Below are 72,089 nucleotides of genomic sequence, written 5' to 3' on the forward strand. Positions count from 1 at the left end.
AGAGGAAACTGTTTCTTTGTTTGCTGGATTATACTCCAACATTTGCAGACAAGGCTGCATCACTTTTGTTGGACTGTGTCGCACTAAACACTAGAGGGGTGGGTAAACACAGGGAGCAGTGTGGCAGCAGAGCCAATTAGAAGAAACTTAAGGTCAGGCCAAGGCACAAGGGAGTAGAGGAAACAATAAATAATTTGGAGGGTAAAAAGCAAAGTGTTGCCCAGTACAAAATGCATTGTGTTCTTTAAAGTCTTGACAATTTATTTTTCCAATGAATTATACATGTGAGACTCTGCTGCAAACATGCGTTGCCCAGCGAGGGGGAGATAATCTTCAATCTTTGTAAGTACTTCAACAATGGTGTGTATGACAAACACTGGAAGAGATTTGGTGCTGGATGGAGACGTGAAGTGCTCCTTGTATTGTAACGTTGCCCAGCAGCTTTGGAAAATGGCAATCCAACTGCACTTATTCTTAGCCAATGTTTACTGATTGTTTCATGTAATGGGGAAAAAGAATATACTGAATCACAGCTGCTTTGTGGTAACAGTTTTTTAACTGATGGCGCAAAGTATAAAATCCATTAAAATAAATGAATCTGTGTAGCTCGGGAAATAAAACTGACATTTTTGATTAATTTGGTCAAGTGCCAAACATTTTAAGACAATTGCTGGATGTTGTCTAAGTTTACACAAACACTGGTATAAGTTGTTTAGCTGGGAGGAGTAATCAGTTTTTAGACTGTAAGCTGTGGCAATTGTGAGTACTGGCAGAGTGAGTGAACCTGAAGAGCGGCTTTTGTATTTAAAGTTTTCAGCTGTGAGATTAAAAATTTCCAGTTGGATATATCACTGGGAACCTTCCTCAGAAGCGTACATATCCTTTTCAAACCAAATCCAGTCACGCAGAGCCATTTGCAGCATTCTACTTTTCCCTATTCTTGTTTTCCAAAACATTAGTCTTGCAAACTCTAATGTGTGCAAATGCAATGACTCAAGCATGCTGTCTCTCTCTCTCTCTCTCTCTCTCTCACTCACTCTCTCTTTCTCTCTCTCTCTTGTTGCTTTTCTTTCCCTCGTGCTTCTTTTCTCCGTGTTTAGAAGGCGGTGAGTAAATCATATGGTCAGGCTTGTGCAAAGCCAGAAAATAATGGGATCATATTCCTCTCTCTTCCGCCTATCAAAGTTTCATACAATAGCAAAAAGCCTCTAGTTTCAATACCCAGGAAATTCTAAAGACTCTGACAAATCAACACCCTTTGACAACTTCATAATGTATGGCTTTTTGTATCTATCCTGTGAAGCCTCATCATAGCCTATGATAGCTACACTGAAAGGCACTTACCTACACACATTGCCAATGACATTGGAAAGAGGGGGAAGGATTGTAGTTTAGTTTACAATGTATGAAAAGTGCCAGAAAACACAAGTTAAATCTGCAGTAGACAATAATGTTTCATGATAGTTTTGGTTGAAATAACTTCTTTTGACCATTGCATATCACTGATGAGCATGAAAGGACAAAATGTGTGTCTTTGAGGGCTCATGTGCTTCTTTGCTCCTTTTGTATTTAGTTTTGTTTCGTTTTTTTTTCTAAACTGGACCCAGTCTGAATCTAACAAGCAATCACAGTTAGCTAACACATAACTAGCCAATCATAGCACCTCTATAGAAATAGAATATATATAAATATATATAAAAATGCAAGTTAATACAGAGTCACTGGGATTGCCTACTTACGTGCCAGCTAACCCTGGCAGGTTGAAGAATGTGTAGTTTTTTTTGAAAAAAAGTAAATCCGAAGGAGTAAAGGCTCACAGACAAAGATTTTTTTTAAAGGACAACTGCTTTGCAAGCTTTGATAGACCTGGTAGATTTCACAACCAAAGATTGTTTTTTTTTGGTTTACAAAGTAATGAAGGTAGAAAACAGCCTCATGAAAATTCAGAATTGTGTCATTTGAGAATCTGAAACATCACAGCTTATACTAGTGATGTAGCGCATGCATTGTTTTTCTATCTTGTCAAAAAAGTCCTTCTTGAGCGCCCTCCAAATGTTTACAATTCTGTCTTGATATCTCTATCTAAAATACAACCATTTGGCTTTACTATAAGCAATCAAATTCAGCAGAGATGCTGCTGACTGATAAATAGCCAGACAGACTCCAACTCCAACTTCACCAGAAATGACAACTCCTTCCAAAACCAACTTGTCTTCTCTCCCTCTGTTTTTTTTTTTTGTCTGAAGTGTGTTTTCAAGGACATCTGGAACACAGCACCGTAGAAAATGTTTCAATATCTTTGCATGGGTGTGTTTTTCAACAGCTGTGCCGCATATGGCACAGCATAGAAATCATACGGAAATCATAACATACCCGGTGCCGTAATTGCGTTGTAAAAATGCCCCCATACCCAAACACAATGACAGAATAACCAAAAGAAATGATGGTAGATGGGCTCTGTACTCCATAAAGCAGGCCCATACACACAAGCACACTGATCCACAACCACACATTAGGTTGGACATCTAATTTAAGGCTCTATATAATTTAGTATATCATACATACGTGAGGGTCTTGCTCTTTACTCATACCCACTCCCTCTAATCCAACATTTCCTGGGGTCAAAGTGGAAGTGGGTGGAAGCCATTTCCATTCCAGCAAGAGCCCTCTATTGCACGCACCCTGATGGGGTTGATTAATCCGCAGCAACTATGGTTTGTCTTCTACAGCTGAGTGAACAACTTCATTTCAACTGATGAGTTCAAGCTCAGGTCAGGGCAGTCCTCATCTGTGACATTACAACGGCCACACAATGAGAATTAATTTCTCTCACTCTGAAAACAACTACGTTTTACTGGGACCTGGCTTTTCAGACATATTGCAATTAGGATCAAACAACTCTGAGAGGAGTTATGTGCTTTGTGTGCTCATGTTTGTGTGTGTGTGTGTGCGCGCACAGATTTTTTTTTACTTTGTTCGTTCTTCATGTGGCTTTGGTAATGTTGGTCAAGTGTAAACAATGATGGCTTTTTTCCAGACCTTCTCTACATTTTGACAGATGATTGTTTGGAGTCTGCTCCTCTGTAGTTTCCGGCTCCCAGAAATGAATGTGCTGAACACAAACAGGTGAAGCAATCTGCAATACTCATTTTCACAAAAAGTGGCGCGCGGGGGGGGGGAAGCAAACTTCAAGTGATGTTTTTCTTTGTTTCTGAGACCATCCATTCTGTAGTATGGGTTCCATTTGCATCTAATATTACCACTGCGAAATTAAAGAAAAATGAAAACGATTTTTTGATTTCTGCATGGTTTGCCATCTGTTACCATACATCTGAATTCTACATCTCGAGTCTCTGAGGCATTCAGTCACTTTCTCTCTAAATCACAACCATTTATCTTTTTTTTTTTTTTTTTTCTCTTTTCCCCTTCGCAGTCAATCATAAAAAAAAATATGCCAAACTCTGAGCTGGCCTCTCAAGCATCACCAATGTGCAGAAGTCTCCATCAAAATATTTAAACATAAGCAATACAAACCTCATGTCCTAAGCACTGGGTGAACCTTTAGTGTGTTTTGAAATGATACAGCCTTTGCATACCAAAAGAAGAATGCCAATGCAGGAATATTCTGTTATTTCAACAACACTGATTCATGGACACAAACATACACACATATAGGGTTATGTAGACTGAAGGCATGGAAAAATGAAGTGACTTTTAAATGCGTGAGCATTAATAAATCAGCAGTGCCTTTCAATAGACTATGTCCTGTTTCCGCTCGGTGCCTTTTCCACCTGTCTGCTGGGGCTTTGACAGAGAGAGTGCTGGCATTATTACAAATAAATATTGGTTTGAATATATGGCCCTGTCATAGCTCTGCATTATGGTTATGGTTTCGGGAATAATTGAATCTGTGCAGATTGTGATCTGGGTGAATTAATGGATTGTTCCAAGGAGCCGATGCGAATAGAGGGGGTCCAGGTTTGGTGATGGTGATGTGTGAGAATTCATTTCACTGTTTAGCACAGAAGGGCATATTGTAAAATGGGTGAGAGGTGTCCTGCGATGTATGTCACAGTCAGTTTTATCATGAGCGTTATGATGAAACTTATGTGTCTGTGGGATTTGAAATAACGCCGTGTGTTATCTTTAGTGTGGAATATTCATTGCCGCAATTATTCAAACCCACAGAGCTCCTGTCTCCGTTTATGTGTACCGAAGAGAAGATATGGTGTATGAAAAGTTATTCGCAATTGTCTGTACATAAATCAGCATCACATTATGAAAATCAACACACAGCTACATAAAATCTCACAGTTGATAAGAAATGCTACCTGCAAAGTGGTAGAGAATTCAAAATGTACTGTAAATAAATCCTGCAGTTTCACAGCTCTCCAAAGTTAAATCTGCTTTGATAAAGTTTTCCATTCAGCTTTCGAGTCTGCACTTCACAAGTCAGAAAAAGATTTGTAAAATAGACAAGGAAAACAGCCCAGAAGTTGTCGAGATTGAGACGATAGAGTACATGTCGCCTGTGCTCTATCTATCTGCACTCACATGAAACACAAGTTGGGCAGAGCAAAGACAAAGAGCTTGTCTCCTTCAAGCATGAAGGAAGACAGAGAGAGAATATGTAACCATCCTTAAGTAATTTTGTTTACTGGCCCTGGCTCCTGTGCACTCGGGGTAAAATCTCTAGGCACTCACCCATCTATTGAACAAAACTCAGCAAATTGGTACCTCAGGTTTATTTCTCTTTGAGCTCTCTCACCTGGGAGTCGGGGGAAAAATTGCCTTGTAGGCCTGAACTGCAAACAGCTTTCTCTCTGATCTGCTCCCTTCGCCCTCACACTATTTGAACTGTGTTTTCCCCTGGCATTCTGGGAGCCGTTTGCTCTCTTTCTCTGTGTCGAGAAAGAAAAAGGCTGTGTTCTTCATACATTTTTTAAAGTCTGGTGTATGTTCCCTCATGCAAACCCAAACACACAGTCATACACACAGACGCACTTTCTTCTCCGCACTCGTTGATGCTTTCAGGCCAGGTCTGTCAGTACCTGGACGTCAGTGCTTTAAAGCAAGAGGTCCACCGACTCCCCCCAATTTGTAAACAAGTTTGAACGACATGAGCGCATTAGTGTCGGTTCTCTGTAAATTCAGTGTTAAGAAATGCCAAGTATGTGTACAACACGTTGCTTTGATGAAGCTGTCATCGATCAATAATTCATCATAACTTTGCTTGGCTATACAGGCATCTCAAGAAGTTTCTAAGCAAAACAGAAAAGAATCAAATGAAAGCAGAAAGATCATAAAAAAGAAACACACACACACGCCGTGTTTATATTTAATGGCTTTTTGCTTTTGGAAATGCCACAATGCACTTGGTCAGCATGTTTCGACAGGACCAGAGGAAGGAAGGAGGATGGGAGACTGAGGGAGGGGGAAGAGTGAAAAACAACTTTGTACAAGCACCTCTGGTTTGTTCTCATTTTCTTATTTAGCTCCATAAAGAAAGAAAAAAAAAATGCTTTGGCCACCATCTTGTGGTATTTCCTGCTAATCCCCACAACCTCCTGCTCAGCGTGGAGCTGGTGGTCTGTGTGTGTGTTTGCATGGACATATGTGCACCTGCGTGTGTGTTGGGGCTCTAGTTTCTAGTGTGTGTGGCCAAAATCTAAATCCATGCCAGGACAGCAATCCGGTCTGAAAACACAGCTCCTAATCCTTTAACCTTCAGAACAAGAGGAGAGGCAAAAACAGCTGAAGGGCCCCGCGTGGTGAAGCAGAGGGAGAGAGACAGACACCCAACTAAGACCCAACCAGACCAGACCAGGAGGCCACTGATATTCATTCACCCCCTTCTGCTTGAGGCAGGAAAATGGATTTCTATTTCTGGTGGCTTGATATCGCTGATCATGGTTCATAGCCCCCTTTCAGGGCCTGGAGTTAACATCTCGGGCTGATGTCAGGATGCGAACACTGATCAGAGCCAGGGAGATGGGTCCTGATGGCCTTCCAATCTGCCAAAGCTGTGATGGCTGCTTTGCTGATAACATCACAGTAAATTCTATCACTGTCACTCTGTGTTTCTATCCAGAAGCACTCAGAGTATGTGTTGGCACATCTTAGTGTAAGCGTTTGTGTGTATGTGCCTTTTCCAGCTGTCCGTGACTGACAAGTTATCTGATGGCATTGTGCTCTCTGTTATGTACTGTAGCTTAACCTCAATGATGCCTTTTCCTTGAAAAATTGTGGAGCAGGAATAACAGGTGATGACTAATAAAGAATATGAGTAATATGAATCTGTACTGTGCACAGTACCAGCTATGGTAATGATTCTGATGAATGCATTTTGAGCTGATTGAATTGACGACTGACACACAAGATAAAACTTTTTGTTGTTGTTTAGGACCTACCAGACACAGACTTTATTTTCAACTTTATTTTCAACTTTGCAGCTTTATAGTGTGAAACAAATGTAGTTCTTACCTGAATGTAACTTTAAAACCTTACATTGCCCCATTTATATATGTACATGGTGATGTAAGCACACTTCTCTGCTTTCACCCATAAAGTACGTGTAGCACAGATGACTGATGGATAATCGCAACTGTAGATGTGTATCTCCAGTTGTAATTCCCAGTCATTTCCCATGCTATTAGAGCTGCAACCTTTCTGTCCTTTTGCTGTATTGATATGTATTCTGAGTGATAATTCCTGACAATAAATAAATAAACTGTTCCTCCTACTCTTCTGTGTCTGTATAGCCCCCAGCATATTCCTCAGGCCCCAGTCTAGGAAGGGAAATACATAAACAGGAAAAGATCTGAAGAGACATAGCCAGGGGCACTGGATATAACACACTCACACAGGGGCACACACACACACACACACACATGCATGCGTACTACATATGCATAGCAATATATGGATTTGCTGGTCTCCCCTCCACACACACACACACACACACACACACACACTGGAATGTTAATGGTCAGCAAGCAAACTGTTTTAAGTGATCTTTATGTTGAGTTTTGATTCTTTAGACGAAAGGCATTTGGTCCTGAAGGCAGGTCATGTTCATTACACCCTGTTTCAAGACTTTTCTCCCAACTTATGCCAAACTAGTGGATTAACTGCTTAGCCAGACTTTTTTTTAGTTTTTTTTTTTTGCTGTGTGTGCGTGTGTGTGTATACAGGGGTGGGAGTACAACATGGTTTTGGAGTGCAGCTGCCCGCTTTTTGATAAAGGTTGCTTGTTTGTACATCTCTTTAAAGTCTTTTTTCCTCACAGATTTACATTGAAACTGCTGAAAACCAATATGTACACACACATACAACACACGCAGGAGTCTATTGCCACTCCTAAGAAGCACCCCTACAACAGCACCCGCTGTACAAAGTCAGATAGTTGCAACCCTTTTCTTGTAATGGAGTGGCCTTATATGTGACTTTCATCTGTAGTACAAAAATACATGTAAATCAGATTGCAATCACAGAACGACATCCCTTGCATTAAAGCACAACATACGTAATTATAAACCTGTGCATACGGGTCCCAGTAGACAAACATAAACATAAAGACATATTCATGAGATTTTCTTATTCTTCAGAGGTGGTGGTGACGCCTTTATGTTTCCTAGAGGAGAAGCTGATGAAAACAGATTATGTACCATGAAAGAAAAACCCACAAAAACCAACTCTAACTTCTTTAGAGATGAATAAAATACTGAATATGTGGTAGATGTCTGGACAAAACCCAACATCATCCTGTTATGCATGGTCCAACAAATTCAGAGCAGAGAGAGCTAGGTTTGGGCAAAGTGTACCGATGATATCCACAGTAAAACATTGCATTGGACAATAATATTGTTGTTGGGCGGGTTGAAGTAGTCAGAGGAAATGGAGACTTGCCCTTCCTCTCCACTGGGATATTGGAGAATGAGTGTTATGCTTCAGCAATGGCTTCGTCAAACTACCTTGAGCTGGGACAGAGTTATCGATGAATGTCCCCTTTGGCGAGGAGGGGTGAGGGGGTCTCCTTTTAAATCACAATGTTACGATTGACGATGGAAGAGGTTGAGTGGTCGATGACCAATCCTAGAGAAAGCAGCACATTTGCTTTTGGTGTGTTTGTCGATGCAGAAAAAAAAAGGTTCTCTTATGGAACTTCCTGCTAAGGATATTCCTCTTACGGTATTCACTTTCAATTAGTTCAATTTTCACTGTGGACCTCTCAGTATAATTCAGAATAAAAATGGATAAACATCATGTTCCCTCCATTGGTCCAGGAGGCCGTTTCATAGAGTGCATTACATTTCCAGTGGCAGGTAGTTTCCCTCATCCACCATACCATTAGGCCCATCAATGTTGACAGGATCAATACCTGTGTTTTGGCCCTAGTGCCCCTGCTAGAGATAGCATGTCACTGCTGACAGACAAATATCAGCGCTTGGTCCTGTGACGGAGGGGAATCACAGTACCCTTCCGTTAAGATCATCCAACATGGTATTGATTTGCCCTGTGCTAATCATACATCAGGGCTGAATAAATGGCTCAGAGGCAAACGTTCCATTGTTCACGACCGGGAAATGTAATAAAAAAGAGAGACATTTCTTTTATTGCTAGTAACTCGAGGCTAGTCACATAATCATCCCTTGATGGGAAAACGCCTGGTTAGATCGAGGTCCGTCAAAGTGTTGTCGGTACTCTTTAGTGATGATCCCAGGTCCTGATTACGATGTGTGTAGGTGTGTGTGTATTTGTGCACTGTGGTGGTTGTAAAATAGCAGAAAACATCTATTTTACTATGGTTTGTTTCTTACAAGATACACCAATTGAAGATCAAAACAACACCAATGATATTTCTTAGCTGTCTTACAGTATAACATGTCTTACAGTGTGCCATAAAAATCAAGACTCCTTTTTATTTTTGTGGGGTGGTAATGCTTTGGTAATTGCAACAGGCTTGCCTGTGCTCACAACAGATTCAGTGGTATATCCACTTCAGGATTACCATTATCGGGCCCTATGGCTTTGTTATCTATTCCAAGCTTGAATAAAAAAATATTAACAAACGTGCCACTTATTGGAAAATACAACAGTCGTATTGACATCCATTAGAAATGATAAAACATGCAGGGGTGTGGCTCGGACATAAGAGGATTGTCCCCCCACAACCCTTTATTCAGTCCACTCAAGGCCTTGCAACAAGGAAAGTCTGCCAGTTGGGCAGCAGTCATTTCTTATGTGTGATTTTGGCAACAAGCAAAATCTAGAGGATGGCTATCAAGAATTCTTTCAGAGGTAGCCAATGTCAACATTTCTGATGAGCATCTGAGGCCCAGCAGCTCCAGCTTCCAAGATATATTGATTTGACTGAAAACTTACCATTTACTTGTATCTTGCCGTTTTATCCAATAAGTTACAATCCTCTGAGCAAAATCAAAACAGGAAAGGACAACAAACATTCCAAATCCATATTTACTTTTCTGTAAAATCAGTAAAACACTTCAAGCTATTTCTAAACCAATAGTCCAATAGGTCCACCCCACTGTTAATCGCAGCGAGTGCAGCTGAGTGTGCTGAAAACTATACGGTACGTTAAAGGTTAGAAATAACTCTGTGGCTATGTGGAGAAGGTGCAATAATTATTTGAGAAGCAGCAGTTCTTGATCTCCTGTTTCCCTCCATCTTTTCTGAGTACTCTGTTATCTGCACTATTCCATCAAAAACCACACTGATAACAGAGTGGAGAACTCAATTGACCTTGACTGAGTGTAGGAGAGTAGACACTTGTAGTACTGAGGAAAAGAGGGTGAAGGAAACCATTTTTCTGATTTTTTCACAAATTTGAAATATAAATCATAGAAGCATTTCTTGACTTGACACCCCTATTGGCAGGACAACATAATTTGTCTGTCCAAAACCCTTACAAATCACTTATGAAAACACTATGGTTACGGTTTAGAGAGGTTTAGGAAAAGATTATTGTTTGGGTTAAATAAAAGCACTTTGTTAAAGTAAGGGGAATGTGTTTTGGGGTTATAGATGGCTCATTTTAGGTTAGGGGACCTTCACACAAGGTTAAGGTTTGGGAAAGACTGTGGTCATGTTTTTTTTGTTTTTTTTCTGACTGTCAGTTGGAAACAGGAAATGAACAGTGCTCTCCTGTGTTAAAGTCTGATGTTTTGTTGTGGTTTTGGGGCACTTATTGAAACAACTGAAACATAGTCCCACAAAGTCATATAAGGTAAGAAAGTCACATGTTTGAAATTGTGTTTTTCATATAGTTCTTGATTATGTGTTGTAGCTCTCATCACTAAAAGTAAAGGTTTAGCTGTACAAAGAACCTACAATATGCAAGTGCATAAGTGTCTTTCCACAGGATGGGACTTATGGCCGATGCAACGCAGCTTCTGTGTTGGGTCTGCGTGTTTGTCCAAATCTTTAAACCATTAATTTGCACAAAGGAATGAACTTGAGTATGATTGTGCTTGTCTGTGTATGTGTGAGCACCGCAGTGGACAGACAGGAAAACCAAACAGAACGTTTTTTTCTTTTTTCTTTGTGCCATTCTCCTAGTGCTTGATGGGATATACTCCATCCTGAAGAGTTGCTAAATATGAATCACTGAAAATATATGACAGTGTGAGGAGGCAGCACGGTGGTGTGGATGTTAGCACTGTTGCCTCACAGCAAGAAGGTTCCAGGTTGGAACCTGGGGTCTTTCTGTGTGGAGTTCGCATATTTGGACTCACAGTCCAAAGACATGCAGGTTAGGTTAATTGGTGACTCTAAATTGGCCATAGTGAGTGTGAGTGCTTGGAAGATATGTCCACAGTATATTTAGTATTTTATTGTTAGTATTTTTGTGATGCCTCCTGTCAGTTGTTCTAAAACCTTCTTTTTTAAGCATCATTTGTGATACTTAAGCTACTGTGTCCTATCTCCTCTGTTCCGGTGATCATATTGACATCCACCTCCAGTTAGGTAGCTATAGCTGTCTGCTTAACTGGCTATAGTTAACCTGACATAAGTTATCTAGCAAATGTTCTGCCAGAATTTTGCTTCTGTTTTAGTAGCACTGTTAAAACACTTAACAAAATCCCTCTAAAGTTGTTGAAAATGTGTTGGAAAAATAAGAATATTAAACAATGAAGATTCTTTTATCATGCACATGTTTATGACAACCTATTAAACCAGCTTGAGAAGCGACTGACTGCTTTTCTAAGCAAACAGGGAGAGATGACCCTGACACAAGCTGGCGGCTGCCAATACAGAGGAAAAGTGCCAAATGCAAAAATCACAAACCTTTAGCCTGCCACATACAATAATTATTCTTCTCTGACAAAAACTGCTGACCGATAAATTATTCATTTTCACACTATGAATAAATAAAATAAACAGGCCCTCCACTCAGTCTACAAATCTAGGAAGTATTTGCCCATTTAATCATCAAATTTTAACAGAAGCTGCAACACATTGCATAAGCACTTGAGACTCCTGGGACAGTTGCAAACTTGACCAACTGCCAATAAGTGGTTGTGCCTAATTTTCAAGAGCCATTGGCCTCCTATCTGATTCCTTTGCTTCATATCAAGGCCGTCAGTATAAAGCCTGTCTCTCTCTTGGTCCCTAGATAATTAACTTGGCTTTGTTGTGTACAGCACACATGCACATTCATTTCTAATTAGCAACATACAGCATCTACCACAACTATACACTGTATTTTAGAATAGCCTAGTGATTTTTTTTTTTTCTTTTGTAACACATACCTTGTGTAGGTAAGTCAATAATGCCAGTGAACCACTGCTAAATGAATTTAACTCCACACATGCCTTGCAGCACAGTTCCTAATGGTTCTGTTCTCTACATGTAAATGACCTCCTGTCCGGGATCTTTGATTGCAGATCAATGACTGTTTGCTTTATTTCAACATTCAACACCGGTGAACCACAACGCCACGGGGGCAAATGTTGAACAGAGAATTTACAGGTTTGCTATCGAGCACTTTGAAACAATAAAGCTGCTAGTGAGCTATTAAACAAACGAGAGAATAAAGTGGCTGCTGTGGACCAAGATTAACACGATAGATACAACATCGAAGGGTGTAATTATTCTTTACTGACACAAACGTTTAGCCTCCAGAGCGGAACAGTGTTTACCACAAATACCGCCACCACGCTTGACCTAATCATGGGTGGAGATTTACCTGACTGCATTTGAAATGTGTAACAGCTGATTTGTGTGTTGGAGCTAATTTCTAGCAATCAGCACATTGTATGTCCTGACTAGTGCTACATTTGATACCCCAGATAACTACCAGTGAGTAATACTGTATGAGACTTTTGACATCCACTTCATTCAATATAATGAAATGAAGAGTTAAAAAGTAGCTTATAAATGTGATTGTTTCCCGCAGCTTCTCGCCAGCACATGTCGTTCCATGGTAGAAATGAATTCACATGAAGTCAGCTGCATCTACATATAAAAACCGTACTGATACTGAAGTAACAGAATCGGTCATTTTCCAATGACCCCCAACATGACTTATATGAGCGTTTTCAGCGCTCCTTATAGGATGAATGGGGACCAGCCACAAGCAAGCCAATAACTTACATTACATTATGCACATGATGATTGTGAAATGCAGTTTGGTAAGGTGAAGCAACCGAAAAAAAAAGTTACGTTCCATATGTGATGTAACTAAATATTCACGTTGGGTTTCACAGGGGACACAAACGGCGATCTCCTCAGGGAAAATCCTGTGTTTTGTCCCGTCCATCCACCCTGACTTCCTCTCTAGGTGGACTTCGCCCTTTATATTATGTCACCTAACTTCCTTCATTGTTCTTGTCATAGTTACTATGACCACTAGAGGTTGCCTATGTAAACATTAGTCAATTTAACCTCTTGAAAAAAACAACCATTGTTGTCGTTTTCAGTTTGCGGGCATGCTGTATAATAATAAGATAATTGGATGCTTTGTCTTGTCACCAATGTAAAACATTTCTAGAGCTCAGAAAGTACAAATAAGTGAGTACAAATAGTACCAAACTCATTCAAAGAGAACAAATGTCAAAAAAGATAATTGTGCAAAGTACAGTATTTGTACAACTGTGGTTGTACACAGATCCCTATATCTATTCTATATGATTGTTAACACACTGAAAGCAATAACAACCAACGTGAAAAAATCTCTGTGCGTGGTCATACTTGACCAAACTAGGTTCTAATTTTGGTGCTTGGACATTTCAGCTTTCACTTTATGGTTGTGAGGACATGAGACACAGAAGACACATCCGGTGAATTGTAGTTTCAGACACACTGTTGAATCTAATGTTCTGATTTAGCCGAAAAAATAATGACAGGAATCACAAAGCACATAATCATACATAATGCAGGATAGATGTGTATAATTGCATGGTGAGGGACTTCACAAAGCATATACATCAGTGTGCATCCAGACCATCAGGGACAATAGAGGACAGACTTAGCCATTACTGCCAACTCCTGACTGTAGAAATATGGCAATCTCTATATTGTCCTGCCAATGTATTAAAGCCATGAGCTGCATTCCAGGTCTTGATTATGTGTGTGATTTGTCTGTTTTTGTGTATGTATTTGGTGTGTGCGTGCGTGTGTGCTTCCATCCATGCGTGCACGCCTGACCACTGATGTGCATGCATGTGAGTGTATGTTGCACATACCGCACGGTTGGCATATGCGCGCACATGCACAGATGTGTTTGTCAGATCATGTGTGTGCGTAGGTGAGTGTGCACATGTGTTTGTACCCCTGTGTGTGTGCTCATGCATGTGTGTGCACTAGCTGGCATGTCAGCTGATGTCCCCAGTAATCCAGCAGTGGGCCTGTTGTGGATTAGTAGCAGGCTCCAGGGGATGGGAATCCCATTCCCGTTTACAGCTCTCCCTGGCAGGAAGAAAGGCAAGGATGCCTTCTCTCTACTGCCTTCACACCAGTTGGAGCCTGAAGGTGTGTGTGTGTGTGTGTATATGTGTGTGTGTGTGTATGCACGTGTGTTTATTGGTGAGATGATGTGTGTATGTGGATGTCGAATGGATGCTGTTGAGTGTGTATTATAAGTATGATGTCTAACATTAAATTCAGTTTTCTCCCTATCTCCCATTCTTAATACACTGTCTTCCAAAAAACATCAATTCATCGGGCGTCTTGGTTAATTGTGTCATCTTTTATTAGACGATTATCTGTATTAGATGATGTGTGACCATTTAAAACAGAGAGCACAAGTGTTTTTATGTGGCTGTGCATTTTTAGTTGATTTAAGATTTCTGTTGCTCAGTCACCAATAGTGTGACAATATATGCAGAAACAAAAGATTTTTTTAAATCAATTAAGAAAAATCCCATTGGTTCTTTGCATTGTTGAGGCAGAGATGCTGAGTGATTAAACTGGACATGCCAACTCCTTTTTTTCTAGTCTTTCTCTTCTGTCTAGTAAAAAAAAAAAAGATGTCACTTACCTCTTGTGAAAATACATGCTCTTTCCATGGGGAGAGAAAATTCTGCACTATCAGTTAAGCCTCGTCTTAGAGATCCTCTTTGTAAGAACATGTTGTCGAAGTGTGGTGGCATTTCTATTACATCAGTGCGCACACACACAGACATCCACACACACGGGCCATTGCGTGGCAACAACATGAAATTTCATCACGATAGGATTTGTTTTGAAGTCATTCGAACACCATCCAACACAAGAGCTGACCTCTTGAACCTTGAGATACAACCTTACCTTCTCCCCAGTGACAATTTAAATGCCACCTTTCTTCCACCCAGAGAGAAAGAGAAAAACATTTTTTTTGTGTGTGTGTGGCTGGGACTTGCAACTCGATAGCACAACAAAAGAGCTGTGGTGGCAAGTCCCCACGCAGACATTATATGTCAGCATCGCCGTCATACTGTTAGCTTGTCCCAACTGTACAAAGCCGTCCTCATTCAGGCCACCTAACCAAGGTCAACCTGGATTAGCCGCTAGTAACCCTATCAGGTCCAGCACAATGATTACAAAGCCCAGTGACACTGGCTGTCAGCAGACTCTTTCTAGGCAACCCTATCTGCCCGACCCTTGGCTACAGAGCCACCGGAGAGGGTTAGTCCATTTCAAATTGTTCCCCCTTTGTGTCTCCCTTTATTTCCCCCCTTTGATTTTCGGCTACTCGTTTGGTTCATCAATCAGCCTGTCTGGATGTGTGTGTGTTTGAAACCCATGCTGCACATAATTCCTATAATTTGTGGATTTTTTTTCTTTTTCCCCTTCCACATAGCCCAGTCTTTGTGCTTGTTACTTCTGAAGCCACCAGCCATTACACCTAAATCCCCCACCCTCTGTCCTGCAGATGGATGAGCCCTCCAGCTTTACGCTATACACCCCATGATTTGTTCTCAAATGAACATTTGTGAAATTATGATGGTAATCAGAGTTGTCAAGCTAATAGTCCAGGTGTGTCTTCATCTTTGAACTCAGTGTAACACTTTGTGTCATACACTGTGAGACAGCATTTTGTTAAAAAAGGTGATGTTTGTAGTTTGTAAGACAGCACTTGAGAGGGAAGCTTTTCAACCATGAATTAGGAAGCAGGAACATTGTTCCCCTTGTCTCACCAATTCAGACAACATGTCAGAATACAGCAAAATAAAGACTTGTGTTTCACTACAAGTGCAGTGGCTGTTTCCCTTCTTTTTTGAAGAAGAATTACACCTCAAGCCCATCAGTTTACTGCTTCACTTTCCTTCCCCGAGAACTGTTTTTCCCAACATCCATGTCAGTTAGCAGCATGTTAAACAAATCAAACCTAAAGAAAGAGCTTCCTTGTGATTTTGGTTTTTTAAAAAACTACGATAAACAAGAACAAGAACAACAGCAACAACAGCGCTAGCAGCATAACATATTCGAGGCAATGTGGCAACCGATGTTCTCCACTTCAGCACATCAGAGGCGTCCCTGCTTCAGTCGCCCTAAAGGTACCCGTTTACAAAGTGATAGGGCTTAGGGTTTTTAACTCGGGGCGAGAAGCTGATTTGAAACCCCCTCTGCTGCCAAGCACATGGACGGCTGCTGATTAGAAGAGGGTTGGCAGCAGTGGGCAGATGCCAGGCGGGGAGAGAGATGACGGCCTGTCGCCAGTCTGCCACCCAACCCCTCGTCCCCCCAGTTGCCCCCTCCCCTACTGACCCCTCCCCCATTGTACAAAAAAAAAAAAGACCAAAGACATTTCCTCGACAAACCCGAAGGGGGGATGGGATGGGTTGTAGTTGTGCTTTGTATCAAAATACAGCAAATGTGACATTGTTGTGATGACAGATACGCAAACACATGCACTGCAACATTTTGTTGCTTTTTCCACTGATCTCAACTGTTCTGGAGAGGTGTTTTGATCATATGAAGCTGACAATGAGTCCGCCTAGTTAACTAAGTTGCACAATGAAAAATCACAGTGCAGTTCCTCTCTTTCCCTCCTCAAACCCACGAGCAAACATGAGCACACACAAACACACAAACACACATGCACTGTACTTTGTGTAAGTTAGGGATACTCAACATTCCCTCTCCAGCCCACAGAGGATAAAGCATTTTGAGCTTTTGGGGTGTTTCAGATTTCAGAAGAATAAATAGTCGTGTGTGTATAGAGCAAAATACAATCTATTCTCAACTGAAGCAAATTCGAGACTTTGTCCAGCAATGATGAGTACACCGCCTTACTCAATATAAAACCACTAAGCTACAAGGAGACGTACCGGACGACAAAACTACTTTTCAGGGTGGGAAAACTCAATGCCGTGTTCTAATAAGTCATATCCAGGTGGAGGCAGTGGTTACTGTGAACAATAGCCAGGCTCAGGCTTTAATCAAACTGCTATATTCCAGACCGTATTGATTCCAGACCAACTCAATATCACTATGTAACTAGTCAATTTCTCTGCTACACCAGTGCACCAACAGCCATGCATATAGTTGCAGTGATAGACGGGCATGCACATGCTTTTGCACTTTTACCCAGCTCCACTCACATTGCCCTGAAATGCATCACACGTAAACAGCACATAACCTCCATTACTCCGTTTCAATGCAAGTCATGTAAGTTGATAAAAGACAAAAGATCCTCAACAGCTGCACTGCAGAAGTTCAGAAGTGTAGGAAAAATCAGAAATCAATAGTTATTTAGTCATATGTCTAATAAACAAAGGGAATCACATCAACGCTGTATCCTTTAAGCTATTCAACTGTGGGCAATTTGCTCTTCCAAAAAGGGTTAGCAGTTAGCAGTCATCAGCCAATACAATACAAGCAACTCTGCCAGTGCTACATTCTTCAATAGTAAATTCTGTTGGGAGAAAATAGATAATCAATAAAATAAACCCATAGCTGTTTCCTTCATTCATGAAGAATACCCTTTTTTCACAAATGCCTGCTTCTGGTATGAAGTTATCTGTAGTGAGCAGAGGTAGAAAACTGCTTTGATCCATTAAGCAATCATACGTATTCATGACATCAATAAGTTAAACGTGTCTTTTTTTCTTTTTAGCAATTATTAAATGACATTTTTTATTATCGGTGTATCATACTAATTTGTCTTTATGTTTGTGTTTGTTAGCGCAAGGTGTATTTGCAGGAAGGTTGTGCACAAACTAAATGAACTGCAAAACTTGTGATTTTTTTTAATATTGTACCTTTTATTAACTTGTATACAGTAAAAATGCGTATTTGTAGTGCTACAAAATGCACTGAACTCATTTAGAATATTACATCAATAAAATGTGCCCAAACATATGTTGTAGGTCAAGTCTATTCATAATTATAACTCATTATTATGAGTAAAAATGTTGATACTATATTTATACATAGTGTTCAGAGTCACTACAGCTAATTTATGTTAGCCTGAACTGGTGATGAGCGTGCAGGACAGGGGATCTCTGTGTCTGACTCTACATCTTTTTCCTTGTCTGCCTCTCTATATGTCTGACCTGATGCTTTCCTGTCTTTCCTGCCTTACTGTCTCTATACTCTCTATACTGTCTTTATCTGCCTGTCTCTCTGCCTGCCTTGTCTTTCTGCCTGTCTGTCAATCTCATCGCTCCCATCTCCTATATCTCCATCAGGCTGGGACTAAAATATCTTTGGAGCTCCAGCCTGTCTGAAACTGAGACCTGGAATGTACTACTGCAGAGTTCAGCGCACACACACACACACACACACACACACACACACACACACACACACACACACACACACACACAGTTATACACCTTAACAGGCCGACAGGTGCACTTTCACATTGACAGTATGCATATGAGCACATTTACATGCACACACATATACACTCACCATTATACACACTTATACACATACGAAAAAAGAAAAACACCCTCGCAGACCATTCACACATGCACACACACATGTACACACACATGTACACACACACACACACACAACACACCTACACTCGCAGTGATGGTTCGGTACTGATGGTTAGCCTATGGTCTGTGTCTAGAGGAGACAGTGCCCCCTGGTGTGGGCCAAACAGTACTCCCAGTCAGCCATATCTACACCCAATCTATATTTGGAGTGCTCATTTACTCTTCTGGGATTGATTAGTCCTGCCTGAAACAGAGAACACACCTACATCTCCCTAAAACATACACACAATCCCTGTCCTAGCAGACACACCTTTATAATAATTGGGGATATAGTAAATGCTGTATATCTCCAAAAACATGTAAAACTTTCTTAATCTGAGCACTGGGAAGTGTTTTGGCTCTACAGTAAGTATTCAGTAGTATAACCACGCAGATCCAGAGGCATTTGACACTTTCATTAGATGTTTTTTTTTTTCTGTGACTTTGGTATTCATAAGATAAATCAATGTACATAAACTAACAGTGAGTTCACTTTCCAATTACACCTACAGGTTCTAATACAACATGTTAACAAGTCAGACTTCAAATATAAAAAAATAAAAAAAAAAAACCTATTCATCTGCTCTTATATACATTTCTGTTTGAAATTTTTAAACAGCATGTAAATTCCCTTTCATGTCAATCATATCATGTCATAGTCAGTAATGTGACTGACGTGACTGTTTTATAGGTCTATGAATTTAGACATTTAGTCATGCATAATGAATATTTTAGACGTAACACAGTATTCAGCATTTCCAGAGCTTTCTATAGTGTTATTTTCTGTTAATAGGATTTGTTAGTGATGGATTTATTCACAAAATAGGGAGAGCAGTTAGAATATTAACAACATTCTCAGCAGACTTTAAAAATATAGTTTAGTTTATTTGCTACATAATTTAGGTGGGTGGTTAGTATGTTTCTTTAATACTGAATTTTCCTGCAGTGTGTTTCTGATAACATTGTACTAAATACATACGCTCCCATATGTTGTGATGACAGTATGTTCTATTAGACTTAGTTATAACACTGTGGGGTCCCCTCTCAAAGTAGCCTAAATTGAAAAATTGCCCCAATTATGCCTTTAATTATGTCAAAATTTTAATACAGGGCGTTATGGGATACTGTGTATTAATTAACAACCCGCAATGTATAAAAAAATAAATTGTTCATTAAAATGCATTCCTCTGTTTAGCTCTTATGAATAAATTAGTCACTCCTGCTAAAAGGCGAGCTGTACTGCACCTATTTAAATTGTGCTCTGGCTGTTTACAACAGTGGCAGACCACACTGCAGTGCAGGAACAAGCACCTGATGGATGAATGTATTCATTCGGATGAATACTGATGAGGAAGACAGCTAGGCCGCTCTTCTTCCCAATAGTTGCCACCTTGACTGCCCGTTCCAAAACCGCTGTCACAGTCTCAGGTTTCGACCGTGCTGTGCTGTATCGCTTGTCTCCAACAGAGGTCATGATGCCTGTAATCACAATAATAAAGGGCCAGGCTTCGCCCTGTTGTGCATGGAGACGAGTCCAAACGCGCACGCAATGGTACACAACAGGCAGAGAAAAAAAAGCTGTCAAACCCACAATTACACACACACAGACACACACACGCGCGCGCACACACGACCACACGCACTTAAGCACTTAAGCAGAGTTGGTAGTTAGTTTGGTATCTATAGAGGAGAGACTTCCCCCTCATAAAGCGACTGTCACTACCGCCAGCAGCTTTAGTGCTGATGGTGAATGTAATTGTAATAATAAGGGATGAGCGTGTTCGAGATGCGCTAAGTGGTGGAAATTAAGGTGCCGGGTACACCTCCCGCAGGCCGGAGCGCGCACTGCGTGAGGAGCGCGCTCACTTAAACGGTGCTCGCAGACATTCGTGGACGTGGCCGCGTTTGATAGCAGCAATGACGAAACAACCAGCTGCAAATGGAGAGCACTGGCCATTTTATACTCCCTCTCTCTCTCTCCCCCCCTCTCTCTCCCTTCCTCTCTCTGAACGCAAGTTTTGATCAGACAGACGCTGTGTGCCACAATCAACCTGACCTTAAAGCAATCACAATAAATAACCTGACGGCACAAAGAGGACTGAGTACAACATTCTAAAAAGTTCCTTCCTAAAAAGTTAAACAATGCACTATTGTTGGGTTTAATCATAACTGAAATGACAGACTGGGAGAGGAAACAAAACTGTGGTGAATTTCCTTGACACACATCAAAGAGCTGTGGACCAAATAATGCGCATTAAGCAGCAGTTTTCCATCAGTATCTCACCCAGTTGGTAGATTTGTCTGGTTTTATTAAGTTTAAAATAGGTTTTTTTAAAACCCCACATTGGAGAGATCCAACTTTTTGCAGTGTGGAGTCTTGGTTTTGTTCCGAGGCTCCATTTCTATGAGGCAGAAAGGGGGCGGGGATGGGATATTCAGATGAGCCGGAGTGACAGCTCCAGTTTCCCCCAATGCTCTGTGTGTCTGAAACTCCACTGGCTCCTTCCCTCCTAACTCCTCACTAGTGCTGCGTACTAAAAACATCGGACGCTAGGGGATCAAGACGCATGCCACATTGCCTCTATGAGGGCACTTTAACAGATCTTTCGGGGGTTTTTTTCCCAGTAAGGGGGCTGTGGAGGGAGGACTTTTTTTTTTTTTTATTTTCATTGTCTGATGACTGTTTGCACCGCTGATTATTGAGTTGATTGTTTATTATTTTGGCTGTTGTTGCCCGACGCCCTGCGCGTTTTTTTTTCCTCCCTTTTTGGAATCAGCGACCTATCCCGTGCTCACCAATGTCCTATCCTCAGGGTTACCTCTACCAGCCCCCGGGCTCTCTGGCTCTTTATTCGTGTCCGGCTTACGGGGCCTCGGCTCTCGCTACCCCGCGGAATGAAGACTTGGCGAGATCGTCCTCTGGCTCAGCCTTCAGCCCTTACCCTGGATCGGCTGCTTTCTCCGCCTCGGCTGGTGCAGGCTTCTCCAGTCCGCTGTCATACTCCACGGACCCAACCACGGGATTCCCATCCTACATGGTAAAATAACCTCTTATACTCACGTGTGATTCTGTATGATGAGGCTCCGATGCAGGTTAATGTGTCTGCGAGTTAGTCTGGAAGTGCGCAAAATGTGACAGAGCGATTAAATCGGCACAGGTTTAAATGCTTTTGGTACGATTCAGTAACCAGTAAGTGCTTGCGGAACTTTCCTATTGAGCGCGCGGTTGCCGTACATTCACAACTAGTGACCTGGTCGTCGGGTTCTTACTATAAAATCCTTGACCCCTTTGGCTTAAATGGGATTTTTAAGCATGAGCTGCAAATTGTAATGGCTTGACCAACGCTTAACACTCGCTGCGCAGCTAATTATGTAAAACAGAACACCATCTCAGATTTTTATTTGAGCCTTTAGCCTCTAAGCAGTTAATTTATGTGTCATAGAAAATTAATATAACACAAGCCATAACTCTTTTCTTCCTCGGCAGTGATTAAAATCACCGGGGATGAAGTCGCTGACTTTATTTTGAGTTGAATAAACGGAATTTTAACATGAAAAGCATGACTGGCGAGGCTAATGTCACACACAGGGCACTTCAAGCGTTTTAGGAAAGGTGCATATCAAGTGATTTGCTAATGGGATTTGTAATGCTGCAAAGAGGAGATATGTTAACACATCGGGGCTGCCACAACAAAACAAAAAGCAGCCACTGAGAGAAAATGAGGAAGTTAATAGGTGATTACAGAAAATTGAAATTTCCTTTTTATTATCTTAAGGGCTTTATTAACTGGAGCCCTGTTATTAGTTAATCCTACAATGATCTTAACCATTAGTTAACCATTAGTTCATGTCTTTCTGCGGCCTGCTTTTTTACGCACAGTGTGTTTACTCCCTCTGTTTGCTATTACAGTTTCCCTTTTTACTTAATAAGGAGAGCTGACAAATGATCAAAGCAACAATTGTTTTTTTTAACAATATACAGCACGTTGTTAATCAAGCCCAAGATGTTTATTTGAATTTTATATGATTTATAAAAATTCGAGTCAGACATTTACACCACTCTCCAGTCCCATCTCAGCTGTTCCGACAGGTTTATAAAACAAATGACTTCAACATACTAGAATTAAATTGATCGTTTCAGAGGTTTTAATATAATTTTAATATGTGTTTGCCTGCATTAAAAGGTGAACAAACGACACGAAGCTGCCTTGTAAATTAGTCACAGTCCACGTTAATGTCACATTTGTAAAGATCACAGTGTTCGCAGACATAACTTTTCTCAACTTTCCTCCAGAGCTCTCCGTATGACGCGCACACGACGGGCATGGCCGGGGCATTAAGTTACCACCCATACGGGAGTCCAGGGTACCCTTACCAACTCAACGACCCGGCTTACCGCAAAAACGCCACCAGGGACGCCACGGCCACCCTGAAGGCTTGGCTGCAGGAGCACAGGAAGAACCCGTACCCGACGAAAGGGGAGAAGATCATGCTGGCCATTATCACCAAGATGACCCTGACGCAGGTCTCCACCTGGTTCGCCAACGCCAGGCGGAGGCTCAAGAAGGAGAACAAGATGACCTGGGCGCCCAGGAATAAGAGCGAGGACGAGGACGAGGAGGACGGGGACGGAGAGAGGAAAGAGGTGGAGCGCCCCGACAAAACCCTGGATAACAGCGAGGCATCCGCGGAGGATGAAGGTGGGGTATAATCTGGCGACTGAGCCAATGATCCATTTAACAATTCGGGGTAGGATGGGGGTGGAGAGGGAGGGGAGGGGGGGGGGGGGGTGGATGCTTCTTTTATTTACTGCTCAAGTTGTTCAGTGCAATATTCTGAATGATATCGCATAGATATGAAATTATGAAATCATAAAACAAATATACAATCCAAATATATTTACCTAGAAGAGATCTGGCTTCACTGGTTGCTTTAGTTGATGTGTATATATATTTATATATTTATTTATTTATTTTTAAATAAAAAGGAGATCTAAGACTCAACACTAGACTGAGTGACCTGTTAAGGTGAACCTTTTCTTTTCTTGAACATGATTAATGGCAGGTCAGTGGCAAAGCAGACACGTTACACAGCAATCCACAGGAGTGCACGAGTGGCCTCAATAACACCAGACTATTAATGTCGTTCTTTTGAAGACAGTTTTGTATAATTATGCAAACAAACTAAAGCATTGTTGTTTGCACATAAAATGCTTTTAATCGCAGCCTAATATTCAAACAGATTTGAATTATTAATATCTTACCTATTCAAGCCTGGTTGGTTGCTTTTGAAACACAGGGATTATACTTTGACTACAGGATAGGCTTTCATATATTTTATTCATTTGTTTTAAATCCTCAGCTTATGCATTTATTTTTATTTATAGGCTAATATCATGGTCATTAATATTTAATAACGTGTGTCCACTTTCTGTATTTTCTTTCCTTTCTGATACATCATTGGGATATTTATTTTTCTGTAGGCCTTCCTAGGCCTGTGTATTTTATTGTATTTTTAATTTTTTCCCCTCCTCTGGTCTTAGGCATCAGCTTGCACGTCGACACCCTGACGGACCACTCCTGCTCGGCAGAGTCTGACGGGGAGAAGGGCAGCTGTCGCGGGGGAGAGCTGAGTTCAGACCAGGCCGGCGACAAATGCGAAGAGGACGGAGAGGAGGAGGAGAGGAGGTCGCCCAAACCCGTCACATCGTCGCCTCTGACGGGAGTAGAAGCCCCGGTTCTGAGTCACCACCAACACCATCACCACCACCACCTCCATCATCTCCACCACCTCCACAGCCAGCGCGAGGATTTGGCCCGGAGCCTCGTCAGCAGCAGCAGCAGCAGCAGCAGCAACAACATCAACACCAGTAAATCGTCTCCCTGCCATGACAGCAGACCTTCATCGGGGCCCCCTCAGAACCCTACAGTCAAGCCCAAACTGTGGTCGCTGGCGGAGATTGCTACCTCGGACCAAAAGCAGCAACATCAGCAACTGGGGCAGCCCGGGCAACCGAACTGCCCCTCCTCCAGCGGTGGCCTCCTTACTCCCCCCACGCCTTCCACCACCTCCCCGGCTGCCACTTCCCCCTCCCTCTACTCGGCCCCCTCCATCCTTGGAAGACCTATTTATTACACTTCTCCCTTTTATAGCAATTACACAAACTATGGCAACTTCAGCCCCCTGCAGGGCCAAGGGATCCTGCGGTACACTAATTCATCTGGAGTGAGTCTGGCTGCTGCTGCCGCCGCCGCCGCCGCCGCTGCTGCTGCAAACGAGGGTCTGAGCTCGTCTCACCAGGCTCTGGAGGCGAGCACCAACCCCAAACACAGGCCAGACTCTCCCCTCGTTAAAAATAACCCAAACCAGGTTGTTGTTGTCGAGCAGCAGCAGCAGCAGCAGCAGCATTTCAGACCCGCAAATTTAGAAGCAAAGAAAGGTACGTAATAACATTACGCGGTATGAAAATGATGGAGGATTTTGTAAAACTTATTTAATCTGGTGTTGGATCTTGAGGTTGTATTTTTCTTAAAACGCAGGGGGAGGGGGGGCTCCGTGGTGGAAGGAAAAAGGGGGGGGGGGGGGGGGGGGGGTTCACTTGTTTCCAATGCAAAATCAAACTGGTTTTCTTTGTGCCACTTTGATGTGACACTGTAGTGGGACGATCGGGCTTGTTTTTTCGCCTTGTTTCGACAAAATGAAGACTTTTCTCGAGCGAGATTGCATGGGAAACAAGTGGCATCATCTGACGCCATTGGCAGATTTCCCACTTGTTTTAAGATGAGTACGATTTTAGGACTGAATGTCAGCCCCAAACGACTCACAAAGATGGACCCCCCCCCCCCCCCCCCCCCCCCCATCTCCCCAGCGCCGTCTCAGCAAATGAACGTGTATGGCCTACAATTTATGAAATCATTTTCTGAAATAATCGATTTCTAATTGTTCTCCATGTTTTTTTGTTTTTTTTTAACAGCATACATAGTTTGGTCTTTCTGACTCTCATTGAATCATTGGGGTTTCAGGCGAGTGGAGGTTTTTTTTTTAATTTGCAACAAGCTGGCAATAGAAACCAGTAAGAAGAAGAAGAAACAAACGCACTAGAATACACCCACATATAGAGACAGTAAAATAAGCCCATTAAGCACAGGCCTCAGATCAGCCTGTCACACACACACACACACACACACACACACAGAAACACACGGGTGCACACACAAACGCAGAGTGGCAGCCTAAGCAGAGAAATGTTGCCATAGCTTTGAGCAGGAATCCTATTTTTAAAGTTTCCCCTGATGTGTGTGTGCATGTGTGTGTGCATATGTGTGTCTGTGTGTGTGTGCGTGCACGGTGGGCCCCAAACCTTATCTTTCAGTTTAGGATAATTAGAATTACACAGGGTCAGCCAAAAGCAAACAAATGCGTCAGTTTGCTCTGTGCACTCATCGTGCAACTTCACGTCTTTAAATGTCACTTAGGTGGTTGTGGTGCTTTCCTTGCGCACATTCAAAGCTTTGCCTACATGCCGCTGGATACTCTGTAGACTGCTTTTTGTTTGTTTGTTTTAGGCAGTGAGGGGGGGGGGGGGGGAGTCAATAAGCACTTGCAGCACAATGTAGAGCTGTTATTGGAAGAGCCAGACCGAGGAAACTTTGTGTTTTCTGGGTTTGTGGAGAGTTGATCATTCGATCGTGTGGGATTTTTTTTTTTTTACATTTTTATTTCCATGGTCTGCAGGTAGGTGTCACAATTGCTTTGAGTATAAAGCGAGTAAGGCCACCACCTTTTGGCTCCCATGTTTTAACCCCCGTAACCTTTACTCCAAACTGGATCTAGTGCCACCATATAGTCGGATATGAAAGCTGCTACCGCCTCCTCAGCCCCACGCAGGCTGAGACCCTCTACAGCACACACGTTTGTCACATTATTATTATTATTATTATTATTGGATCATTTCAGCTGTTTTCTTTTGATGCATCGTGGAGAATAATTTCATATGCTGGTTTGAGAGAAAGAAAAAAAAACAAAAAAAAAAAGATCTCCCATTATATGTGATTTACATGTTATTTCTCAGGTTCCTATAGTTTGCTTATTTGCCACGGTATATTATTTTAGTATATATTTACGTGTGGAAGAACATAATTTGGCCTTTCTGTGAAACCGTATTTGTAAAAGGAGGTGTCTTGGGACGGAACTGAAGTGAACTTGAGGACTTCAAAGTGGAATAGCCTACATTTGATATTTATTTTTTTAAATGATGGCGAAATGATGCCTATAATTTATGCAAGTTGTATTGCAAAAAAATGGGAAACTGACATCGTCTGTTTGTTTTGTAAATATATATATTATGGACGGTTTTTATTTGAAACGCATTTGGGAAAACGCTACACAATCTTGTTATCAGGAGAACTTTTACTAATTTATATCTTTGAATGTAAATAAAATAAGACGCGCTGGTATTGATGTACTGGCGGGATATGATATTCATTATTCAAAGGAGAAAATATTAAACTGTTTTCCCAACTATTACGTCAATCTTGGGGAGTCATTCTTTTATTAATAACAGACCTGTATTTACCCACTGAGGCATTTTTTATTCACTCTGCTCATTGTTCTTTTATTTCGTCAGTCAAACGCAGATGGGAAATGTTTGATGAATCTCGCTTTTCATAAACATTATTAGTTTTCACAGATTGCACGATCCATTCTTTCTAAATGGACCATCATTTTCTTTTAGGGCCTCATTCTGGTCAGAGAATCACCCTCGGCCACATATTCACGACCTTGATTGGGATAAACGACATACTTATTTCATTTTTCTCCCCCCCTCTCCCCCTCTCCCCTCGCAGTGCCACACACTTATTTTTCAATGTGATTAATACAGCCGTGGGACGCACTGGGCATTATGGGCTCCCAGCGGGGCCCGTCCCTGGAGCTTTTTAGCCTGGTTCAGGATGGGTCAGCCCTGCCTGCTTCATTACGGCACGGCATTGAGCAATCCATAAAAGTCTATCTAAGCATCTGCCAGCTCCAATGGGCTGTGTGATGGGCCCTAATCGGACAGGCTTTCCTCTGCTTTTCATCATGGCTTGGTTATTACAGCGACTGTAGGACACAGCTAATTAAACAATTTAGGGAAGAAAAAAAAAACACGTAGGTTTAAGGAAATTAACCATTATTATCATTATATTATCACTATTTGGTTTTGCTATTGTTATTATTGTACAAGCATTTTACACATCATTTAGATTTTTTTTTTTTAAATTCATGTTTATGATTTAGAGAGCCAACATTTGTGTCACCCACTGTTGTAGCCTTATTCAGTATGAGATACTCAAATATCAAATATATAATATTCCCATCCTCCAAGAAGAGGCCTCAGTCATCGCTCCCAGCCAGACTAAAAGCTAATCCTTCATTTTCCAGTTGAATTTGAGCTTGAGTGTTGTCCAAATCTCAAGGGACTCCCTTTCACCTTGGTTTTCCTCCCCGCCGCCCCCCCTCCCCTCGTCTGCCTCATCCAAAGAAGAAATATTTGGCTGCCACCAGGGATGCAGTGGAGGGTAAACCCACCTAAACTCAGTTAACCCACCTTTCAGGCTGACAGAAGTCTTTGTGACATAAATGCATGGTGTACTTTGCAGTGAATAGTGTCACACTGTCATAAACGTTATTAAAGCAGAGTCTTTTAAGGAAAAAACGAAATATTCAGTAATGGGTTTTTTTGAAGCCATGTTTTTTTGTTCAAATCGGGTGTTGTTCACCTTTTGATCACCACTGCCTGATTTATTTCGCCCACCTTTCTATGTACCTTTACTGGCAGCGACCTATATGGAAGTCATGCATGCCATAGCCCCTGGCCAGCTTCTTCTTCATCTGCCCAAATGCTTTCATTAGGAGTTGATTTATTGAAATGCATGCTTTATTCTCAGGTGGGCTCTCCCGAGGACTCAGCACTGTTGTCAAATAGCACCAGAGGCACTTTCCAAAGCACACAGGGGCCCTACCTCTCTCTCTCTCTCTCTCTCTCTCTCTCTCTCTCTTTCTCTGTCTGTCTCTCACTCACTCTCCCTCCCTTTCTCTCACCCGCTGCTGCACCCTCCAAATGTCAACATTTGTTCTCAATAAAAAGAGTTATTGTTTCTGTTAAAAAAAAAAACTGCTCAGCAACCGGTCGCCTTTGAACACATGAAAAGAAACTTCCACCCCACCTCTTTGTTTGATTGAGAGCAATGGCAGGTGAAAATGGGAGCACGGCGTCCATTGCACATGACAAACCTCAAGCTGTGAAGCCCGTTATGAAACGATTGTGAATTTATGCCACAATTAGTCACAATTGTACAAAGGCATTTCCGTCACTGTTTGCAGAGCCTTCTCTTTGCTAGTAGTAACTATTAGTAGAAGAAAGCCGGCTGCCCTTGACAGCCAAGATATTGATTCTGGAGGGAAAAACAGAGAATTTACTATTTTGCCAAATCTATTTTTTAGGTGGGAACAATTTAAACGTATCCAGATATTCTTTAATTCCATGCATTGCATATCAAACACAGTCATAATCCTATCATATAGCTTACCGAAGAGGGTGTGTTCATCCATGCTAAGGACTAGTTGTCATTGAAAGCTAAATTGATGGTATCGCAGGGCTCATTGGCTTCATGTGAGCGTAGACTGGAGAGCAAGTGGACTCATTCCCCTTATCGTTGATCAAATAAGCAGCTCGTATATGCAGATAATTCACGAGCTCTTTGTATCCTTTATCCTCCCATCAACCCTTTCTCCTCCAAAATGCTTTAGACATTAATCTCTGACGCACACCTGCGTGCCGCCCCAACAGTAAGTTAATGCAGCTAAAGTTTTATTATAGTAATAGAGGGTTTTGTTGTGTTTCACAAACAGTAATTGTGGTGCTTATAATGGGGTGGGATGTTAAGTGAGACCAGTAGACTTTAAAAGAAAAATGACACTGAAATTCAGCTTACATATCATTTGACAGCCTGTATGAAAAGACTTCCACTAATGTCTCTCGTGGGCAGACACAAGATAGATTAATTAGCCCGTCCTTTAATCTAGGATGTAATACAGGTGACTCAATGGACAATCCATTAAGAGAAAACTGTAAAAGAAAAACTGTTTTCAAAGGTTCTTCTGGGATAAGAACCACAAGAAATGTCTGTTATCCAGTTGAAATAAGTATTGTATCAACAACGATATCAGCCGCAAGTCCAATCATTTTCCATAGCCTGTTTGTAGTCCTTTAGTAGATAAAAAAAAAGAGAATAAATGAGCAAAACAGTATAAAAAGCACCTTTACCCTTCGACTGAGCCTTTCTCTAATACCACCCTTTCTCACACCCTTATATCATTCATGGCAAATCCACTCATTAAAACTTACCATAAATACTGCTAATGTTCAGACTTAACCGTAAGTAGCAATGATATTCAGGGGAGAGTGAGAGACGAAAGAGAGCGACGTACAAATCAGGTGCAGGTGTGTTTAATAACTCACATCAAAGTGAACGGGGGACTTTAAAAATGAGTCCAGGGTCCTGTCCTCTCGTAAAGGTGTCAGGTGAAATGTTCACTGCTCTGGATGATCAAGGGGAGTAAGCTGTGCAGGATTTTGACACAGTCATGCACGCACACAAAGAAACGCATACATGCTGAACCTCACACACACAGTCTCTCTCAGACTGAGAGACGCTAATGCTTGTCCACACAACAGTTGAAACAAGGCCATTAGGAGTCCTGACTTCCACTCCTAATTGACAGTTATGTTTAATGCCTGCGGTGAGTAAACACTTCAGAGTAGTGGGCTGCACCTCTGGGCTGTAAATCAGGCAAAAACTGCAAGCCGGTGTTGGAGGCGGCCGTGAAAACTCCTGTAAAGGTGAATTTAAAAGGTGAGGTGCAAAAGCCATACAGTGTGTGTGTGAGTGTGTGTATTTTCAGTGTTTTGTGCACATATTATTCACTACTATGCAAACACACAATGCATCATAGGTGTGTCTGTTTGTTTGTGTTTACATGTGTACTTGTACACTTATGTTTGTCCTTCTGGTATGGTTGCTCTGTTGCTGCTGTTACTTATTTATGTATTGCTCAGATGTTACAATTTTATGATATTAGAATGACATTTATGGAATAAGAGATTACACAATGCAGGCATTATGCAATGCAGGAGAAACTATGAATGGCAGAGTGGTGACACGAGGCTTAAGTTAAGAATAGTAAAAGGATGCTACTGTTACATAAGAGTTACTGCTGTCCCCCTCTCCATCATTATGTCACACACTCACATTACAGCACACATGAATCTGCTCAGTACAGTCATGCATTACACGCATACACGAACCTAGAAAGAGTCTCTCTGCGTTAGAGATGTGCATATACGGCATTTAAACGTATTGTTGAGCAGACAATGAAACCCGTGTGCATAACTGTACGTGCGAGGGCAGGTATGGCATGTGCAGGTGCATTCACAACAAAACACACACACACACATAGAGCAGTTAGGGTATTATTTCATGTTAGTGATAGACCTAATCAAGATTGTGGACCAAGAATAATAGTGCAGTGTTTATCTACAAATTACAATACAATACAATACAGTACAAAAACCTCATGAGGTTAAATCATGAGGTTTGAGTGACTTCTCCTACACAGTAAATGCATAAATAACCATTTGATTTTTATTATAAAATATATCAAATGTGTAAATAGAACCGAAAGAAAGTAGTTACATCCTGCAAGATCCTGAAAACCTTGCATAACACTGAATCTTTCAACATCTATTTTATGTGTATTGCTTTGCATAATTTATTCAAAACCCTGGATGTGATTTAATGCCGAGTGACTACATATTGTTCACTTTTTTTTTTCCATCTAGGCAGTATTGCCGCAGTTGTGTGTGAAAGGAGTCTGTGTTTCCATGTATTCTGTCCATCCATAGTATGCGACTGCCTCTCTCCAATGCTGTGATCTGCGTCTAAGTGCAGTTAACACTCAGTTAAACCTCCATCTTGAATTGCGAACTGTCAGCTTTTAAGATCACTGAGCCCAACAAGTGGATGAGGCAGACATGAGGAAACGTGGTTTTCTCCTCCTGTCTGTCTGGAGTGTTTTATAAATGAGCTCGACATGTCTGCACAGAACCTTTTTTTCCATCACGTACTCTGTGAGACATATCAGGGAAGTGATTCATGTTAAATAGTATCTGTCAGACTTGTCGGCTAATTAAATGAAGCTTTGCTTTAAGCATACACTTTAGTGTCATGACTTTTCACTTGATTCTACAGCTTTCAACCTAAGCTACTTTCACTGAGTAATGGGGTAGCATGCAAATCAAACAGCATTAAATGTAAATGTATTGAAGAACAACTGTGACCCAAGATGCTGGTTTAACGAAAATAACCTCAAAGACATGCCTTGAGGCACAGTTCGAGGCACTATATCTGCCAAAATGTTAATTTTAGGAATACTTTTCAAACATGTTGCATCACTTCAAATTATATTGAGATGTAATAAAGCAAAGGCAGCTGAAGAAGCCTCTTCAAATCTTCAAGACCAAAGAGCAAGTTCAGTTGCTTTGACTGTAAGATATGACCTGAATAACAGACAGACCGGATGCATTTTCTTTAATGTGAATCCAAATGTTAGACAATTATCATGTTACGTTCCATGCCAGTCCATGTTGACATTTTCATATGAGTGATGTTTTCAGGACCCACCTATTGTAAGACAAGAATGACAACACTGGCTGCAAAACCCAGGATTCGTTCAATGCCACCATGTTTCTACAGTTTCAAAGTACTACAATTCAAACTTATCAGGAATCAGGAATCTTTATTGTTATTATACAAAAGTACAACGCAATTGTATGCAATCCCCTTCAGTGCATAGACACTGCACTTAGCAAGTATGGTATGGTTGAGTTAGAGAGAGACTGCGATTAATGCAAATGAAATATGGTTAATGTCTAAGGGTTAAGATCAGGGTATGGTTAGGGTTAGGGAGGAACAACAAAAACACTTTAGGGCTGATAGAAATGCAAAAAATGAATATCCCTTTTATTTAACCGGAAATTCATACAAACAATATCATGACACGAAGAATCTGGTCTCCTGCATGATAGTCTGACGTGCAACATGCCCATCCTCCACCCTGACCTCCACCATCTTTCCGCCGTGCTACAAAAAGGCCAGACTACTTCCTGAATTGGCACTGGGCATAAATAGTGAGTTGAGGAGACTGACTTAATTCCTTGGGATATAGGGCTATTTTAGAGTCATATGGCTGTTGAATGCAAATGAGGAAATTTTATGTCTTTTTTGATAAAATTGAAATTAAAAATTGAACATGTTGAATATTAACAGATGACACCTGTTTTCCCTCACTGGACTGGTAAGGTCCTTTAGTACTGCAGTTCTTGTTTCCAGCTAATTCACTTGGTGGTTTATTGGGAGGCTGTAGACTGCAATGTGTCTTCTCCAGCAGCCCTCCACTTCTTTTATAACAGGCGATCCCTCACTGGCTTCCCACAATGAAAAGGAGGCAATAATGTGGTTGTGGGTGAGGCTGAATGTTTTACCTGTGTGCACCCCAGATGCCAACCAAAGGTGACATTTGAACAAGACATAAGGTAAGGGAAGGCAAGGCACTTTTATTTGTATACCAGCTTTCCACAACCAGGCAATCCAAAGTGCTTTAAATCATTAACCTTTGTCACTTTTTAATGTACACGTTTTGGAAGGTAAAACCCAAATTTCCTCAGTTTGTCTCCATCACAATCTATATGAAACATAATCTTCAAGCCATAATCACAACTGCTCTCCACCTCCACCAGCAAACGTCTCCCCCTCCCTGCTTTCCCTCTTCGAAAGCTCCAATTGTACTCCTCTGCTCCAAATAGGGTTATTCCCTAAGAGGTGGGGTGGGTAGAGGGGGAGAATAAGGAGACTGCACTTTGCCAAGTGCACTCTTCACTCTTCCTCTCTCTCTCTCTCTCTCTCCCTCTCTGAGGACAATCCTCTTTCGACTCCCAAACCACCCAGGAATATTAGTCTTATTGCATTTAATCACTGAATCCTCACACCCAAAAGATTTCAATTCATTAAAGGCACTCAGATATTCAGGCCAGCTGCTTCCTGGCGACTGGCTAAAGACAAGGTGGAGACAGACAGGCTCTGTGTGTGTGTGTGTGTGTGTGTGTGTGTGTGTGTGTGTGTGTGTGTGTGTGTGTGGTTTTGTGTGTGTGTGTGTGTGTGTGTGTGTCTGTGTGTGTTCTCTCTCCCTCTTTCTCTGTGGAGACACGGCAACCCAATCCTCAGCAATGCCCTGGCTGTGCTCAGCACAATTCAGCAACAGCTATACCTAATCACACTACACAGAGGTGGTTCTGCTTATACTCTGTGATTGTATGTGTGTGTGTGTGTTTGTGTATGAGGTCAAGCAGTGTGTGTCTAACATACAACTGTGCATGCACATGTATATGTGCACACGCGCGCACACACACACACATAGCTTTGCAAAGCTTTTTTAAAGGAGAGACTGTTGATCCCTCCACAAGCAAGCGAAGCGGCTTACATCTTTCTGTTACAGAGGATTGGAGGTGCATTCTAATACAATTACGCTGACGAAAAAAAAAAAAACTTCTTCTATGGGAAGAAGGAGGTGCTGTAGCAACATCTGCAGCTTCAAGCTGTCCAACGGCACTTCTGTGGTGACACACAGACAAAGAGGGAAATGAGTGGAACAGGGTGATTGTTGCAGGCAGCATGTCTGTGGTTTAGAATGGACACGTAAAATGAAATTTGTAGTCCAGGACAGTTTTTTTTTCATGTGTTTTATACTCATTTTTGGAAGGAAGCCTCCTTCCCTTTGAGCAAGGACATGTGTGAGGCTAGTCTAAGTGTGTGTGCGCGTGTGTGTACATGTCCTTGTGTGTCTTAATGTGCATGCTGGTGAGAATGAATCATTTTCATGTGTCTGTGCACATTTATGTGTGTGTGCTCATCTTAATATGTCAGAGAGAATACATTTGCACATGTGGCACTGTATGTGTCTGCATGCACCTGTGTGTGTGTGTGTGTGTGTGTGTGTGTGTGTGTGTGCGCAAGTGCATGTGTGCGTGTGTGTTTTATGCAGAATATACTCCACAGACCAGATGGCTGAGTGGCTTAGGAATCAATATTTAAGAGGAAAACACACCAACAATGCATCTGCATGTGTTTGCTGTACCCCTGTGATAAAATATTGACTCTCTGGTTTTTGCAAGAATTATCGGCTATGGTCAAAAATAGGATATGCGGCTTACCGGCCTGTAGCTGCTTTGTGGAAGCGATGATGACGGCTACACATTCGTGTCAAATGTGGATGTAGACAGGCAGTGTGGATGTTTGTCATGAAATACTGCCACCAACAGCAGATGTCAAAATGTGTTGCTGGCAGTTGCTGTTACTTCTGTTTGAATGAGCAGAAGTCAAGAGAGAGGGAGAGAGAGAGGGAGAGAGAGAGGGAGAGAGAGACAGAGAGAGAGAGAAAGAGAAAGAGAAAGAGATGCCTCATCAACTGTTCTAAAGCTATGTTTATTATCAAAGGTTTTTTTTCTTTGCAAAAGTAGTTTTGATATTTCAGACTACATAGCGCAACATTTTTCTATTTCTGATGATCTGATGATACTGTTAACATTGAAAAACTGAAATAATGTCTTATTTCTTTGTTTCTCAGTTTCCATGGTTGTTCTTAGTCTTCTGTGAGTATGGTTTCTGCTAGATGCCTTAATGTTTGCCTTTTTTTCAGTCTTTTATTTTATTGTCAGAAATAATGTTACATCAAAAGGCAGGGAATTATTAGTATAGTTGATATTTCTTAAATGTAGCAGTGAAGTAACCAGACAATGCATCACTACTGTGCTCATATCTACCATGCATGAAACACTAGCAGAACAAGCACTGTATGAAACATAGACCTTGTGACAGTGTTGGCTCTATAACCTGACTTAAAGTAAACCTTATAAAATCTCAAGCTAATCGTGGATTGACATGCAGCTGTGCATGGTTGGTGGCCTGGTTGGTTGAGTGAAGTTTTGTACGAGCTGAGAAAAAGATTTAAACACAGGCGCCATGTAGTGGTGGAGGATAATAAGCTCCCACAGTAGCAGACATTCTCCCAGTGGGAAAGTTGCCAGGACAAAAACAAATTTCAACCACACTGGTAGGCTATACATTCTCCCTCCCTCAGCCCACCCCTAAGAAACTGAATTATATTCTATTTCATTTCAAAACCATCCTCCTCTACCAACACACAAAGACCACAAATGTGACAAAATACACTTTGCAGTTGACGGTATCTTAACTGGAATCTGATCTAATAGCTCTCCTCGTTCTTTTCGAAGAGTGAAACCAAACCGTCTTTATTTTGAGTCAACAATACAGTATGTGAATGAACGGCACAGCTGATGGGACTGCAAAGACATATCGTGGATTTCACACTACACACAGATTGAGTTCTCCCTCTCATGAGAAAGTATGCAGTTAGGACATTTGGCCTATGAGGGGTATGACTTATATGATCCGCTGAATCACATCTGAGAGGAGACCAAAAATCAGCAAGAGAGCCCACAGAGCAGATCGAATATCAAGGGAAGATACACGCTGTTATTCTAGCGTAGGTGACTGGGACGAGGGAAGGGGGTTGTTTTATAGATGAGAATGCACACTTACAGAGGAGTAACTCTATTTTTAATCACTTTTCCCTAACACTAATGTAGATTTTTTTCAATCAAAGTAGTATTCACAATGTGGAATACTGTACTCCTGCATGCTGTTTAAAGGTTAGGCTTCATATTTATACTTTGCCAGCCTACTTTGTCATTCAAATATGTCACTCAGCCTCTTTTTGATGCCACTCTGGTGCTGTGTAATGCACAGACCAACACACACTCAAATAGATAATAATAAATAATAAAATTGTAAGGAAAAATAAACATGTAGCATTTTGGGACTAATTATTCATTTTATTATAGCTGAACAGTTTGCTTGGCCATGCAAAATGTGCTTTATGTTGTTTTTGCAACCCATTGTGAGTTCAGCATTTTATAAAGCATTTTCTTCCAGTAATGATGCTCTCTCTTTACCTGGTTGTATAAATTCTCTGCATTACTGTCAAACACTATAAAATATGAAATAACGCCTTTCGCAGTCCAACATTCCCACTTTTATACACACGCACATAGCATATAATGATTCATTTTGCCTCACGGGTCTTTGGAACAGAGACGTGTGGGAAAGCTTTAATTAAAAGCATGTCAGTGCAACCTCGAGTGAAATGCCTTCACCTGACTTCAATCTTTTTAGCCCATCTTTGTTATTTGCCTGCCAGGTTGATAGTAAGACGCTCTTAAGTGTTTATTGTGCCAAATGAAAACAACTCAAACTCAGGCTCACTTTGTGGTCGTTGGGGAAGAAACCGCTCCAACAAGATAATATTTATTTTTCCCAGCAAATGAGGTGTCAGCGGTAATGTTCATAGAAGTCGATCTAGGTGTGATAATTAATGTTGGGATACGGGTTAGTGTGCCGGTGTGTGTTTGTGTAAGAGAGAAAGATTAAGAAGATGAAACAAGGGGGAGAAAGTGGGAGTAAGAAAATGAGTATCGTCTCACAACACACACCAACTTGTTTCAGGCCTGCTTGGTGGTAAATATGATACGTGATAGAGAGAAAAAAAAAAAAAAAGCCTTTCTTCACCATGTGTCTCACCAAAGCTTTAGAAGTCTGAAACTGTGTATATAAAAATAAAGACCTTCACTTCAAAGAATTGAAAGCATTTTCCGTCGTGGAATATGCATGATGTGACACACAGCTAGCTGCAATGCTACAGATGACAAGATATTTTGAAGGATTCATAACATTCAGTAACACACTGTCTTGTTCACTATTAGAAGTGGGTGAAATACAGTTAAAAGAAACCTGCCAGTTTCGGCTATCATGGCTGAATGGAGAATTTGGTATTTCCATGAAGGAACTGCAAAAGTTGTTGAGTTTCTTGCCGAGAAATCTCTCTCCATCATTTGGCTTTTATCATTTTTAACCAGCCCAATATTGTGAGAGCACATTATGATTATATGACTTAAGTGTACTTTAAAGGGTGTGAAGACACAAAGTGCTGTATAAGTCTACTAAAATACTCTGAATGATCCAAAATTCTTGGTAACGTTTAATTGAACACAATGATGATGATGGAGATTCATGTTTGCTGCCTATGACGTTTTCCTATTTTGTTTTTTCCTTTCATCATATTTTCATATTTGTATAGAATATTGTGATCATGAGTCATAATATAATTCTACTCTGTTACAGGAAAGGGTAGCTGACTTAGGCTGCTCAGTCATCCAGCCCTTCCTGTATTCTAGTGCCATTTGACGTTCCTGCATTAACGGTCAAACATCAGGAGAATAATGTGTGTGGAAAGTAAAGACCTATAAATTATAAGTAACCCATCTGGTTTCAATGCAAACATTTGACGTTCCAAATCCATCTGATGGCCTTACATGTACAGCCTCTCTCCTATTTTCCCATTTTCCCTGTCAGTCTCATTTGTTAACCATGTAACAAAGAGGATCTGACATTGAAATAACAGTTAAATTACATGCTGGCTTATTCAAAGCATACATTTGAAGAATCCTGTGCCAACAAGGAGGAGCGGAGACCTCTGAACACTAATGAGAGTGGAGAGGTGGTCTCTGAAGAGTCAGTCTTTTGGTCCCCCTGCCTGCGTTAGAGTCCGAGGCGACTGGGCATGGCTTACAAGATCTGATTAGGTGTAAATTAAAACTTCATTAACCGTCACTGCTGATTAACAGACCAGTGGAAGACCGTCTTTGTTTAAAATCTTCATATATTGCCCTGTCGCCTGTTTGATAATGTTTGCATGTATACTATATAATTGATATTCCTGTATGTCATGAGCATTCAGCTTTGATCATCAAACCACACCGTGGTGTGGTGTTTTTAATTTTTAATATTTATGACATATTCACAGACGTGGGGTTTAACAGGTCAAAGTTCAAACGGAGCTCTTCCCCTCCAGGTTTAACATGTTGGGGTGTAACAGTCAAAAGCTGTTAAAGGGTTTTTTTTTTCATTTTTTAAGATACATATTCCAAGATCACTGTCAACCTGATTATACATGAAGAAGAGCCACTTTGGGCTGGAGTGCACTGCAGCGCAAAATGCCAGGGGCGCCTTTATGTGTTAACACACTACCTGTCCCATGCTCCTCACCAAAAGACTGGGACAAGTAGTTTTAGCAAGGGCCTGTTTCAGAAAGGCAATTTCAGGAATATCTATTTTCATTTTTCTGCGTTAAGCCCGTGATGTCAGACTTTGTTACCGGCCCTGGGAATAGCGTGGATGATATCTGTGTTTCTTGTCTTCACACACAAAACCAGCCTGAGAAAATATCCATCCAGTGTCCCATGTGCCAACCCACCCCCTTCACCCTTCTCTGTCTTTCTATGCTGCTTCTCCACTGTCAATTACCACATGTGTGCTCTACAATACAGATGGTGAAGGACGCTGTTTAAATCCTCTCTGCCTTTACTTGACACATGAGCACACACACACACACACACACACACACACACACACACATATGCACACGCAACCTAGGGAATTAGGTTTTCCTAAGTATCTGCAGGCTGGGGCAGATAACATAGAGTCCTGGCTACCCAGAAGTGTGTCTGCAGGCATGCATTAAGTAGTGTATGTGTGTGTGTGTGTGTGTGTGTGTGTGTGTGTGTGAGAGAGACACTAATCGTTTACCGTCCCATTGTCCTCCTCCATCTCTATCTCCTTGTCTTCCTCCTCACACACCACGTCTTTCATGTGATGCACAAACACAGATACACTCACAGAAACCCTTGGAGGTGTGACACATGCACACATTTAAAATTTGAGATCATGTTGAATTACATCAGCTTCATTATAAGCACCTGAGTTGACATTACCTTAATTCATCCCATAACACATGCCTCCACCCGCTGCAAGCGCATTCATGGTTGATTATGCAATAGATCACTCACTGGCTTTGAACATGAATTGTTAGAACTCTTTCTCCCAAACTTGAGGTGCCTGCCAAAAGGGTATAGAATTCCTGCAAGTCAGGTTTGAAATACACTAAGAAAGTACAAAATGTAGTCACCCTGTGTCACACACACACTAACACAGGACATGCATAGGTACAATACTTTGTCTGAAGTTTGTGTTGAAAATGTGCCAATTTCTTCAGGCAAACCAAGACCTTAAAGTTCCCTCACTACTGATCAAGTGTAACAATGATACGGATGTGACTGTTATGCTTAAGGTGACTAAATCATGACTGTACAGATGTTACCCTCCACGATTAACGCTTAAAATACACACATAAGAGTACTAAAACAGAAAAAAAAAGAAGGTGTTTCTAGTTGACTTTTCTTCCAACCGCCTCAGGCCCTTTCAATTAATGGAAGGTTTAAGCAAGTGCACACACATGTGAACACATCAAAACCTCTGCTTAGGGGTTCTGCTCAATGACAGATAGGTTACAGCCCAGTAAAAATTAATGATGAAGACAAATTGGAGCAGCACCTGGCCAGCGATTTATCAAAGCCCTACAGCTGAGATGGTGTTTTTTGCCTGCAAGGGAATTCAGCGCATTTCATCGAGACGTACTTTAAAACCACCACAGTGGCCTGGCGAGAGAAGAAAGACGGAGACATGTAGAGGAAGAGGGGAAAAATATGTATTGGTTTCATTCACTGCAAAGTAATTTGATGGACTAAAGAACGTACAGTTTTTAAAGACAACACAATGGATGACAAAGGTGAATCAAAGTGAAAGCTTTCCCTATTGATTCCTTCGTAGTCGCAGAAGGAGAACAGCAGATAAGAGATGAGAGAAAGACATAGAGAACAAGTAGAGACATGACAGAGCAGTGACTTCTTTTTTCCCTGTAAAGTTATTAATAAGATTCTTGACCACAATTCATTTTGACAAATCACTACGCAGGGCATCAGGGTAGTTTGACTGTGTCGAACATTGCCTCACACCCAGAGTTTGATAACCTCCCCACCTGCACACGCTCTACCACCAACACTTCTGCAGGATATTTGATGGAAAGATAAGCTCAGATGGTGAAGACACTTTTTTTTTTTTTTCCCACAGTAAATTTATCTCTAGCAGGAGAAAATTCTCAAGGCGATAACAGAAACATAAAAAGGATGTGAGAGGAGCGGTTCCCACACTTCCATCTCAAACCAGCTGTCAATCAGAATCTTCATGAGAGGAAGATGAGTGGGGCGAGCTTGAGTGGGGCTCTTTGAAATCAAAAATGGCCAATTAGTGAACTGTCAGGTGTCATTTTCTTTTACCATATTTCTTAAATGATTTTTCAAGGCCATGTGATCTGCAGCAGATCTGTTTCTCGAGCACTTCAGTGATATTCAGGATTTTGATGAGGGTTAGGTTATACCTCTCTGAAATCAAAACTTCACTCATGATGATAGAGAAAAAAAGAGCCTGACAGGAAGGAGTCTGGAGTTAATTGCACCATTTTAAACTTACTCTGATGCACTTGAGATGATCATAAAACTCACATCATACACTGAATTTACTGTGATTGCCATCCAAAATCATTTAAAGGCATCACCCAAAACCAAGGGCTTAATAACGCACATCAACACACGAGTACAGGCTTCAGCTCTGTCACGAACACACAAGAGAAAGATTGCTGCAGTATAACGATATATCTGATCTTCAAATGTTCCTTTTGGCCCCATTTAGAGGTTGGTATTTTCTTAATTGAAGGGTCACATACATCAGTAGAATGTTTCTTTGTTTACATAAAGCTTTTCATGTGATGCCAAAAACAAGTGTCTATTTGAAATTAAGCCAAAGACCATGAATGAATAAAATCAAATGCAAGAACAAGTAAACAAACAAAAAAAAGAGCACGACATAACTGGAAGCATCGGTTTTTCATGTGACTGCAGAACTGTTTCTGTGTTTGTAGTATGTTATATTCTGTATTCTGTATTCTGTAGTATGTTGTGGGTCTTATTAGAAACACTGTGTGGCCCAAATTACAGAGGTGTTATGGTGTGATGTCTTTAGCCAATATGCTTCCTGAAATACATCTGGGTCAATTGTAAGATCTGCTTCAAGGCTATGACAATGCAGATAGATAGGTAGAGACAGTGCTGTTAATGTCAGAGTCAGATTCATCTACTGTGACTCTATCTCAGGCTGACTGTAACTGTGCTACAGTGATGGCTAATGAGAAAGATTGTGTATGTACTTGCTCCTACCCACTGCTATTTCGCAAATACATTGCCATGCATCTATCCTGCACCAATCCTAACTGCGGTGCAGGTACCATATATCAATTGAATAATTCGATTACTTACTTACACCAGGATGATTTTCTCCCTGCTTTCTAGTAAGTTTTGCACGTGCATTGAACTCAACGCCGGTCAAACAACAAAATAATGTCAAATGATACAAAGAGATTGCACTAGCTGATTCCACTTATTGTAGTGGCACCATACTGGAGGCTGTTCTTTACTGCACTTTGGGTGCAGGTACTTCCAGGAAATGTGGTTCACATCTCTCATGAGCCTCAGTTGTTGACCACAGAGGACAGATGGTGGAACTCCCTGAAACTGTTCTGTGAGGAATAGTTTTCATTTTCATCTTATTTTTAAGGGACCATGTACAATGTTAAACATACATTTTACCACGTGATGAATTGTACCAGAGTTAACTTGAAGCCAGTTTTCATCTGCAGTCTCACGGCAGGTCGCAGGTAGCTTTTGCTGAGCTTTGTTAACGTAAACTACCAAGAAGAAGCAGACTAAAGCGGCCTTTCAACTTAGTGGGTGGCTTTTTTCCTTAAGAACACGCTCCATTTATGTCTGATTGATTCAGATCACAAGGCATTAACTAGCCTTGTATTAGTATGTGTCCTTATAGGATAGGGAATACCCAGATACGGATTGCTTGTGATGCCAGGTGTAAATGGGGTCATTTACACCTGGGGTTTTCACTTTGCCCATCATGGTGTCAATACTAGTTTAATCCTTAAGTACATCTGGGTATCACTTCAAAAGTCGTACATACACAGAAATAAAAAAAAAAGGACATAAACGCACACAAACACACAATAGGTTATGAAAACTCACACACACATCATACTTTCCTTCGCTACAGCGGCTGAACACAGAGTGCATCACTAGAGGCAAGGTTACCTTTGTTGTTTTGGCTCTCCTTGCCAGATACCTTTTGTAGGTGCCTCTCACTTTGCAGATGCACAAATACACACATGCATATGCACAGTGACGTGCACGCACACTGGGACACACACACACATATGTGCACAGACACATTATCACATGCACACAAACACACAGTTTACATACAAGCTCACTCGTACACACCCATGTACCACCTCCACCCTGTGACTCTTCAAACATACACGCACATATAGGCTATACTCACACAAGCCCACACACAGTCAACCCCCACCACCAATGGGTGAAGAACAACATCTGCTGATCCGTCCCTCCGTCCCTGCCCCTGGCGTGGCTGCTGGCTTCCTCCTGGCTGCACTGCCACAATGTCATCTTGTCTGCCTCTCTGTCACCCATTACTAAAATGTGTAGTGACAATCAGGTTTTTTTTTAAACAGGCCTCTTCCCTCACATCAGACTGGGACCAGGAGCTCCCGCCTGCACAGAGACCTGATAAAATGATGTGGTGTCATCTTGCAGGCCTGCTGGGAGCATTCCCATGGTTCAAGACAAGACTTTACATGATGGGTCCTACTTTTTTATTGTGAAAATATAATTGATTACCTGGAATTGGCCGCTCTGAGTCCCACTAGACTGTGGGACATCTGTCCTTGTTGTACACCATCTTGACGATGCTCTGTAATAGCTTTTTTCCCCTTCACTATATTTACCACTGCCTTAAAAAAAAATGTAGGTAATTATTTCTTATCTATCTATCTTATTCTATCTTATCTAATTTATTATTTGTAATTTAAGGGAATTAGGACCAATTAAAACCTACTCTTGACAAAAAAATCTTCCACAGTGTCCCAGATGTATTTTATGTGTTTAATGGCAAGAGGATTTTGGAACAGGAATTTCATCAGTTTTTTGTCAAGAATAAAATATCAGGGTCAACTTTTTGCCATTTATTGTGTTTCTTGTGTGGTGATGATCAATAAGTAGGAAGCTGTTAAAACTGCCATCCCCTCACTGTAGATACTTACACCTGTTTGATGATTTACGTGAGGTAATGCAAGTTAGTCAGTAACCCTCGAATTCCAATGTAGACACACAAACACTGCATTTATTTTTAATTAATTCACTCCCATCCTCTTACTCTAATGGTTCTCTATAGTATATCTCAGCAGCTTATAACAAACTGAAACAAATATGCGCCCCCCCCTCTCCCACCTCCTGCTGCCGCAGCTCCATAGCTGGGTCTCTCATGCACTCTTGTCCAGTCTAACCCAACCACTGCCTTCTTACCATTCTTGCTACTGTGTTAGTTAAGTAGCTTAGCCAAGTCTGTCGCTGGGCAGCAGCTCTGATTCGTCCTGGTTTTTCAGCTTGGTTTCACTGTGTTACAGATTTGCTCACTGAACAATTCACAGCCTCACATGCACTAACACGCACATGACCAAGAAAAAGCTCAGATTACAACACACACAGAGGGAGTGCGACTTCATTCTCTGCTCAGGTCAACATTACTCCGCTGCATCTTTACAGAGCAAATAGATCTGTAATGTTATATTAATGTCCTGAATGACATAGAGGGAACCTTTAATCGTTTAAATAAAGCTACATTTATGATCTTAACGTGTTTCTTCATCTTCACTAAACCTCACATCACACATTTAGAGAAAACATTCATACCTCAACTCACATTCCTACACACAGACCTGCACACACACGCTGCCTCATCATTTCTGTGTCTGCCCCAGCTCTAAATAAACTACTCTAGCTGTAGGGGGCAGGTCACTGAGGATGTTGCTGCAGAAGCACATTCTCTCTCTCTCTCCCTCTCTCTGTGTGTACCTGTCTTGGCCAGTGGGTCTCTGTTACTTACAGGTCTGCAGGCCTGCAGTCTCTTGACACAGACAGATGACATATTTATTAGCTTGTCAGATCCTCCTCTGCCCTCCCCCTTGTTCACACACACACACTTTCTCTCTCTCTCTCTCTCGCTCTCTCACACACACACACACACACACACACACACAAACATGCACAATAGGGGAAAACAACAATAAAGCTGATGTACAGACATGTGCTTGAATCCACACGCACAGAAATACACTGATTATTTTACCATTGTGCCGACTTTACAATCGACACTCTTGACTCATTCGTGACTCTCTCTCTGTCTCCTGATTTTTGTGCGCTTTCTGTTGTCTCTTTTTCTGTCTTTATCTCCCTCTCTCTCTTATACCTAAGCTAAACAAAACAATTGGCTCCACTGTTGGCTAATTGGGACGGGCTCCCGTGGCGAGGTGAGGGCAAAGCGCTTGATGAGGCATAAAATGATGATTAATTAATTTACTGCTCAGTTGGTCATCAAACTGAGAGCTTTATGAGACTCCCAGCAGTCAGCCAGCCCAGCCCAGCGCCGCACACTCATGCACACACGCACACACACTCCCACACACATATTCGCAAAAGCACAAATATACTGTATATGCATTCGCATCTCTTTAATGCTGCCAGCCATCAGCCTGAACATTCACACGCACACACACATGCCAGTGCTCTCTGCGGTAAGTGGTACGCATGGAGCTAGCAGCCTTGCCTTTGCAGTGACCTGTGCTGGAAACTAACTTGAACATGGAATTGCAGTATTTACAGTAAGTATGTGTGTATCAAAAGAACAGTGAGAACATTGAACCAAGTCTATGGAAACTGATTACTGTTAATCTTTATAGCTTTGCTATTAATACTCAGCCACATGTCGGCTTTTGAATTTCTGAACTTTTATTCCTATGGTATACAACTTTTTAACAGCGTTAGCCTTGAAGCCAGCTTAAAAGACAAGAGAAACCCTTTGCCATACAAATGATCTTACATTTGATTTGACTTTTGTAATCTTATTTTCAATAAATATTGTGGCTGGTATAGATCTCATAAACTCTTAATTTAATTGTAGAGACAAATAGGCCACCACTACCTATTAAAATGATGAACTGACAACTCAACACATTGTCTGCAGCTTACTTCCGCAGGCACACACCCAGCATTTTGCATACACACACACATATATATATATACAGTATATATATATATATACTGTATATATATATATATGCAGTAATTAGCTCCTGTATGTTGCCTGAAGTCCTCTCCTGCACAGGGAATTTGAGCTCTCCTTAGAATAAGAGTTGAAGGAGGATCATATCTGTTTGCCAGACAAAAAGAAAGGAGGCAAGAGATTAACCAGCTAATCACAATTGATAGAAACAGTGGTAATAAGATATAGAATCATCTCATACCTCAAGAATGACTTTCTACAGTAAAAAGGGAGAAAAAAAGCCCATCTTTGATTTTGACTTTAACTGTCCTTGCACATAAGTTGGTATGGTATCTAATGCTGCCTCTAAAGCTGCCTTAAGAGTAAGAAAAAAAAACAAAAAAAAACTATTAAATGTTTTGTCTCATATAGCAGATCCAGTGAATTTGAGAAAGAGAGCGAAGGGGAGGAGAAAAACAAAGAAAAGAAAAGCAGCGACAGATTAAGCAGAAGTGATAAGCAAGCAGAAATACCTGGGCTCTCAAACAGGCCGTGGCATCTTCATTCCATTCTGTTTATTTCAGCTCTGTCAGTGTGATTGATGATCTGATGCACCTGTGCTGCCAATCTCTCTAAAATGCTCTGTCTTCTCTCACTACCTCCCAACTGATATGCAAATGCAACGAGGAGAGTCACAAAGAGGAAAAGGTGCCAAGTCAAATATTTTAAGGAGACGCATTAGGACGCTCTTTCAAAGCATCTCCGGGTTGTACAACAATGATCGTCTCATCATCATCAAAAGGTTGCTTGTCAGGATTATGCAGCACAAGCAATATGTGGTGGTGTTGTTAGTTCTGACTGTATAAGACCTCTAGTTGTCTTTTATGTCCCTCTGGTATTACACGTTTGAATAGGGATCATGGAATATTGTTTATGTGGAGGAATCTGCTTTGTCTTTGGCTTAACAGTAAATCATTGCTAAATCAACAATGGCATTGTTCTGTACTTAGTCTAGGTTATTTAACAAGACAGTTCCTTAAAATCCCATCCAGAGAGTACTGAGCCTCATATGTATGTTGTTGCATGCCAAAACAGCAAAAATGACGGTTTACATATGATCCAAGTGCGTTTTTTAATGCTGGAGTTCTGGTTTCCATACACTAAAACAAATATTTGTACACGCTTTTAACACACTCAGGCAATGTGACTGATGAACAGCTTTGTTTTTCAACTTTTCATCTTTCTTAAAGTAGCATTTTTCCCATAATGGTGTGGGTGTGTTGGTTTGATGTTCATCTTACTGACTGTGTAAATGAAAAAATCTCACATGTGGGTTTTGCTTTGACTTATGGAGAGTTTTGATCGCTACCCTGTTATCTGTTATCTCTTGCTGCTTGATTTTCCATGTAAAATGGCATTAGTCCGTTTGTTGGACTAATTCTTTCATTAAATGTTGCTCAACTGGAAATGCCAGTTTTGATCAATTTTGATACTGACCTTTGATCAGACTATGTGCAGAACAATGTGGTTCATAATATGAATATAATGATAATAATGTGACCGTTTAAAGGATTAAATGTTTATGGATTTAAAGTAACACAATCAAACAAACCAAATTAATAAATATAACAATGGTTATGTAGATGTTTCAGTATGAACTATATATACATTTACAATTAAATTACATTGGGGTCTTCAAATTGACTAATTTTACCATTAAATACCTACCTACTTACCTTTAGTCTGCTTTGTTGTGTACATTAAGTTTAATATATAATTGAATCTGTGTAATAATGTCTTCCAAATTATTGGTTGAAAGCTGATGAAAGCGCTCTGTCAGGTAAATGGTCTGTATTTGTATAGCTCCTTTCTAGTTATTTCAACTACTCAAAGCGCTTTACATGACATCCTCATTCACCCATTCACACATCATTCATACAGGAGGAATGTAATTTGGAGGAGACTTTTCTTTCATACTCATTCACACACTGAAGCCATGCTTCAGGAGCAAGTTGGGGTTCAGTGTCTTGCCCAAGGACACTTCGACATGTTGACCCATCGAACCCCCGACCTTCTGATTGAGGGACGACCCACTCTACCACTGAGCCACAGCCGCCCACTGGTTGGGCGGCCAGTAAGGTAACAGACAGACAGAGTTTAAGGCAAGTGTAGTTACTTGGAGATCCTCCTAAACAAAAAACATTCTAATTCTAACCGCCCACATTTGTACCTCAATTAAAATGAAATGCAACCTGTCTCAATGATTCTGGTGACTTTGTTGCAAAATGTATAGGAAACAGAACAGAAAAGCCATATGAGTGTAACTGGAGTATGCCTGTATAATCTAATACAATTAAAAAATGCATTGAATCCAAACTTTGATATATGTAAATGTAGAAAAAGCATCACTGCTTGTAAAACGCATCCCACAGCAACACTAATAACAATACCTCTCCGAAACAGTGACAACAAAATCTGCATGTTATAAGCATGAGTATATTTCCTCAAAGGTTGTCCCACCTTTTCGCACACATGCTCACAAACCCATAATAGCATTCCTCTGCATTATATATACTCGTACATATGTACATGCATACTCACATTTATTATTATCCCAAAGATGATGGCATTTCGACGTGGGATGCCCCACTGCAATCACAGTTTGAGGCTTTAAATGCCTAAATGGTAAATTGAGAATAAGAGTGACAGAACAAGTGAACCTAATACCTCATAAGTCAGTACCAATGACACAGAGATGCTGTTGTGAACTAAAAACAATACAGAATTAACCTGTTGGCCAATTTCTCTCATCTTCTCCTGCACTTTCTCTGTGTGCAACTCCCTCCTTCCTTCACCAAGTCTCATAATTGCTTTAGGACTCTGTTGCTCCGCTCCTGAATTCAAAGGTGGGGAGTAATAATTGGATTTGCAGCAAACATGCTGAGCTGTGTTGCTTTCACTGTCCGGTCCTGTCCTCAGGGCTACACAAGGCACTTTATATATCAGATCCACGTACCTAGAAAAGGGGATATACAGTAGAGCCCCATATAGGATGTAGGTACGTGTGTGTGTGTGTGTGTGTGTGTGTCTGAAGCTTTAAAGGATACTAAATTCAAAGGTCTATACTGGGTGGTGAAGATCGGGAATCTAAAATTTGGAGGTTGTGTGTGTGCATGTTTGTTTATGCTTGAGGTAGACAAAGAACATTATGTTTCACACCTTAACTTTAGAATTGCTCCATCACCTTCAGAAAAGGTTATAATGGCAATAGTGTGGGAGAAAAGACAGCGCTGTCATTCAGCATGATACATATTAAACTCTCTCTCTCACACACACACATTGCTTCGAATAGTTTATCAGTGGACTGACACAGTGGAGAAGATCTAAGGCAGAGCCCTTTAATGAGTGCTTGTGAGTGAGAGAGAGAGAGACACACACACACAGGGTGATGTGTGTGTGTGTGTGTGTGTGTGTGTGCACACACACTTCTTTGGGGCCTGACAAGATGTCTGTAGCTGCAGGTGAGGACTCTTGGCTGAGACCCTGATGCAGTCTCCTTGGCAGGCTTAAGACAGCGTCACATCAAAGCTTAAACCCTGGAGAAATAGGAGTGTGCATTGTGTGTGAGGGTCTGAGTCTGTGTGTTTGTATGTATTTGGGGTTGTGTTGCTAAGCAGTTGTCCACACAGCAAAGGAGAAATAGGTCTGCAATTCTATCTTCTTTTACGTCTATGTGTTGTTTTTTTTTAAATGTGATTACTGGCAGATGTCAGTAATATCTTCAAAAAATATCTTGAGGGCATGCTATGAATGGAAAAGTTGACTCCTGACATCTAATATACAGATCATATATCACATATCACAGAGCTCAGCCCTTCTCTTTGATGTATTTTATATAAAGTGGAAGTTCATGCAAATTTTAAATGAGTTGAGTTTTCTTAGGATCTAGATGGTGTTTATCAAAATGAGACAGAGATTCAGCAAAAATAGAGAAGCCAGCAGGAAGTTTTACCTCGCAGTTTTGTAAACGTGGCACCACTCAACCTGATTAAAATAGAAGTGTTCAGTCAAGTATTTTTTGGTCCAAGCATCAGAAACTCAATCGCTATAATCTAGACAGTCATCTATAATTTTAACTCTGGCGAATACACTTTCAGATTAAAGTGAGAGTTAAAGAACATATTTACAATTCTGACATGCATTAACTGACCTGAAAAATAAAAACTTCTGTACACTAGTCTAATCTAAAATGGTACAGCATTTTTTGATATTGCATTTTAATTATTTTTCGGTTGCAGTACGTAGTTGTATTCAACTGCATTATTTTGTAAGGTGTTTTATGATATTTTGTGCTGTTCCATATATATAAATGAGGTGGACAAAAGATGAGGAATAGTAATAAATATCATACAGCATCACCAAAAACCTCAGCACTTACCATAGTCAAGTCAACACACAAACATTAAAAAAGATTTTAAATTAAGTATTGTTGGGGGACGTTGTACAATTCCTCCGTGTCTATCCGCGTGGTTTTACCATAAAAATGACACTACTGTTCAGATAGTAGGTGTGTCGTTAACAAATACTGAGGTTTATCTGTTTATAATGCTTTGGCAAACACACACTTGTCATGTGCCTAGAAAGAAACTTTTTCTCTGGGGTCAGAGACACATAGCAACAACTCTAAATAAGTCATGCCGCAAAACAAATAACACTGGTCATCGTGGTCATTAAATGGCCTGTTATTGGAAATGACAAATGGTCTTTCATGTCTCCTTAACTTCTTCTGATGCTACTTCGTATTTGCTCTTGGGCCTTTCAGGTGCCAGCCCCGTCCATTAAAGGGCATTCTTCTGGGGCCGAGAGGGGCTGATGAACAAGGACAAGCATTGTGCAATAGCAGTGACCACCTACAGTAAGAGTGTGTTTAGCCTCAGCCTATGTCCTGAGAACAGCGTGCAGCAAACCTCAGTGGACATCTGTCCATGAAAGATTTAAACAGAGGATGGGTCCATCAGAAACTCCTCTGTGTCCTGTCCTGTTCTGGAACACAGACAAGACAGGGTGGATAGGGAGTGCAGTGTCTGTGCGTGTGTTGTGTGCATCTCTTAACGCTCTGCTGTGTCAGAAATGTTTCACCTTGCACTGGGAACACACACATACCACAAACACACATTAAACTGGACAGGTGAATGAAGAGACTGTACTATAGACCTTGTCAGCTCTGTTCAAATTATACCTGACAGTGAGATACATACAGTGCAGTGTCCAGAGACAATCCCTTACCCTCTAACAGAGGCAGCGCAAAGGACACGGCTTTATGTGTCTCCAGGCAGCCTCTGCTTTCTGATTCTGACAGGTGCCATCCTTGACAGCTGATAGTATTTCGCCCATGTAAAACATCTTCACTGACAGTGGGACCAAACCGTTCCACTGATAATCAATTGTAAAAATTACATTTTATGAGAAGAAATTCCTAAATGCAAAATTTTACATAAAACATAACTTTCCTATTCTCTCTTCCTTATAATTGCAGTTTATATGTAAGTTAATTTGCAGGCAAACATGAACTTAACTCAATAAACAGTGATGATAATCTAACCTAAGCACAAAAAACTTCTAATCCTGTTTTGGTTCAGGTGTAGGTTGAGTGACGTTGATCTGCTCTCCAGCTAGTTGCCTAGATGACCTCGTAGTTGCCAACAGACGGCGGTAAGCAGAGTCGCCCGAATACCAAATTATTTATAAGCTGCACACCAGCCAACCACCCCCACCCTTGTAGTCTAATTTGGCTTCATCAAAGTCTGTAGTGTCTCTCTGTGCAAGTGAGTGCATATACACATCTGTGGCTTGAGTGTACATGCATTTGCATGAATGTGTGTGTGTGTTAAATTCAAGTGGTTTAGCTGTCATAGGTGCTCAATACAGCAGCAATGGTCTACTGAACTTTTGATCCACTAAATAGTTAATGAGTGATTTGATTAGGACCAAGAGGCCCCCCTTATTACTGCAGATGAGATCAGTGTCTGGGTCAAAGAAGGAAGAGGATAGCAGGGTGTCTGACGGCAAGATACATTTTCACAACATCTCAAAGTGAGGTCGCTTTGTTGTTCATTTTCTCAGTATAGTTATGCACTTTTCTCACATTGAATTAGGTGACCCGCTTATAACTTTTGAAAAGCTTTATTCAGCATCGTGTTATAACATACTTATTGTACTAATTATGTCAAAATGATAATATGTGAGAATGTAGAAAGTTTTAGCTATGCAACATATTTGTACAGGTTAGGCATGTTACACAACTAGACAAAACGGTATGCCTGTATTTTGCCATGCATGGTACTTTATTACTTTTTCTCATAGTTTTAAATGGATCAAAGATGAAATGAAAGTCCCTCCCCGTTTCCTTTCATTGACAATATAATTGCCTTGTACACACACACACACACACACACACACACACACAGAGACATGCCTCTACCCAGATATAAGCTAGGATGAGCAGCAGCCACAACAACAAGCACTAATGTCACAGCGTCCTCCTCTGTGCTTCTTTCCCCCCTCCACTCAATAATTCAGTGCAAGGTGTCAGACAAAGCTGCCCTGGCTCATACAACCCCTGTAAAAGACACCACCGCTTGCTTTGCTGATTTACATCTCTACCCCCCACCGCCTCCTTGTCGCAATTAAACATTTGTCTAAGTGTTTAGAGGTGAATGCATGCAGACAAAACAGTAGTGGAAACAGAAGTAAGGCCTGCTCACTTAACATTTTAGCCTTCTGTGTACACTGTAGAGAAACACTTCATTGGTGACCATTTTTACATCCTAACTCAAAATGAATAATAAAATCCTTTATGTGGAAGTATTCAGTTAGCAAAATGACAAAAACCTGCAAAAGTGTCATTTTCCTAGTTTATAATGTAGTTCTGTATCCATCATATCGGTTAACAACCCCATATCAGTGCATACACTGTCCAGAAGCACAATACTCACTACACCACAGAAACTTTTATTTACTCCATTAACTATACGAGGATATGCACCACTGTGTGAACAGCTTGTGTCCCTGACTCATTTTTTTTTCTGTTTGTTTCTGTGACTAATTGTGTGAGATTTACTCATGTATAAGTTACACACACGTCCTTGAGTGGGTAACTGGATCGCATCTGTGAATCAGAGGTCAATCCAGTTATTGCATTTAGGTAAAAAAAAAAAAAAAAAAGACAGACAGACAGGCGTCATTTGCGACACTTCCTGACGTACGTACAGGCAGACGAACATAAAGACAGTGAGACAGCAGGTCAGACAAGAAGACACTGAAAGGGCAGCAGGTACACATGAGAGCACATAAACACACATGGCTAGCTAAACAAAAGCCAACAGGGACTATAGACACACCGTCGTCCTGACACACAAATTCACGTACACTGTAATCAAATCCCGTACAATGTGAGTAAGGGCCTTCCTGCCCTGAATACAGAAGTGTTGGCTCTTTTTTGGCACAGCGTTTGAACTTGGCAGGGCCAGAGAACAAGATGCTCAAGTGATGTAGCAGGTGTCTGAAGGAGAGAGAAAAGAGGAAGAGAGGATCAGAGAAAGACAGAGGAAGAAAAACATCTGTTCTCTCTACTACCATTATTTGCATTGCTCCAGTCACCTGCCAATCCACTCTTATGGTAATAGCTTGGTATGAATTGGTTTTTCAAAGGCTTGTGTGTTAGCAGTATTTCTCCATTGCATTCTATGACTATTTTGAATACTGTACACATGAATGCCATGTAATGTTACAACTTCAGGACTTTAATGGATTTTTTCTGGTTTATAATAATTTTAGTCTTGTTTTTGTAGCTTTGGTGTGGTGATCATTTCTTTTTGTTCAGGATAACATTGCAGTCAAACAAAGCAATTGCTGAGCAGTAGCTTTGTGTAGTGATGATGTAACTGTTTTGTGAGAATATGGAAACATCACTGCAACAAAGTCCAATAAGGGAAAAACAACAGTCAATTATGTGACAGACCGTAAAAAAGGTTTAGACAGATTATCTGAACTACTTTACATAAAACCGATGCTGAGTGCAAAAACTACAACTACAACAGTAGGTGGAAGTTGAACAAGACTGTAGACTTTAATAGAAATTGACGACGCAATAACGTTTAGGAAATAATTTTACTGTTTGCCTTTGTTATCTCTCCCAAATGAGTTGGCAAACATGTTGATTAAACCTCTATGAGCCTGACTGCTCATGTTTTTGGAGAGTCAGACTTCCTTTCTGCCACATTCCCAGATCTTCGTGAATACAATATTAAAATTGCCTTTATGAGTGCTGGTCAGACAGGCCTAAGTTGTTATCCAGCGGAATCATCAATTAATGTTTTTAGCCATGCTAGTGGTCTGTTCTAGGGATGGCTGCACCCGTCTGTTGGGTTGATTCACCCAGACTGAAATGCCCCAGCTCTACTATGTTTCACCACTAATAAGTCAATCTTGGCATGCTGACATGATAAACTAATTTGGGGAATATAGTAAACCCACTGAACTCACCTGCCCAACATTATAATATCAACACTGTCATTGTGATCATGTATCGACATTAGCATTTAGCTCAAACCACCACTGTGCCTCCAGCTTCTCTGTGCCTCCAGCGTGGCTGTAGACTCATCTTGCTACAAAAACAATTTTCATGTCTGATTAACATAACCCTAATTATATTGTTTGGGTCAGTGGTGTCTGCTCGTAGTTTTTAGTATTGTCTCTTGTGTGAGATTTAATATGATTTTATAAAAAGTACATACCGCATTAATTCACTGGAATAATGTGCAGTGACCACTACTGTGTTATGTAATTTACACACGCACAACCATACTAGTGCCCTGGCTGGCACAAATACACTGTCTTCCTCTTTCACTTCATCGCTGCCTTCACCAGTGCCTCCTTAACTCCTATGCTGCCCCTGTGTAGCTGGTGGGACACGGGGGACGCAGGGAGCCAGCCTTGACAATGATGAATTTGACAAGAGGAAAGTGTTAATGATATTCCCCCTTTGATGGCTGGGGCTACTTCACACACATTTGCATTTCCATTCATCATCCCAGCATTTATCATTATGGGGTGGCTGCCAGATCTAATTACAGTCCTGGGCTAACGGGAGGGGGATGCGTCTGATATGAGGGACCCCAGCCCCTTAGCCTACTCATCTCTATTTCTCTGTGTTTGTCACTTCCTCTCATTCTCTCTCGTTCACTTTAATTTTCCCATCTCACTCTTCGTCTTTCTGTTATTTGTTATCTTCCTCTCAATCTCTATCTGTTTTCTTTCATATTCTGCACCCCCTCACTGAGCATAAATCAAGAGGGAAACATAGCAAAGTATCCAGACAGGAAGTTCAGCCATGTAGGATCAAACCCAATTAACTTCAGTCTAAATTAAGTCATTTGAGGCCTCTTCATTAGAATTAGCTCAAGAAGAGAGAAGGAAGCGGGGAGGGAAATAAATAAATAAGGGGCGAGATTCAGTTTCATAATACTGTTCCCGTATGCCTCTCTCCCTCCTCTCCCTCTCTTCTCCCTCTCTTCCTCTCCTGTTGGGTGATTTAAGCAGTGATCCGAGGAGATCACATTAGGAGGTTGGTGATTATCCCTTCATAAGTTACAACACTAATTATTTGTGACCAATCACTTGTTACAAAGAAAGTACTGGATACTGTTATCATATGTGGTTGTGAACAGCATCTTTTTTTTTTACCCTGTTTACTTCTGATTGGTCCATTTCAGCATGTAAAAAGGAAAGTCCTCTGCGTTAAGCTTCCTCTCATCAAACTTCCCAACAAAAGTTTTCAGCACATTGTTTATGGTTGTTTGTTCCAGGACAAAGCCCAGGACTGTAGTACCACAGGGGAGCTGCAGGGTCACGGTTGGACCTCCTATGAACCACCAAGACCATCTCTCACTATTTATCATGCGCACAGCATGATCTAGGCAAGCCTGAGAAGAGTCATCCTTCAATAGGCAAGCACAAGCATACAACACAACAAAACAGACTGTCGGCCAAAACTGCTTGACACAACTGTTCCATCTACATGAGAAACTGAAAGTCCTTTGTAGAACCTACCTCAGGTGTCTGTGCAATCCGTAATGATGACTTTTCCTGTTTTTTTTTGCTTTTGAGGCTGCTGCAGCTTCTTTGTCACTCAACTTTAAGAACTGCATTCATCCACTACACGGTACACATGTGTTTATCAACATCAGTCTATGACAAGTGAAGCAATTTCTCCTTTTTAGGAGGAAACCACTGATAAAGAAAAGAAAAAAACGAATGGCCCTATTCAGAAAGTGGACAAGGAAGATTTAAAAGATGTAAAATAGCAGTTAATAGAGATAAATACTTAGTGAGCAAGATGATGCTTCACTCCTATTAAGAAAAAGTGGCAAAGGAGAGGACAAATAGTGTGGGATCAAAGGAGGAAAGAATGAATACAGCAGCAGGGAAAGTGAAGATAAAAGGAGGATGCTGGAAAAAAAAAATCAGTTAAAGGTCCAACAGATCCTGTTTTATCTTTTGACATCATATTTTGTACTACAAAAAGATAAGTCACACACACAAAAAAAAAGTTTCATAAGTTGATAGTTTCCTGAAACTGTTAATGCATTTATCAGTTTCTTTAGGATACACAAGTCAATGATGTAAAAGATACAAGCCATTTAATCAGAATTTTCTTCAGATAAAGAAATGAGGGGTGGGGGTGGTGAGGGTGGAACAGGAGACCTTTAGTGAGTCAAACCATGCTGGACAAATTACCAAAAGACCTAGCCAGAAAGATAACGACAGCATGAATCGAGGCAAAGCCTGGCTTGGAGGAAATGAAAGGTGCCCTGTACACAGATAACCATCGTGTCGACTTGCACGGCAAATTACTGGGCTGGCTGTTATAACTGCCATTAGACGCTCCATCGTTAGATGTAACATGGTCGGGGGAGGGAAGGAACAAAAGTCATGCTCTGAAAAACAACTTCAACTAAGTTGTTTCCTTTTGCTGTTTGGCCATCGTAGCAGACAGGCCTCTGTGATAAGGAGCAAGTAACCTGAACTGCAGATAAAAAGATGTCAGACAAGGATGTGCGCACATATACACACACATGCAAACACATACACATATACGGCTGCCATATGTTTCAGGAAGCTAGGGACCCTTCAAGATGAGAGGGGCTTCTGAATTATTGATCAGTGATTAGCAAATGCAATAGAAATGTTGCCCTTGATGTTGGCTGGCTGAGCAGTTTCTGTGTGTGTGTGCATCCGTGTGTGTGCGTGCGTGTGTCACCTCTTACCTACCTTTCGGTCAGCCTCTCAAAAATGCATGTTCACATGCTCATATATGAAGTAAAACACATGTGTGCAGCTATGTTCATTTTTCTATGTACACCGGCTGTACAAGTAGGAATTCATATGTGGTTGTATATTGTATGCATTCACAATTTATGTATTTCCATGAGTGGCTGTTTGCGTGTGTGTGTGTGTGTGTGTTCATCAAGAGAGGCTACAAAGACAGTCACCACTGCATTTGAAGGGGGGGGATCTAATTCATTATTAAGTCAGGGACAAAACAGGCAGTATGGGAGGCGGGTAACAGTAGGTGATTTCAGGCCTGTATTGATTACTGGCAACACCAGGAGCCAAGTGTAGTGTGACGGTTTGAACAAAACCTGCAGAGCGCACACACACACATGCACGCACACACACGAACAGGCCATGGCTGTAGAATGGCTATTGTCATAGCCTTTGAAGCATATTGTCCTGGCTGTTGTGATGCTCTTTCACTGAGGTGAGTCATTTGGCTAACGAGGGTGGCAGGTTACCTCAGTCAGGAAGTTGATTGTCGGCTAATGTGGCGCACTGTTTTTGTTTGTTGTTAAGTAACTGATTGGAGCCCATTGTTGCTGATTGGTGGGTGGAGGAGATCTGCAGTCACTGGCTTTCCGACAATTAGCTGCATATTCCAAGTGCCTTTTCAACAGAAGAAAATATCCCATCAAAAAACAATGAAAGAGGCACTACTTGGACCCAGCAGTGATGAAACACAAAGCAGGCAGTGATGCATGGCTGGGCAACATACTGTCCACAAAATAAAAAGAAAACTTGATTGCCTAAAATTCAAGGAAGACTGCTTTGTAAAGTAATTCAAGTTAAAAAAAAAAAAAAAAAGCTAACACATAAGGAAGAAGAAGTGTTTATCAGACATGACATGAATAAATCCTGTAGTAAATATTGTTTAAAAAAGAATTTGCAAGTGATTCGTCCTTTGATTAGCATGCAGTTTTGTGTGTGTATAGCATACATGCAAGTTCATATTTTAAAGTGAATATACATAGAGGTTAAAACAATTAGTCAATTCAACAGAAAAGTAACTAGCATCATTTTTGTTAGCTGATTATTATATTTTTCATCATTTCAGTCTTTTAAAATGTGAATATTTGGTATTTTTTACTCTTCTGCGATAATAGACTGATTTTGCATTATAGATCAAATATATCATGCAATTTAAAGATGTTACCTTAAGATGAGGTTAACTGCATTATTTTGGTGTTATCATTTTGTAATATTTTGGTAATTGTATTATTAATATTAAAATAATACAAAATGTATCAAGAAAAGAACTAGCTGACTCAATAAGCTGTAGTTACAGTCCTGGCCATAAATTAGTGGTTTAAAACATCAATATAACCGTTAATTCCTTCAGATTAGTGAAAAACCTTCACATTGCATCACCATCTCTGTCATTCAACACAATCAAAATGATGCCTTAAACTGGATTACAGCCTTACATGTGGTCTTCTATCTGGGACAGGTGTATTATATTTGCACGTCTTTTTGGAAGATGTATTAGACGTTAATAAAATTTGATCGGCGCATTTAAAGTCAAATTGAATCATATCCGAAAGTGGATAGGGGTTGACATATGTTTCAGTATCTCCCAGAGAGTGATACATTATTCTGTGGCCAGTATAAAAACGTAATGAAATATAAATATCCATTAATCCTCACATTTCATCCAGTCAGTCACCACACAGCCCGGCTCAGCCTGCTGTTAACACGGTGTGATGTCCATGTGTATTTTGAATGAGGAGAATACAGTTGTGTGTATTGTGTGTGCTGTGTCTGGGCTCACCGTGTGTGCGCGTGTGTGTGTGTGCGCGCGTCTGGTTTCCTGGCCATGAGAGAGCAGTTCACACTGTGAAAGAGTCATCTTTATTATAATCTGCCAGAAGTAGTGGCAGCTTGGGAAAGGAACTGCCACAGCTAGGTAATCGAAAGCCGCTAGGCTGGGACGAGAAGGGGCACTTGTGAGACGTACCAGCACAAGCCATATGGCATACTGGCTTGGCAAAACTGGCAACTCTTCCCTCTATATCCAAACATTTTTCTGTGCAAAAAAAAAAAAAAACACAGGATAATTTTCATAATTTTTCATAATTTCAATTTACACTGTCGATTGTCAGTTCTTTGTTTTCTGCATCTTATAATCCTGCAGAAGCATGCCTTCAAGAAATTATCTCAACTTGGAATTTGCGTAAATGTCACAGCATGCACTCGATCCCAAATGTTATTTAAGGGTGCAGTTTACTGTAAATAAACAGAAAAGAGGGAAAAAAATCAGATGAAACTCTATCACATTAGTAATACTGACTCTCATTTGACCCCAGCGTATTTCCCGTAAACACAAGGGGAATACAAACCAAAATAAATATTAGCATAATGCTGGGGGCAAGAGAGTGCTTTTCCCATAGAGAGATTAAAATACGAGAACAGAACACAACACAATGTGAAGTCCCATGGCACGATGGTAGTTAGCGTAGAAAAGCTAATTTCATGATAAATTAAAGAATGTGGTGGTTTCTCTCGTGAGATATCATTCCCTTGTATTTATTTTATGAAAAAGAGTAAAATTAGCCTTATCATCTATTGTCTTAAACATAATTAATAAAACATTAATTTCCTGTTGAGTTCAGTTTTTTGTTTTTTTTGTCTCCGTTCTTTTCTTCGCTGTAGGTTCAACTCTCTTAAGGCCCGATTTGCATATTTCACAAACAAAAGAAGAATTACTTATGATTCTGATGAAGGCTAACTTAGCCTGAGTACAATGAGAACCACTGCGGAGTCAAGTTACATCAGATCACTGGCATATACTGTGTGTGCTATACATCCCACTGAGGTTAGGCTTAAAATGATTCAATATTTTTAAGCAAAAAATAACAATTTATTCTCTGTTTAGTCATTAAACTATTGGAGCTATAAATGCCTTATTATTGCTTTCCTAGCTTCTGTTATGACATACTTAGAGTTAGTGACTTTTGAATACACATATTCATAATTCAGGTAACAACAAAATCGGATTAATCACTGAGTACTTGTAGACATCTCTTATAATTTAATTTCCTGCTATTTTATGAATTATGGCTGCTCTGCATTCGGTGCTTAACTGACTCCCTCTACCTACCAGGGTAGAAATGCAGTGAATAAAAATGGAGTCAATAGATCATGGGGGATACTTAACTGCAGACAGCCGTGATTATGAGGTGCGGGAATGTGCCACAAACTTACTCCGGGCCAATATGTATTGCTTACGCTTATAATAAATGTTATCTTTCTGAGGAGAAAAAAGCTGTCAAGTTGATGAAAGACACAGATGAGCATCTATATGGCTGACCAACCATGCATAGATATGCACAAATGCAGTTTTCACTGAGGAAGCGAAGGAGAGGGAAAATATGCTACTATATCACCCCTTTCAATGAGCATGAGTAATAGTTTTAACTTGTTTGGGTCTTGATTCTCGTAGTAGTGTGTTACAAAAGAACAAAGCAGGTGGAAAAAAATATAATAAATTACCGTTAAATACAATACAACAAAAGCATAATGAACATTTTAATGGTCAACGTGAGATTATAATTTTTTTTCCCTCTCAAATCCCTGTCATACACTAGAGGTCTATTTGTGTTTTTCTTTCCCTTGTCCTTAGACAACATTCTGGCTAGGCCTCCAATTCCCATTGGACCTTGGCTAGAATAAAGTGGGTGTGGAAAATGAATTAATGCTTTGTTATGAGAGGAAGTGGTAACAGTAGTAACCAATGACCCAGTTTGCACTGAAAAAAAAAAAAAAAAAAAAACTTTAGACGTTTCACACATCCTGTGGCTTCATATGTAATATGCGGCTTGATCCCCGTGGGCTTGAACAATGAGTCTTCTGCATGTATTCTACGTAAGATGGCCGACACTGTAACCATGCCCAACCAAGTCATGCAATCCTATTTTGTCCTTTAAATGTTATAATGACAGTGCTTAGACAACAACAAGACATCCTCTGCCTCTCCCTGCTCCATTACCTGGGCCTGGATCTTAGCTAGGGGTGTTAGAAGCTGTACTAGTTGTTTGTAATGAATATGTCTACTTTGCCCGACGTATCAAATAGCAGTGTTAACATGACGTAGAGAAAACATGAGATGGTCTGGAAACTAAAACCTGTGTCGGAATATCACCGTTGTCCTTCTCTCTCCTCACCTGGCTTAAAGGATCATTCATGTAGCCTCTCATGACTAATAGGAATTAGCTGTCCACCTCGTCTCAAACATCACAGTGGAAAGAAGTGAAAGAGAGAAAGAGAGGCTTGATGCCTCTGGATACAATCATCCTGGACTTCTGGCTGTAGTAAAGGGGTCTTGTTTCTACCCACGATGTGGAAATGTTTCTAAAGCGAAAACACATCAATTATGTCAAAAAGGATTATTCACATACGGTTTTATACCATTAACTTGACAAAAACACAGCCAAGCAGTGTATAAGATCTTGTTTTGAAGAAGTGTAGTGTGAAATCAAATTAAAGACTGAGTCTAGATTGGTGTCAAGAGCGTTGTTGGCTGGGATGGCTTCAGGAAATGCCTCAGGAGAAAAAGACTGGGGAAAAAAAGTCTTATTGGTTAGTTCTTCTATACGCTGTAAGTCATTTCAAGCTGCTTCCACTTAAAAACCCAAGTCCCCCTGCTGCCTGAAAGTTAACTGAAACTGAACTTTACTTTAAAATTATTTTAAGTTTGTAAGGTGCAAAACCAACTCATCTAATTTAACAGAACAGAGGATGAGTTGAGTAAACTTAAGATGTTAAGTTGAATAAAGAACTGTCACACCAACAAAACATCACAGACAGATTTGCTTTCCATTGACATCTTCTCTTTGGCTTTAGTCGGAGACACTTTGTACCAGAGTTACTACAATAACAGCATGCTCCTGGTGACCTTGTTAAATTAGTGTACAGGGCACTAAAGTTGATTATGACCTCATTTATGGTTAGTGTTAACCATAACATGCATTAAAGACACAGCAAGTTTCCATCATGCGTGTTTTTGTCCAACAGCAAAACAGAGGGGTCTCTGGAGAGTTTTAACTCTCAAACAGTGCATTCAGGGAAGCCTGCTAATATGCTGATTATGTTTGCTTAATTATTGTCCTTAAATGTTTTCTTAATTCAATGAATTGGTAGAACTCATAACTCAACTCATTATTTCAAGTCAAAAGAATAACTCATCTTCCCGAATTCTGAAGCGGTCCGGGATGAAAATGGAAATTTTAAGTTGAATTAACTTGAGAACAATAAAACATACGTATACTTAGGTTAATGAGAGAGCATTAGTCGATCCCACTAAATTGCTCTATGATGTTTTGGCAGCGTAGGTAATGTAAATGTATTGTTAGGCCATATGTAAATTATGAATACCACACCTTCAGGTGATTACTTCATATGGCAAAGGATTCCAGAAACTCTTTCTGCTAGATGAATTTTACTTATTATCTTCTTCTCTTGTAAGTGATGATGAGCGGCCACAGAGGTGGTATGAAATAATGGGTGATGAGTAACCCAGAATTAGATGGAACTACTGAAACATAACCACAGGAACGTGAAGCCATGCACTTAATTAAATTAACTCTGATCCCCGTTTACCTTGACCACAGCATGTTAATATTAAAGAATATATCATTAATTAACATAGGTCATATGCATACTATATTATTATGCCACAGGGCATGATAGGAGTCCCATGGTGATGAATTAAGGCAGTTTCCCTATTTCTCTAGGCAGCCAAGTGTGAAGCAGGACAGGTTTGTGTGTGCCTCAAAGAACCATTTGGGCCATTGACAAAATAATCACATGACATGAAATAGTATTGTTGGCTTTGATATTTAATTTGCACTAGAAAACATTCATAGAGTAAAATCTATATTCACCAATCCCACACCTGATTTTGATCCAACTAACTTATTATCCTAATAATTAACAAGCTATAAAGAAGTTCTGCTACATCCACAAAAAAACACATTTGAAAAAAAAGAAGAAAAAAATGCTTGTTTGCGCCCTGAATATGCTACTAGAGCTGTAACAAGGGACTCCCTGTCCTGCTCTCTGGCACTCAGGCCCCAGGCCAGCCCTAGAGGAGCCTCGCTTCCAACATCAGGAGATAAATACATTGTTCCCTGTAGTATTATTTCTGCCTGAATACAGAACAAATACAAAATGGTCTGTACTCCACTGATGAAAGTAACTTTTAAAGACAGTCAAAACTTGAAGGCCTACACAAACAATGCGAACATCTAAAAACGTCTCATATCTCAAAGTGCCTAGTGGATAAAAATGTGTAATTATACCAAATTAAAACATCAAACACTTCAGATATTTCTCACAATAATGTATTGCATATGAAATATGTATATATCCCTGTATAATAGTGCACTTAACACTTTAGAGACCAACAGCTGGATCATCAACATTAATCTTTAAATTTTTCATGAGTGATCAGTAAAATATTGATGGTGATTTCATTAATGAAGGCTTCTCATTCCGTGAGACTTGTAAATATGTAAAGCTGATGTCAAATGTCAACCACATGTTAATGTCAGGAAAACAAAAAAACAATGTTTCTCCTGTCATAGTAAGTCTTTCTTACTTTCTTCTCGCTTCTATAGTTGAGGAACAACATTGTTATTTTTCATGGAATGAATGTTTGTTTGGTAGAAACCCTCAATACTGCTAAAACAATTTATAGATAGTCAACCACAGTAATTAACTGCCAAAACTTTGTTTTTGGAGCTTAATGATGCATTGATGTATCACCCAAATACAATTTTATCACAATCTCTTTATAATTCTGTTTATTTTCGTCTAAAAGCAGCTGCTCCAATAATTTCTTTACCAAGATAAACTCAGAGAAAAGGATAACACGTCCCGATGGAACCACTTTTCTTTCCCTTCTCCTTAATTTGATCTGAAAGGAAAAATGCGTGTTGCCTCTGTATTTGCACCCATCCTGCATTGTGAGTATTTGCATTTTTGTAACAACAAAGCCTGTCGATGTCAGATCACTCATTGCTGGATGTTGTTTGCCGATGTAATGAACATGCCTCTGAAGTTCTGAAAAAAGAATCAAATTCCCATTTAGGGAGAGTCTAATTTAACTCACCAACAACTATTGTGTGTAGATTGTTAGGCTGCCCTCAAAGAGCATGTGTGTCAGACAATTTGATTGTGTAAAGTACAGCTTCTACTGTGATATTTGATCATGGACGAGAGAAAAAAATGCTCTTTGTCTTTGTAAGCTGATATTAAAAAAGCAAATATTTATTGTAATTTAGAGCTCCATGTAATCTTTTAAGGTGTATCTGCTCCTGTTTACTGCTCTACAGTAGCTGTTGAATCAGATATTATATTAGAATATATACGTTTTCTGTCATGGGGGTTTGAAGCCACTAAGGTATTTCTATTTATATGGTTTTCAAACTTTCTCTTCATATGATCTTGATTAAAGATAAAGAGGTGGAGGATACTGTGAAGCAGCATTTGAGACATTTAAGCTCTCAAAAATCAAAAAGGTGTTTAGTATTATTTTGATCACTGTATCAAATCCAATTGCCACACTGAAAAAGCACTGGCAGGGAATATATTTATATTTTCGTATAATAACACGGAGGAGGAATGGAATGAAGAGACTGGAAAAAAGGGAGGAAAAGAATCAATCAGAAGTTGCCACTGTCCCATTCAGACAGGTAAGTCTCCACATTTTTGTAAGATAATTCCCATTAACAAAGCCATAGTGTGTAGGTCTGTGTGCGTTTGATAGTTCGATCAGGAAACATCTCCAGAGTGGGAACAGCTATGGGGAACAAAGCCAATTCTTTATTATTTCTGTGCTGAAGTTTATGGTTCCAACCCTGTTAGAGTCTAATGCAGTAGTAAGGGCATTGATAACGGATAGGTATCCAACCATTTCAACACCTTCATAACGTCAGAATAATCAACCTTTCTGCCCACATACATATTTGTACGTTACGGATCTGTGTGTGTGTGTGTTTGTGTGTGTTTTTGTGAAGTCCCTAAAATGAAATCCCTCATAACTCATGGAACAGAAAGTTAATTTATTTTTAAGATCACCCACCTTCAGATTTGTTACTCAGCTGCCATCATGGGCATCAGTTTATAATCTACAAAAAGAAGCAAAATATTCACAACCGCGTGTGACCATATACCTTAAAATGAGTTCCCCCCACTCATTCTGTCAGTCAGGTAGCTCCACTCATCTGGCTGGATAATTTCAATTACAGCTTTCCAAACATCGTGGTTGTGTTATTGTGATTGAAGGTGCCACCTGCACATATTGATAGTGTTTGGATAGAGAGTCAGAGAGAAATATGCTTACATGTATTTTAAGAAGAGATATAAATGATTAAAAAAAATATATATACATATATGTTAGGGTGTTAAGTTAAATTCCATTGATTTCTAAAGATTGGAATTCATGATCAGTTTCATAGTTGGTGTGACATGTTACCTATATAAATCTCTGGGATGTTTAAACCTGTTTTTGACTTCACTTAGCTTTTCAATAGACACACTATGAGCACACCAGAGTTGATACCCAGTCAATCTAAATTATAATCGGAAATGACTTGTTTTGGATCGTCTGGCTGCATTTTTTTTCATTTCTTACAGATGTGTGAAGGGTAGAGAAAGAGGGCATGTTTTTTCAACAGCATACCTACGCTTTAACCAGCCTCTTTATCTCACTAATGGAGATAGCCCTCCTGAAATCACAGAGCATAAATAACACAGAAGTCCCCAAACCATGGAAATATATTATATTACTTATACCCCACAGTTTATAAGAGCAATCTCTCTACCGATGTTCATGCTGTGATCTGCGCCTTAGACAAGAGTCCCCACTACTGTACATACCATAGCAAGCCTTAATAAGTCTGTCTGAGCCAATCCTGATAAAGACATATCCTTTATATTCCCCCCTTGCCCATTTATTCCCTCAGCAGCTGTAGAGGAAAATGCTATAAACTCAAAGCAAATGCACCAATTGCATTTCGAAAGTGATAAATATTTCAGAGGTGCTGAGAACATATTTAAACTACATTCAAGATTCCCCCCCCCCCTTGTGAGATTATGATCCTCCTCACCTTTTAGAGAGAATCAATGACTCTTGTTATCCCTCTCGCTACAGCCTTCTTTGGATGTTGAATGGTATAAAATGAAGTGGAAGCACGTGTGTGTGTGTGTGTGTGTGTGTGTAATGAATGCCCAAGATGTGGCACGCTGTGAACACCATTAATCTACATGTTCTGGAAATATAACCCATTGTCAGACAAACGCTCACAGATATTCCATCACCTATCCAATTGGCTTTTACCAAGCTCTACAATTCATTTGCAGTGTAATGCACCCAATAAAAAATGTATTCTGACTGCTCTACTGATTGTGAAATAGCTTAATCTTTTCCTAGAGAAAGAGATGTATTCTACCCATTTGGTCCAGAAACAGTCCTATACTCTCATTTGAAATATTGCTGCTAACAGTTGTGCTTTGCTTTTCACCCTGGTGCTTTATTTTGTTCTCTAATGTTCGGGCAGTACAAGTAAACTAGAAAATTTCTCGTAGAAATTTGAGGTGTGCTGCAACGTGCTGCGACGTCTGTAAAAATGGCAATAGCGAAGGACTGATGCAATGAAAAAATATCAACTATTTAGTCACGGATCTGTGTCATCTGTGTGTCTGTCTTTCTCTGTGTGTGTGTGTGTGTGTATCTGTATGTCCATCTGTATGTCCGTCTGTCTTTCTGTGTGTCTCTGTCTCTATGTCTCTGTGGGTATATCTGTGTGTCTCAGTCTGTCTGCTCGTGTGTGTGTCTATCTGTCATATTCCTATTGTTATTAGCCTCCTTTTGAACTGAAAATCATTGAATACCTGAATGAATGAATAAACTACTAATTGGCTTACGCCACACTGAATAGCTCCCTTTTGAACTGAAAATCATTGAATACCTGAATGAATAAATAAAGTTCTAATCTGAATATGTGAAAGGGTGAAAACTGAATAGCTGACTTTTGAACTGAAAAGCATTGAATATTCTGCTATTCTGAATAGGTTTAACATGAAAAAGGAAGTTGAAAGATGCACAGATGAACAATCTGATGAAATTTATTTTGAAAAACACAGGGCTTTTATTTTGACAATCGGACTCCGGCAGAGTTCCTGTGACTCTGTTGAGAGTCAACACGTGTAGTTTGTCTGTATGTATGTCTGTGTGTGTGTCTCAGTGTGTGTGAGTGAGTGAGTGTCTGTGTGTGTGTATGAGAGAGTGGCAGTTCACCGATCAGCTGATTTCCTCCAACTGAGCATGTCTGTGTGTCTCTGTGGGGGTAAGAGGTCACTAATCACCTGATTTCCTCCAGCTATGAGGTTGCTATGGTGATGGTGCCTGCTGAGCCACTCTGGGGTGACACAGCTCTTTTCATGGAGATTTTAGCCGTGACATGCCTCTGAAAATGCAGGTTTTACTGAAACACAGTAAGTGTCACAGCCATAACATGTGGACCAGTGGACTTAAGAGGGTCTCCTGAACACGTACGTCTAGTCTCAGGTCTCTAACTTGTGAAATGAGAGAGCCGGAGCTGGTTAGAAAAGTGTTTGCGTCTTCCTCCCTCCTCAGATTTGAGCTGACAGTTAACATGGCCGTCTATGAGGCAGATGGTCTCCACTCCCGTCGCTTGGAGGCTCATGGAGGCAGCTGCGTACGTTTCTGTGTGTCCAAAGTCACATCGTTGCGACCGGCCCGAGATTTCCTACGTTTTTCTGTATAAATAGTGAGTGTGAGTGACACCCTGTGGGCGTGAGAGCGAGTGGCCCACTAATTAGAAGAATTAACAATTGTACAACACAATGTGTGTTAGGATGGTATTTGTCAGATTAGTATTGTTGAAAATCAAGTCTCTCTCACCATCTTCTTTAAAGGACATCAAGGGTCAGTAATTATAGACATTAAGACTTATTGTTGTACACACATTAGTGAACTCCTCTATATAAAAACACACATGTTTCTCTCACTCTTTCTTTCTTTGTGTGGCCTGTCCTCTTCCAGGTCTCCATGGTGGAGGGAGAGCAGGTCAAATGGCTCAGGTCCTACCTATCTGGCGACACCTGAAGTTGCTCAGTGTCCTCCTGGATCCATTTTCTTCACATATGTTTTATAATCTACACGTATCAGTAATTTTGCCTTTATATTTGTTTATACTGTGATGTTGTTGGGTTGTTCTGTACGGACAGCAGCTGTTGCACGTCTGTACCTCCGAGGAGAGGGATCCCTTCACTGTTGCTCCACCTCCTTAGGGAAATCGTGAAAGTGATTTTGGGCTATATAAATAAAATTTGACTTGACTTTTAAAAAACAAAATCTGTTTTGGGCCCCAAAGTAGGACAAACTCAAACACAATCTGAGTGGAACCTCTATCATAAAAGATCAACAGCAGATTCTGACTTGGTTTGTGGGGTCATCACATCCAACCAGTTGAGAAGCTGTTTGTTTAAATGGCTTACTCCCAAGCCTGAGCTGAACATTAGAATATGGATTATAGACAGTGGCGTGATCTGTTGTATCTTTTTATTTCAACATGTGAACTGATGTGAATTGATCTAGGCTAATACCACTACTAAAAAAAATAAACGAACAGATATATATTGACTAGGCATAAATATAGGCTTTGTCTTTACACTTCAGAGCATTCAAACATGAAGTTTCCTGTGCGACTGTGCAGCAGTTAAGTCCCATTCTTTGCTCTTGGTCTTTCTCTCTTTCTTTCTTGTTTAATCTCTCCCCTCCAGTCTCCTTTGCGTTATTCACTCTACCCTCCTCTCTCACATCCCCACCTCTCTCTCTGTCACCCTGCCTACTGGATGTGTGTATCATTAGCTCCTTTTCTGCATTATCTGCAGCCATCTAGTGTTGGCTTTGCGCCCTAGAAATTATGCTGCCTCTCTGCCAGCTTTCATTCCTTCACAATACAGATACAGTAGCACTGAGTTAAATTTCAATTTAATCCTAGGTTGGCGATTGTAGTCAATTAATCCAAGACGGGTGAGTAATTTTACAGCAAATACGGTTTTGTTTTGCCTCAGAAAAAAATTGTGCTCATGCGGGTGTGAATTACACACAAGGATTTGTCAAAAGGTTTTAAAATGTGTAAAAAGGTGGCAGAATCACACAAAGAAACAATGCCAGCAATGCTTTTCAGCAGAGAAAGTTGCAGGAATGCCATGTTAAACATTATTTCAAAACAAACTGTCTATCTGTGTTTGTGTGAAAGGTCAGAAAGGACAAGTGCAAGAGGCAGAAAGTCAGTGAGACAAACCTGACAGGCTAAGAGCACAACCTGACAGTGAACGCAAACATTACATTCACTGATATTTCTGATGTTCTCTTCCCAGCTGGGACAGACAGTCAGTAATAACTATGAACACCTGGGCACCCTCTAGGCTCTACACCCCAGCCCCTGGGGCTCTTCACCTGGGACAGGAGGCCCTACACAGCTTCCCTTCCTGCTCGAGAGCTTCCTGGAGCAGGCAGATTATCACTCGTTGCCCAGGAGGGACATGAGGCCTGGAATTCTGTCAAACTCTTTTACATTAATCATCAGGACATAGTGACAGTGTGGTGAGAATATAGATGCATATCACCAGTGTGCCACAAAACCCTCCCACAGTATCAAAAAGTCAACTTTTCCAGAGTTACAGTGAAAGCAGTGTAACGATTTCGAATCATCCCCACACCTTTTTTTATTTCTTTAATTTGGTATGAGTTTGCAGAACATGATATGACATACCAAACCTCATAAAATCAAACACACAGTATTTAAGAGTGTGCAGCCAGGCATGCAGAAACATAATACTCAACTAACTGTAACAATACAAGCATACAGATATGCAGATCTAATACACTTTAAATCATGTAGTCAATTTCTAATCAACTGTTATACTCGCTTTGCACGTGAAAACTGGAAAACAATAAAATAAAAAGATGTGTACAGTTCTGTGGGTTTTAACAACAAATGCCATGAACTGAAAGTATCTTTGTGAATCAGGGAACTGCTGGTGTGCTTGTGTGCAGTGAAAACTCAAGGCAAAAGAAGTTGACAGAGATGCATTCCTCCTTAACACCAAAGATAAAAATAAAAAGATCAATAGCACTTTACAGCCAGCAGTACCTTAGCTTTTAGCGTTTTAGACTGCTTTGAGCTTCACTTGTGACACACTTAACTCAGGTGTCTGTGTGGCAAGAGAAGGAGGTGATAAATCAAAACAGTGTTTAACTGTCAAAATCATACAGATGAGAATACAACAAAGTCAAGAGATGTCTGGGTAGTTTCAATTAATAAGTAAAAGTAGGTGATATTGTTGGTTTAATTGCAAGGTTACAGTTTATAGGTTATAGTAGTCAGTGATGGAAGCAATCATGACCCCAGTTGGCATTCCTGAATATCTTGCTTTCCCAATCGAAGGTAGCAGAGAATCAAAATGAACACATATATTTGGGTATAACTCATGGACACAGAAAATCCTCTACACCAACTTGTTTGCCCATATTGACACAAGGCACTCAAGGCCAAATGAAAAACTAATTAAATGAAAACATGTGCTAAGCTCAGTGGTGTATGGGCTTCTACTGTACACACAGGGCTCTGTTAGACATTTGTAACCTAATTCTGTTATGTTTCAATTATCAGACGCACCTTTGGCGTCCACAGGAGGGTTAAGCAAATATGACGTAGTATATACTTAGGCCGTAGGTGAACACATTTCCAGCCTAAATGCTCATATCTGACTATTTAATTAAGTTTAAGCCCAGACTTATGGTAAATATGAGTCTGGGCTTGTTTATGAGGGATCTGGTAATTTGGGCTGTGGCCCCGGAGCTTTGAGGTCACCCAGAAGTTATTTTCACTAAAAGTTGACTTCATTTCAGTTTTACACCCACACATTACTGGTTATATTACCAAGTTATCAGAGCTGTGAATGTCAGCTTTGCTGAAATGTTCTAATGTTTCCAGTATAGGAAAGTAATTCATTGTTTAGTAATAATATATTCAGTGAGTGAAAGTACAAGCAATTAGGTTTATCTCAATTTATATTGAATTATAAAGAAAACTAAAATCTAAGGATGAATCAGACAGTCAGCCTGTGACAGCCTGTGATTAGTAAACAGTGTATAACTGATGCAGGTCATCATTACCTGGTTGTATAAATGTGATTAGTTTTTTTATTAGGCATTAATAAAATAGGCAAGTGTTGTCTGGACAATTCATTGCGCTTCAGCTGAATGACATAAAACAGTATAAAACATGTAATACTAAATCTTTGGTTGCCAAACTCCTGCTCAGGTGTGCCTGTCCCTAAATTCCACATGATAAGCCATATTCAGCCCTGAAACATTGTTATTGTATTTAATAATTGATGACGTGTCTGGCTAAGGATGTTATGTGTTTACATGAGCCCTGCATTTTATGTTTGGATAGCTTTCAAACCCCTTTACAGGAAAAAGGAAATGAGGGACCACCAACGTTTCATGACATGGCCCTGTGGGTGAGATATATCAAAGATAGACAGACACTATAGCTTCCAGACACAACTGTATTTGTGGTAATTGACCTTATTAGACGTTTATGAGTTTATGATTTTGCTAAAATATCACAAACTTGTAGCACAATGTATCTAAGAAAAACAGATTTATTCCAACCAAAGCAATGTTTCTGTTTGTGATGTTGCTAAGTCAACAAAGGTTTTTAATGTCCATCTATCTGTCGTTGTGATTTTCCGTGGTCCACACTGACTCTAACAATGATGAGCAATTAGCCAGCACACTGTTATCAAACAGATTCGCCTCAGCATAGAGTTGAAATGATTAGAAGAGACGGGTTGATTCTCACTTTTGAATTATACCTAAGGTGTTGAATTATGCGGCTTGTTGCCACAGAATGTT

General features: G+C 40.5%; 1 protein-coding gene across 1 annotated transcript; it reads left to right on the plus strand.

The window, feature by feature from the left end:
• The first annotated feature begins 21,229 nt into the window (after positions 1 to 21,229).
• irx2a (iroquois homeobox 2a) lies at positions 21,230 to 24,878 on the plus strand. The gene is made up of 3 exons (XM_070835962.1): positions 21,230 to 21,469; positions 22,726 to 23,131; positions 23,974 to 24,878. The coding sequence occupies exons 1-3, from the start codon at positions 21,230 to 21,232 to the stop codon at positions 24,876 to 24,878; spliced, it is 1,551 nt and encodes a 516-aa protein (XP_070692063.1).
• Positions 24,879 to 72,089: the final 47,211 nt, after the last annotated feature.

This window comes from Pempheris klunzingeri, chromosome 8 (assembly GCF_042242105.1).
Source record: "Pempheris klunzingeri isolate RE-2024b chromosome 8, fPemKlu1.hap1, whole genome shotgun sequence".
NCBI classification, from domain to species: Eukaryota; Metazoa; Chordata; class Actinopteri; order Acropomatiformes; family Pempheridae; genus Pempheris; species Pempheris klunzingeri.

Excerpts from the sequence above, each read along its gene's own strand:
- irx2a (XM_070835962.1), top strand. The coding sequence starts at position 21,230 with ATGTCCTATCCTCAGGGTTACCTCTACCAGCCCCCGGGCTCTCTGGCT. Across the intron at positions 21,470-22,725 it reads CGGGATTCCCATCCTACATG|AGCTCTCCGTATGACGCGCA; the intron begins GTAAAATAACCT and ends ACTTTCCTCCAG. Across the intron at positions 23,132-23,973 it reads GGCATCCGCGGAGGATGAAG|GCATCAGCTTGCACGTCGAC; the intron begins GTGGGGTATAAT and ends CTCTGGTCTTAG.